This window comes from Carcharodon carcharias, chromosome 6, assembly GCF_017639515.1.
Source record: "Carcharodon carcharias isolate sCarCar2 chromosome 6, sCarCar2.pri, whole genome shotgun sequence".
Classification (NCBI taxonomy): Eukaryota; Metazoa; Chordata; class Chondrichthyes; order Lamniformes; family Lamnidae; genus Carcharodon; species Carcharodon carcharias.
The window spans coordinates 183495818-183555220 of record NC_054472.1 but is presented as its reverse complement, the minus strand read 5'-3'; the positions used below and the strand labels follow the sequence as shown (position 1 = coordinate 183555220).

At 43.2% G+C, this 59403-nt stretch overlaps 2 protein-coding genes and 1 non-coding gene across 3 annotated transcripts; 1 reads left to right on the top strand and 2 right to left on the bottom strand.

The window, feature by feature from the left end:
• The first annotated feature begins 4166 nt into the window (after positions 1 to 4166).
• On the top strand, positions 4167 to 38486 carry LOC121278859 (matrilin-2-like). Its single transcript, XM_041189315.1, has 10 exons — positions 4167 to 4237; positions 8828 to 8946; positions 10563 to 10709; positions 20117 to 20686; positions 23027 to 23149; positions 27416 to 27538; positions 30623 to 31036; positions 35199 to 35351; positions 36296 to 36388; positions 38431 to 38486. Exons 1-10 carry the CDS (start codon positions 4167 to 4169, stop codon positions 38484 to 38486), a joined length of 1869 nt encoding a protein of 622 aa, XP_041045249.1.
• An 8921-nt stretch (positions 38487 to 47407) lies between these two features.
• On the bottom strand, positions 47408 to 54840 carry rpl30 (ribosomal protein L30). The gene is made up of 4 exons (XM_041190032.1): positions 54664 to 54840; positions 51693 to 51838; positions 49080 to 49210; positions 47408 to 47505 (listed from the first exon to the last, which is right to left on the bottom strand). Exons 1-4 carry the CDS (start codon positions 54682 to 54684, stop codon positions 47456 to 47458), a joined length of 348 nt encoding a protein of 115 aa, XP_041045966.1. The 5' UTR covers positions 54685 to 54840; the 3' UTR covers positions 47408 to 47455.
• Positions 48687 to 48818, bottom strand: LOC121279446. Its single transcript, XR_005943393.1, has one exon. It is a non-coding gene; the product is annotated as a small nucleolar RNA SNORA72 (small nucleolar RNA).
• Positions 54841 to 59403: the final 4563 nt, after the last annotated feature.

The following is a 59403-nucleotide window of genomic DNA, read 5'->3' as shown; positions in this document are numbered from 1 at the left end:
AATTCTAATGAAAGCCTGTGTTTTTACTTGTCTTTAAATCATAAGTTTTTAAAAAGAAAATAAAACTGCCTTCAGGTTTCCGAGATTTGCCTCGCTTCGGCAGGATTAATGTCAAAACCCAATTCCATTGAGTTTGGTTCTTGGTCATTCTCAGCTCTCCAGTTGTCTTAGATCCGATCGACTCTTCCCATCCGTCCAACCTGCACTCAAGATCTGGGGCGCCTGTTTGTTAAAACTATATTGTAAACAAAACGGGGGGAACCTGTGAACGCTTGTCTACGTTGGAGTTCGCATTATACCTTTTCAATAAAAGGTCAAGTTGCGTCTTCCGATGATTCGTCTGTAAGATGTAGCTGCAGCTACCTGGAGGCTGTTGGAATTTTGATCGGTGGTACAGTGGGATTTTTAATACCTATAATCAGAGGGCGCACAAATTTGAGATAATTGGCAAGCGAACAAGAAGGGAGGATGAGGAGAATTTATTTTACAGCCACGGGTTACGATGATATGGGTCGAATGCACTGCCTGAAAGAGATTCGACAGCAACTTCCAAAAGGGAGTTGGGTAAATTCTTGGATTTCCAGCATCTGCAGTTTTTTTTTTGCTTTTATCTTAAGGAAGTTAATGCAATGTATTGTCTGTGTTTTTGTTTTGACTTCACCGCTTATAGGTGTCTTTTATGCTACAGTTTTACACACAGGATCTGTTTATTTGAGCAGCTTGAGGACAACAGGCAGTGATACCGTTCTCAATTACACCGAGTAAAGGAAAGCAAAAACCTATGTAGCCACAATGAGGGAACACAGCCTTCCTCAGTGCCCTGCATGGTTGATATCATTTCTAATATTAGCAAAGGGTTAAGGGAAAGTGCTGGAAAGATCATGGTGAGTTTAGAATGCTGAAAGGAGGTTTCCCCTTGTTGGAGAGACCAGAACTAGGGACACAGTTTAAAAATGAGGGGTCTCCCATTTAAGACGGAGATGAGGAGAATTTTTTCTCTCTCAGATGTGGTTGTGAGTCTGTGGCATTCTCTTTCCCAGGGAGCTGTGGAGGCAGGGTCATTGAATATTTTTAACGCTGAGTTAGATTCTTGACTAGCAATGGTGTATAAAGTGTATCGGGGGTAGGCAGGAGGGTGGAGGTGAGGCCACAATCAGATCAGCCATGATCTTATCGAATGCCGGAACACGTTCGAGGGGCCAAATGGCCTAATTCTGCTACTAATTCGTATGTCTGTATGAGTTGATGCCACCCATTATTATGAGCACATAATATTTTTTTTCCAACAGTAAGGATTTAATTTGAGCCCAGGTCCCAGAGATGAAATGATGTTCAGAGGGATTCAGGTGTACTCACACAAGGAACACAAGTTAGCATGTTTACAGCAGCAATTAGGAAGGCAAATGGCAAAAGCCATGTTGGCCTTTATTGCAAGGAATTGGAATATGAGGATAAGGAAGTCTTACTACAATTGTACAGGAGTTTGGTAGGACCCAGCTGGAATATTGTGTGCAATTTTGGTTTCCATATTTGCATTGGAGGCGGTACAGCAAAGGTTCCCTAAATTGGTCCTTCAGAGGAGGGGGCTGTCCTATGATGAGAAGCCGAGTAAGTTGGGCCTATATTCTTGGGAGTTTAGAAGAATGAGAGGTGATCTCATTAAAACTTACAAGATTCTGAAGGAGCTTGACAGGGTAGATGCTGAGACGTTATTTCCACTGGTTGGGGAGTCTAGAATATGGGGGCACAATCTCATGATAGGAGGTTGATCATTTAGGACTGAGATGAGGAGAGATTTCTTCACTTAAAGGGTTGTGAATCTTTGGAATTCTCTACTCCGGAAGGTTGTGGATGCTCCATCGTTGAATATATTTAAGGCTGGGATAGACAGATTTTTGGGTCTCTCAGGGAATCAAGGAGATATGGGGAGTGGGCGGGAAAGTGGAGCTAAGGAATAAGATCAGCCATGATCATATTGAATGGTGGAGCAGGCCCAACATGTCGAATGGTCTACTCCTGCTCCTATTTCTTATGTTCTTATGAACGGCTCAGGCACTATGTGGGTCCCCAACCTGGGAATTTGTTGGGGTTCAGCCTGGTTGTGTTGCCTACGTTGGTGTTCTGTCACCATAGCATTATCTGAGTTGGAAGAGAGGTCAGATGTCAAAAGAAGACTAAATAGAAGTTGAGGAACATTAATGAGGGGCTAAGGTATGAGGGATAATGGTAGCAAAGTGTTTATGTTAGTGTTAGTAATCCAGAGGCCTGGACATACAATTGGGAAATTATTGTTGTAAAAAGCCATTGGGTTCACGCATGTCCTTTAGGGAAGGAAATCTGCCATCCTTACCTGGTCTGGCCTACATGTGACTCCAGACCCACAGCAATGTGGCTGACTCTTAACTTCCCTTCAAATGATCGCAACAAATTATACTACAGGAGAAAAGGGTGCTGATTGGCTGGAAGGTTGACTCAAGGCCATGGCCAATCAGAATCAACTTGCCAACCAATCAGCACCCTTTTTCCTGTACTTTAACTTGTTGTGATCATTTAAAATTTGGCATTCTTGCATTTGTCTTGATGAGTGCAAGTTGAAAAGCTTCTACAATGTGTCTCTCTTTTCAGTACTGCATAAAATGTCTATTATCATCAGGATTTTAATCTCCTGTGTCCTGTGCTATTAATCCTTGTCAGAAAGGCAAAAGGTATGTTAGCCATTATTGCAAGGAGGCCAGAGTATAAGGGTAAAGAATTCTTGCTGCAATTATATAAGGCTTTGGTGAGACGACACCTGGAGTACTGTGTACAGTATAGGTCTCCTTACTTAATGAAGATTAAACTTGCCTTACAGGTCATGCACAAAAGTTCACTAGATTGATTCCTGAAAATGAATGAGTTGTCCTATGAGCAGAGACTGAGTAGAATGTGTCAGTACTCTCTGGAGTTCAGAAGAATGAGAGATGATCTTGTTTAAAAATATAAGATTATGAGAGAATTTGATAGGATAAATGCTGAAAGGATCTTTCCCCTGGTGGGAAAGTCTAGAATTTGGGGGCCTGGTCACAGGAGAAGGGGTCAGCCATTTTGGAAAGAGATGATGTCATGAAGCTATTATTGTAAATAATATTATTGAAAAATATTTTTCTTTTAAAATAGAAGTTTAATCTGTGGGTGTGTTTTACTTGGATTAAAGCCAACTAGTCTGGGTGCTACCCCGCTCCCCTTAAACCAGCTTATATTTCACCTCTTTTCTATTTTTACTTAGTTCTATTGAAGGGTCATTCGGACTCGAAACATTTACTGTGTTCCTCCCCGCAGATGCTGCCAGACCTGCTGAGTTTTTCCAGGTATTTTTGTTTTTGTTTTTTATTATAGTCTGGGTGCTTTGATGTGTGCTAGTTTTGATATGTAAGAGAGATAGAGCATATTTGCATTTTTTGAATCGAGCATTCAAGAAGTTGGGTGAAAACTGACACCTATCTAGCAGATACCAAGCAATATGTTTATATTACTAACAAAATTGATAGTATGAAAGGGGTTTTATTGTTAGAAGAGGCTGGTGATGAGAATTTACATTCAATGGGTGGTGGTAGATATAACTTCAGCAGTTTTCAGGTGTGCAGAGCAGATGCAATGTGAAATCAAAAGGCAGCTGTAAGTCTCCAACTGGCTCCACAGGAACCAAAGTGAAAAGAACCTCATTTTGAATTTGTAAGGTGAAAATGCTTCGCTTGGTGTCTGGTTAAGTCTATGGGTTGTTGTTGCCTTAATGAAGATTAGTTTGGGAATTTGTTAAAAGTTTTAATAGTAGTAATCTGAAGCCATGTGTATATATATTTTAACCTGTGTAAATTAATAAAATGTTTCATGTAGTTTAAGATAAAACCTTGAGAACTAGTGGTCTGACTCCTGAAATGAGAGTCGCATCTCAAACATAGCACTTAAAATTATAGGTTATGACAGTTGTTTAAAGTTTCCCTCTGTGATTTTTAAATAACTCCGCTTTACTAACTGCATCGGTCATAACAATTGGGGGCTCTAGCGAAATAAAAAGTATTTCTAATTCCTTGATTGGTTTAGAATTGGTGAATCTTAAGCTTACAAGTACGAGAAGCACTTTGAATTCAGGAGTTGGTGAGGTATTTTAGAAGTGGTGAGGCCGCAAGATGGTTTTGGCAATTGCTAAGACTTGTCTGGGAATAGAAGAGATAAGTCTGATTGGAGAAAATAACCAAAAGTAAGTTAACAGAGTTGGCAGTAAGTTAAAATTGGGGTTACCTGTAGGGTCTAGGAAATCAGATATAATTAAAAGTATAGCACAGCATCTACAGTTGGAAGTGAACCCTGACACTAGTGAATCACAGCTGGAGGCAGTGAGACTTAAATTACAAATAAAGATGCTTGAATTTGAATAAGCAAAGGAACTGAAAAAGCTTGAATTCGAAGCAAAGGACAGAGAAATGGCTTTTAAAAGGGAAATAGAAATTGTGAAGATAGAGAAGGAGAAAAAGAGAGAGAGAATTCCAACTGTGAATGTTGGCAGTTAATAAAGGGATGCCAGTAGGTGAGGAAGGATTTATCTCCAGTGTAGAACCCAGTGAGCATATGTTTAAATTTATATAAGCTCTTCCAAAGTTTGAGGAAACTGATATTGAAGCATTCTTTATTTCATTTAAGAAGCTAGCTAAACAGATGAAATGGCCACAGGAAAACTGGACATTATTATTACAGTCTAAGTTTTTAGGTAGGGCAATTGAGGTATATGTTTCGCTTTCAGAAGAAATGTCGGTGAATTATGATGTGGTGAAAAGGACTATTTTGAGTGCATATGAGTTGGTTTCTGAAGTATACAGGCAGAAATTTAGGAATATGAGAAATCAGCTTGAGCAAACTTATATTGAGTTTGAAAGAGTGAAACAAAGTAATTTTGACCGGTGGATGTGGGCATTAAAAATAGAGACAACATGTGCAGTTCTTAGGGAAGTAATTCTTTTGGAAGAATTCAAAGATTCAATCCCTTCAGTACTGAGAACTCATGTGGATGAACAGAGGGTTGATTCTATAAGACAAGTAGCAGAGATACCTGATGATTATCAATTAGTTCATAGAGCTAAACCTTTTTACCGTCGCTCTTTCAAATTGGAAAAGGATAAGAAGTGGGAAGGTGAAAGGAAGGTAGGTATTCAGGGAAGAGGAGTAGCTGGAAGTTCCCAGGAAGACTTTTCTCAGAATAAAAAGGAAGGTGCTGAAGGTAGAAGTGACATTCGAAAATTGAGGTATTTTTATTGTAATAAAGTAGGGCACACAAAATCAATGTGTTGGAGATTGCAGGAAAAATCTGCAGGAATTGTTGAGGTACAAAAAAGCTCTGGAAGTAAAAGCACTGTGGGTTCTGAAGTTCAGGCACAGGAGAAACCAGAAGTTTGTGTACAGGTGAAACAGGGAGAATCAGTGAAAGGTAAAGAAGTGGGAATGTGTTCTCAATTTACTCAGGATAATTCTGAGGAGCAGGTTGCAGAAATGTTTAAAGACTTTGTGTGTGAAGGGAAAGTCTTTCTGTGTGTACAAGGTGGAGTAGGTAAAGATGTTAAAATTTTAAGAGACACAGGGGCTAGCCAATCCTTAATGTTGTGGGATATTTGTTGTTCAAAGGGTGTGTTGCAGGAGCGGGTAATAATAAGTGGGGTTCACGGAGATGCAAAATCTTTTTTTTATTCATTGGATATGGGCATCACTGGGCAAGCATTTATTGCCCATCCAAAATTGCCCTTGTTTAGAGTGCATTTAAGAGTCAACCACATTGCTGTGGGTCTGGAGTCACATGTAGACCAGACCAGGTAGGGACAGCAGATTTCCTTCCCTAAAGGACCTTAGTGAACCAGATGAGTTTTTTGCAGCAATCAACAATTGTTTCATGGTCATCATTAGATTTTCAATTCCAGATTTTTATTGAATTCAAATTCCATCATCTGCCATGGCGGGTTTCAAACCCAGGTCCCCGCAGCATTACTTTGAGTTTCTGGATTACTAGTCAAGCAGCAATACCACTATGCCATTCTGTTACGGAAGGTAAAAATTGCCCATTGCAGAGGTTCAATTTACTCTGGGTAATGATATAGCTGGATCGCAAATGTGGGTGATGCCTGTGGTAGTTGAGCAGCCTGTAGAAGTGTTTTCAACAGTGTTACAGAAGGAACATCCTGGATTGTTTCTTGATTGTGAGATCAAAGGCTCACAGGGAAGAAAAAAATAAACAAGATAAGCAGGCAGTTCAAAGGCAAGAAGAAGGTGTCGAAATCCAATTAGCTGGCACTATATTTGATAGCATTGTTCAGGAGGAAGGAGTGCAGTACAGTTTAGTTGAAATGTTTAACTCAAAGAGTTTTAGTGGAGTTACAGAAAATGATTTGCAATTAAAACAGTTATATCAGAAACCTTTTTCAGAAGCCGAAGCAAAATGTATTTCAGTATGTTATTATCTTCGGGAAGGTATTCTGTTGAGAAAATGGTGATCGGATCATGTCTCAGTAAATGAAAGCTGGAGGGAGGTGCATCATATTGTTATCCCATTAGGTTATAGAAATGAGATTCTGAGAATTGTTCATGAAATTCCAATGGGGGGGGGGGGGACATTTAGGAATTAGGAAAACACTGGAAAAGGTACAGAGGTATTTTATTTTGGCCAGGATTGCATAGGGATGTAGTCAAATTCTGCAGAACCTATTATACATATCAAATAACAGGAAAGCCACAAGCAGCAATTAAGCCGGTGCCTTTAATCCCAATACCAGCATTTTAAGAACCTTTTACCAGGGTCATGACTGCTTGTGTAGGACCCCTCTCTATGACTAAAAGTGAAAATTAGTACTTACTGACAATAATGGATGCGTCTACCAGATTTCCTGAAGCGATACCTTTAAGAAATATTACAACTAAGAGGATTGTGGAGGAGTTAACTAAATTTTTTACAAGATATGGTTTACCTAAAGAAATACAATCAGATCAGGAGTCAAATTTCATGTCACAGCTGTGTAAGGAAGTAATGAACAGTTTGGGGATAAAACAGTTTAAGACAACAGCTTATCATCCGGAGTCACAAGAGCTTTGGAAAGGTGGCATCAAACTTTAAAAACTATGATAATTGCATACTGTCAGGATAATGCACAGGATTGGGCTGGGGAATTCCATTCTTGTTATTTGCTATTAGAGACGCTCCTAATGCAGCGACTGGTTTTAGCCCTTTAGAACTAGTTTATGGTCATGAGGTAAGGGGACCACTGAAACTGATTTTCCTTTAATCAAATTGGATAATGAGGGGGTGCTTGAAAATTTTAATGAGATATTGGAGAGAATTTCACCCCCATCAAAGGGGTTAGGTAGGGGTGGGTGCGGACCCGATCGATGCCCCCAATTGGGTCCACACCGCCATTTTACTTGGGCGAGCCAATCAAGGCCTGCCCGGCGTGACACACGCCCTGGAGTGCTATGCAGGCGGTGGGGGTTCCCTGATTTGGGAATTTGCTCTTTCACACATGCATGCAAAAGAGCGCAGAAATCTCCCTGCGGCACAGAGGTTTTAAGTTTTAAAAAATGTTTTTAAAAAGTTAAGATGTCCCCTCATGTGACAGTGTCACATGAGCTGGGACACGTCAATGAACTTTAATGAAAAAATTTATTTAATTTATATACCCTCATGAAACATCATCCTGCCCGTGGATGAGGTTCCATGAAAAATGAAGGCACCTGGGCTCTTCGCCTGCCCACCAACCTTAAGGTTAGATGGGCAGCTTTCTCAATAGCTTTAATTAATTAAAGGTTCGGTGAGCGCGTAGCCAACTCGGCTGTGCACGTACTGAAGTGAAAATCTAAATGAGGTGCAGTGATGTCGGGATGCATGCCTGGCGTCACCCCGTGTCATTTTATACCTCAGTGAATGGGGGACTCGCCAAGCCCAAAATTCTCCCCATTGAGTTACCTTCCAGTGTCAAAGTGATTTGGAAAAACTGTTGCAGTCACACAAACCTATTTGTGGAAATAAGCCGGGAAAGACACATTTAGCTTTACATGATGTATACATAGAAATATCATCTTCAATAAGGCAACAACCTTATAGATTAAATACAGTAAAGTTATCACAAGTACAAAAGGAGTTGATTTCATGCTTCAAAATGATATAATTGAGTCTAGTTGCAGTAACTGGAGTTCACCTATTGTATTGGTACCGAAACCGGATGGAACACAAAGGCTGTGTGTGGACTATCGAAAGGTGAATATGGTGACAAAAGCGAACTCGTATCCCATACCATGGTTGGAGACTTGCATTGACAAAGTGGGACAATCGAAAGTTATCACAAAGATTGACTTGCTAAAAGGATATTGGCAGGTACCATTGTCGGACAGAGCAAAGGAGATATCAGCTTTCGTACCACCAAGTGGACTATATCAGTTTAAAGTCATGCCATTTGGTATGGAGAATGCACCTGTGACATTTCAAAGGCTGACAAACAAACTAATTGTGGTTCTAAGCAATTGAGGTTTATATTGATGACCTAATTGTTTTCAGTCAGACGTGGGATGAGCATTTATAGCATCTGGAAGAATTATTTACTCGACTGCAAGAATGTGATTTGGTGATTAACTTGTCTAAAAGTGAATTTGCAAAAGCACAAGTTACGTATCTAGGCCATACCATTGGACATGGTAAGGTGGCTCCAAGAAATGTGAAAGTCAAGGCTATCGTGCATTTCCCATTGCCTACAGCAAAACGAGAAGTTTTGAGGTTTCTGGGCCTGAGTGGGTTTTACCTGAAATTTGTACCAAATTTTAGCCAAGTGGTTGCTCCACTGACCGAATTATTAAAAATCAACAAGAAGTTTCAATGGACACTGGAGTGTCAGAAGTCATTCGATTGTTTGAAAACTGTTAACTATAACATCAGTGTTGGCAGTACCCAGTTAAGCCAAGCAATTCAAGTTGGCCGTTGACGCAAGTGATATAAGCATTGGGGCTGTACTGTTACAAGAAGATGACACTTGAAAAACGGAAAGGGTATTTTTCACAGAAGCTGAATGTACAACAGAGAAGATATTCAACAATTGAAAAGAGACTTTGAGTTTGGTGTTAGCATTGCAGCATTTTGAAATTTATGTTGCAAACAATTCATCCGAAACATTTGTTTATACAGACAATAATCCTTTGAAGTTTTTGGACAGATTTCAAGTCAAAAGTGCAAGGCTTTTCAGATGGAGTCTATTATTACAACCATCTAATCTATGTATTATACATATTGCTGGAAGAGAAAATTTATTTGCAGATGCATTATCAAGAGTTTGAAGCTTAAAGGAAAACGGGACATTTTTAAAAAAAACTAGACACTGAGCTGGAGTGATTTCTGTTGATACCAAGGACTTGTGTATATATATTGTTATGTTAATGCATGCACCTGGTAATGTAATCGTGTAATAAGTATAGGAGGTAGTGTGAGATGGGTTATTAAAATGAAGCTGTCTTTTATAATGATGACGGTTCATTTTTCAATAAGGTGGGGGAGGTCTTGAAGCTATAATGTATATAATATTATCAGAAAATATTTTTCTTTTAAAATAGGGGTTTAGTCGGTGAGTGTGTCTTAATTGGATTAGTTAGTCTGGGTGCTTTGATGTGTGCTAGTTTTGCTATGTTAGAGAGATAGAGCGTATTTGCATTTTTTGAATAGAGCATTCAAGAAGTTGGGTGAAAACTGACACCTATCTAGCAGATACCAAGCAATATGTTTATATTACTAATAAAATTGGTACCATGAAAGGGGTTTTATTGTTAGAAGAGGCTGATGATACAATGAGAATTTACATTCAATGGACAGTGGTAGGTATAACTTCAGCAGTTTTTGGGTGTGCAGAGCAGAGGTAATGTGAGATCAAAAGGCAGCTGTAAGCCTCCAACTGTCTCCACAGGAACCAAAGTGAAAAGAACCTCAGTTTGAACTCATAAGGTGAAAATGCTTTGCCTGGTGTCTGCTGAAAATCCATGAGTTGCTGTTGCTTTAATGGAGATTAGTTTGGGAATTTGTTAAAAGTTATGATTGTAGTAATTTGAAGCCATGTATATATATTTTTTAACCTGTGTAAATTAATAAAATGTTTCATTTAGTTTAATGTAAAACCTTGAGAACTGGTAGTCTGATTCCTGAATTTAGAGTCGCATCACAAACATAACACTTAAAATTATAGGTTATGACAGTTGTTTAAAGTTTCCCTCTGGGATTTTTAAATAACTCCGCTTTACCAACTGCATCGGTCATAACAATGAGGAGAAATTCCTTCACTCAGAGGATTGTGAATCTTTGGAATTCTCTACCCTGCAGGGCTGTGGATGCTCGGACATTGAGACTATTCAGTACTGAGATTGATAGATTGCTGAGCATTCAGTGAATCAAGGGGTATGGGGATATGGCAGGAGAGTGGAGTTAATGTAGGAGCTCAGCCCCTGATGTTATTGAATACCAGAGCATGACCAATTCCTGCTCCTATTTTTAATGTTCCTGGGTTCTTATGTCTCCTCAGATTTGAAGATGGCACTTCGGAATATCTTTCTCCTTCTTCTTTTGGAAGTTGTGCTGGCTGAGAATGTTGCGTTGGCTAGACAAACACAGCACACAAAACAATCCAGAAGGAACAAGGGAGTTGAAGCTAGAGCACAGCAGGATATTGGTGGGTGCATCTCGAAACGATAGGTGCCCATCGAAATCACGGGGGGGGGGGGGGATTTTTCCCTTGTCGGGTGGGCTCAGCAGGGGGGTGGGCAGGATGCCCGCGATCGAGGCCGGACCGCGATTTCACACTGGGTGGGCCAATTAAGTCTCGCCCAGCGTGAAACCCACAGTGCTGCCTGTGTCGGGGGAGGGGTGGGGGAGGGCAGGGCGAGTGTGCGAGTTCAGGCATGTAGCGGGTGCGCGCTGAAAAAGCTCCCTGAGGCAGCTCTTTGCCTCAGGGAAGTGATGAGTTTAGAACAGTAAAAATAAGGATTTCTAAAATGTTATAAAACATGTCCCCTCACGTTTCTCACATGTCGGTGCAGACTCAATGGGCCGAAGGGCCTCTTCTGCGCTGTGTGATTCTGTGACTCCGTCACATGAGCAGGGACATGTTGTTAATGAAATGTTTAAATTTTAATTAATTTTTGATAGGTGTTGGAAACCTCATCCCACCCTTGGACAAGGTTTCCTAGAAAGTGCAAAGGCCACTTGGCCTTTTCATCTGCCCGTCAACCGTAAGGTAACCATAAATTACCTTTTTAATGGCCTTAATAATCCTTCTAATTGTCAGCGGGCGGGCGAGCTCCCGACTCCCGCACACGCCCGCTGACTGAAATATCGGGTGAGTGCGCGATGACGTTGGGATGCTCGCCCGACATCATCGCGCGTGCCTGGCCGACCAGTGTTATATTCTGGCCACTGAAACCAATGCAAATGCAGAGAGCCTGTGTAAGGAAAGGCCTTATTAAGGGAGCATGTAAGTAAGCTGTGAGCACGTTAAAGGGGCAGCAATGGCTAATGTTCCTTCCATGCTCGTTGTGTGTAGCGAAAGGTCTCAAAACATTCGCGAAGAGGAAGATACAAAGGAAGAGAGATTTCGTTTATGTGGCGAGGCCAGAGAAACTGGGATTCTTCACCTTACAGCAAAGGAGGTTGAGGGCAGCTTTCATGGAGGTGTTCAAAATTATGAGAGGTTTCCATTGAGTAAATACGGGGAAACCGTTTCCACTGATTGGAGGGTTGGTAACCCGAGGCTTCAAACTGGCAAAAAGAACCAAAGGGGAATTAACTGTTGTCCTCTAATCCTGGTCTCTTGTGCATTCCCAATCATAACCCTTCCATCATTGGCGGCTGTGCCTTCAGTTGCCAAGGCCCCAAGCTCTACCTCTCTCTGCCTCTCTACCTCACTTTCCTCCTTTAATACACTTTTCGAGACATACTTCCCTGATCAAGTACATGGCTTGGTGTTATACTTTGTCTTCTAATGCACCTTGGGACATTTCATTACGTTAAAAGTTCTATATAAACATACTTTGTTGTTAGTTTGTTTAATTTCCCTTCCTAGTTCAACCCTTCGAGTCCAGGTATCTTTCTGGCACCTACCTTTTCAGACCATCTGCTAAGTTCACAGTGTCTGAATATGTTTAAGCAGACTTTGGCTTTCCCTCTATGTAGCTGCACAATTTACAACACCCACTTGCATTTATACAGCACCTTTACTGTAAGAAAACCCCTTCATGGAGGTGTTCGAAATTATGAGAGGTTTCCATTGAGTAAATACGGGGAAACTGTTTCCACTGATTGGAGGGTTGCGTAACCCGAGGATTCAAATTGGCAAAAAGAACAAGAGGGGAATTAACTGTTCTCCAGGAGTGTCATCAGACACAAACTGACACCAAGCCAAAGAAGGAGATAGTAGGATGAGTGAGTATAAGTTTAGTTAAAGAGGTAGATTTAAAGGACTGTTTTAAGGAGGAGGAAGAGAGGTTTAAGGACGGAATTCTACAGCTTGGGGCCTCAGAGGCCGAAAGCACGGCCACCAATGGTGGGGCAAAGTGAGGGGAGATGAGTAAGTGGCCAATGTTGAAGGAACCCAGCTTTCTAGCAGGGTTGTAGGGCTGGAGAAAGTTACAGTACAGAGAAATGGAGGGACAGGCCATAGAGGGGCTTAAACACCAGGACGGGCATTTTAAATTTGAGATGTTGGTGGGTTGAGGGCAAATGAAGGTCAATGAGCAGAGGGATGATGGGTGGGCAGGGCTTGGCAGCAGAATTTTGGATAATGTTTATGGAGAGCACAAGCTGGGTTGCTGGCCAGGGTAGCATTAGGATAGCAGTTTAGCTTAAGATGCCAGCCATACTGAGGGGGATTCAGGATGGGGAGAGGTTTATTGTTGCAGAAGAACTGCACCACCAAAAAGTTCAACAAAACACAAACTGTGGTAACGACACAAATTAGCAATGGTGTTGCGGCCATCTGACTGGACAATTCAAGTTGTAATAAAGGCAGTCATTATTCAGCAACTCCTGTAGCCAAGTGTGGCATTGACAACTGGATTGAGCAGCAATGGCATCTGTCAACAAGTTGTCTTTACTCACTGAAGAAGTGGATAAGGTATCAAAGGCCTCAGAGTGTCCATGGAACTCAATCGCCAACTTCAGTAAAAGTGGTAGACATAGGAACAGGGGGGTCCATTTAACCCATCAATGCACTGCAGAAAGGGAGGGAGAGAGAGAGAGTGAGACAGAAGATCCTAGGACCTGTTGAGAGGGAGAGTAGACAAAGAGATTCAGAAATGTTGTTGCGGTGGGAATGAGAGGCATTATTCAAGGGTTGGTGGTTGGGAAACAGAAACCCTATGGAGCAAAGAGTGGACAGCAGGAGATACTCATTGAGGGATGGTGATGGAGGAGGTGGGGGGCTTGGAGAATCCTTGACTATACTGGGAATTGGAAAGACAATTGCTGTCGGGGTATAGTGAACGCATACTAAACATAGCTTATCCTCCAACTGTCACCACAGGATACCCATTGGCATTTTCAATGTAAAGAGATTTGCAGCCATATTCAAGGTCTAAAATTTCAGGACACTCGGATTTTATTTCTCTGGAATGTGGACTTAATTGGCAAGACCAGCATTTATTGCCCCATCCTTAATTGCCCTCGAGAAGGTGGTGGTGAGCTGCCTTCTTGAACCTCTGCAGCCCATGTGGTGTAGGTACACCCACAGTGCTGTTAGAGAGGGAGTTCCAGGATTTTGACCCAGCGACAGTGAAGGAACGGCGATATATTTCCAAGTCAGGATGGTGAGTGGTTTGGAGGGAAACTTCCAGGTGGTGGTGTTCCCATGTGTCTGCTGCCCTTGTCCTTCTAGATGGTAGTGGTTGTGGGTTTGGAAGGTGCTGTCGAAGAAGCCTTGGTGAATTCCTGCAGTGCACCTTGTAGATGGTACACACTGCTGCTACTGTGCAACGGTGGTGGAGGAAGTGAATGTTTGTGGATGTGGTGCCAATCAAGCAGGATGCTTTGTCCTGGATGGTGTCAAGCTTCTTGAGTATTGTTGGAGTTGCACTCATCCAGGCAAGTGGGGAGTATTCCATCACACTCCTGACTTGTGCCTTGTAGATGGTGGACAGGCTTTGGGGAGTCAGGAGGTGAGTTACTCGTCACAGGATTCCTAGCCTCTGACCTGCTCTTGCAGCCACAGTATCTATATGGCTGGTCCAGTTCAGTTTCTGGTCAACTGTAACCCCTAGGATGTTGATATTAGGGGATTCAGCAATAGTAATGCCATTGAATGTCAAGGGGCAATGGTTAGATTCTCTCTTGTTGGAGATGGTCATTGCCTGGCACTTGTGTGGTGTGAATGTTATTTGCCACTTGTCAGCTCAAGCCTGGATATTGTCCAGGTCTTGTTGTGTTTGGACATGGACTGCTTCAGTATCTGAGGAGTCGTGAATGGTGCTGAACATTGTGCAATCATCAGTGAACATCCCCACCTCTGTCGTTATGTTGGAAGGAAGGTCATTGATGAAGCAGCTGAAGATGGTTGGGCCAAGGGCACTACCCTGAGGAACTCCTGCAGTGATGTCCTGGAGCTGAGATGATTGACCTCAACAACCACAACCATCTTCCTTTGTGCTAGGTATGACTCCAACCAGCAGAAAGTTTTCCCCCTGATTCCCATTGACTCCAGTTTTGCTAGGGCTCCTTGATGCCACACTCGGTCAAATGCTGCCTTGATGTCCAGGGCAGTCACTCCCACCTCTGAAGTTCAGCTCTTTTGTAAAGGTTTTAATGAGGTCAGGAGCTGAGTGGCCCTGGCGGAACCCAAATTGGGCATCAGTGAGCAGGTTATTGCTAAATAATTGCCACTTAATAGCACTGTTGATGACCCCCTCCTTTACTTTTCTGATGATGGAGAGTAGACTGATGAGGCAGTAACTGGCTGGGTTGGATTTGCCCTGCTTTTTGTGTACAGGACATACCTGGGCAATTTTCCACATTGCCGGGAGGATGCCAGTGTTGCAGCTGTACTGGAACAGCTTGGCTAGGGGTGCGGCAAGTTCTGGATCACAAGTCTTCAGAACTATTGCTGGAATGTTGTCAGGGCCCATAGTCTTTGCCGTATCCAGTGCCTTCAGCTGTTTCTTGATATCATGTGGAGTGAATTGAATTGGCTGAAGGCTGGCATCTGTGATACTGAGGGCCTCTGGAGGAGGCCGAGGTGGATCATCCAGCTGGCACTTCTGGCTGAAGATTGTAGCAAACACTCCAGACTTACCTTTTGCACTAAAGTGCTGGGATCCTCCATCATTGAGGATGGGGATATTTGTGGAGCCTCCTCCTCCAGTGAATTGTTTAATTATCCACCAGCATTCATGACTGGATGTGGCAGGACTACCAAGCTTGGACCAGATCCATTGGCTGTGGAATCGTTTAGCTCTGTCTATCACTTGCTGCTTATGCTGTTTGGCACACAAGTAGTCCTGTGTTATAGCTTCACCAGGATGACACCTCATTTTTAGGTGTGCCTGGTGCTGCTCCTGGCATGCCCTACACACTTCATTGCCCCAGGGTTGATCCCATGACTTGGTGGTGCCGTGAGGTTACAGATTGTGGTTGCTGTTGATGGCCCACAGCCTCATGGTTGCCCAGGCTTCAGCTGCAAGATCTATTTGAATACTATCCCATTTAGCACGGTGGTAGTGCCACATAACATGATGGTGGGTATCCTCAATGTGAAGCTGGGACTTCGTCTCCACAACAACTGTGCGGTGGTCACTCATATCGATACTGTCATGGACAGAAGCATCTGAGGCATACAGGTTGGTGAGGATGAGATCAAGTATGTTTTTCCCTCTTGTTGGTTCCCTCACCACCTGCTGCAGACCCAGTCTAGCAGCTATGTCATTTAGGACTCGGCCTGCTCGGTCAGTAGTGGTGCTACCGAGCCACTCTTGGTGATAGACATTGATGTCCCCCACCCAGGGCATATTCTGCACCCTTGCCACCCTCAGTGCTTCCTCCAAGTGGTGTTCAACATGGAGGAGCAACGATTCATCAGCTGAGGGGGGGGGTGGTGTACAGTATGTGGTAATCATCAGGAGGTTTCCTTGTCCCTGTTTGACGTGATGCCTGAGAATTCATGGGGTCCAGAGGCGATATTGAGGATTCCCAGGGCAACTCCCTCCCAACTATATACCACTGCCGCCACTTCTGCTGGGTCCCGCCTGCTGGTGAGACAGGACATACCCAGGGATGATGATGGTGGAGTTTAGGACATTATCTGTAAGTTATGATTCCATGGGGATGACTATGTCAGGCTGTTGCTTGACTGGTCTGTGAGACAGCTCTCCCAATTTTGGCACTTGCCCCCAGATGTGAGTAAGAAGGACTTTGCAAGGTCAGCAGGCTGAGTTTGCCATTGTCATTTATGGTGCCTAGGTCAATGCTGGGTGGCCCATCTGGATTTGTTCTTTTTAGACTTTGTAGCAGTTTGACACAACTGAGTGGCTTGCTCAGCCATTTCGGGGTGAACCACATTACTGTAGGCTAGATCAGTCAAGGGCAGCAGATTCCTTCTCTAAACAGGCTTAGTGAACCAGATGGATTTTTAAGATAGATTTTTATTGAATTCAGATTCCACCATCTGCAAGGGTGGGATTCGAACCGGGGTCCCCAGAGCATTGCTTTGGTATCTGGATCACCAGTCCACTGCCTATACCATTACACCACCGCTGACTTCAAAACTGATCATCATGTTCAATCTCCTCACATTCTATCCACAAACCACCTCAGTTACCCTCCATCCACACATGCCCACTCCTCTATCACTTGTCTACTCTTCGACTCCCATTTCCTCTGCTCCACTATTTCTGGCTGCTCTTGGGGCCTTTGCAGTCATCACTGGAACCCATTATTTAAAAAGGATGCAAGGGATCGGCCAGAAAATTATAGGCCTGTCAGCCTGACTTCGGTGGTGGGCAAATTATTGGAAACAATTCTGAGAGACAGGATAAACTGTTACTTAGAAAGGCACAGATTGCTCAGTGATAGTCAGCATGGTTTTGTTAGGGGAAGATCATGTCTTACTAAAGTAATAGAGTTTTTTGAGGAGGTAACAAGGAGGATTGATGAGGGTATTGCAGTGGATGTTGTCTTCATGGGTTTCAGTAAGGCATTTTAAAAGGCAGACTAGTCAAGAAAGTGAGATCCCATGGGATACAGAGAAGGTGGGCAGGTTGGAGCCAAAGGGTTGGAAACAAAGGGTAATAGTTGATGGATGTTTTTGCAAATGGAAAACAGTTTCCAGTGGTGTTGCACAGGGCTCAGTGTTGGGGCCCTTACTGTTTGCTGTGTATATTAATGATTTAAACTTAACTGTTTAAATGAGGCATGATTGGGAAATTTGCAGGTGACACAAAAATTGGCCATGTAGCTGACAATGAAGAGGATAGCTGTCAACTCCAGAATGATACCAATGGTTTGGTTGAGTGGGCGGAGAAGTGGCAAATGGAATTCAATCCAGAAAAGTGGGAGGTAATGTATTTGGGGAGGGCAAACAACTCAAGGGAATACTCAATAAATGAAAAGTTATTGAGAAGGCCTTGGAGTGCATGTCCACAGGTCCTTGAAGGTGGCAGGACAGGTAAACAAGGTGGTAAAGAAGGCATATGGAATAATGTCCTTTATTGGATGAGGTATTGAATCCAAAAGCAGGGATGTGATGATAGAACTGTATAAAATGCTGGTTAAGCCACAGCTGGAATTTTGTATGGAGTTCTGGTCACCACATTACAGGGAACATATAATTGCTCTGCAGGGAACGCAGAGGAGATTTACAAGAATAGTGCCAGGGCTTGAATATTGCAGCTATGAGGAGAGATTAGATAGGTTAGGGTTGTTTTCCTTAGAACAGGGGAGGCTAAGGGGTTGAAGGTGTACAAAATTATGAGGTGCCTAGATAGGGTAGACAGGAAAGATTTGTTTCCTCTAGCTGAGGGGTCAATTACCAGGGGGCATAGATTTAAGGTGATTGGTAGAAGGATTAGAGGGGACATGAGGAAAACCTTTTTCACCCAGATGGTGGTGGGTGTCTGGAATTCACGGCCTAAGTTGGTGTTTGAGGCTGAAATGCACAACTCATTTAAAAGGTACCTGGATCTGCATCTGAAGTGCTGTAACCTGCAAGGCCTCGGACCAGGTGCTGGAAAGTGGGATTAAAATGAGCAGCTAGTTCTTTTTTTCTCTTTTTTGGCTGGCGCAGACACAAAGGGCTGAATGGCCTCTTTCTGCACCATAACTTTTCTATGATTCTAAGACCAGGTGAGATGGCGAGGTCAGGGGGGTTGCTGTGAACAAGAGTTGGGAGGTTTGCATGGCGGGAGAGGTTTAGGGAAGATAAGAGGGCAGAGAGCTCATATAAGAGAGAACGTGATGAGTTGAGATGGACGTTGGTATCACCAAGGATGAGGTAAGAAAGCAGTGAAGAAATCTCAGTGAGAAAATTTTTATTGTACTTGAGAGGGTTGTTACGGACAGGTGGGGGTTTAATTGAGAACAGCCCTGATTTCTCCACTTACTATCTGTCCATAAACAGAAAGATGTTTTTGATTTGATTTTGACCCTTTTATAAGTGATGGCGAGTGTTCCCCAACTCCTCAGTTTGGAGTGATCCAATCCTCTATTAATAACCCCACAGCAAACCCAAGATAAGGTAAAATAAGAGGGCTAGTTTATTTTACACACATGAAACACAGGAAGGGGTTTCGCAACATCCACCCCTTTTTGCATTCATACAATAAAAGAGGGAGAAGGGAAAGATAGGGGTTCAGGGCTGAGACTACAATAAAAATAACAATTGTGGTTTCACGTGAGTAAGGTCCAGTAAGTCAATGTCTACTGAAGGTTCCTTTCAGGTGGCTTTGGCAGGCAGAATTCCTGGTCTTGCTCATAGGGATTCGGTTGCAGGTCAAGTCTGTTGAAGATGGAACAAAGTATTTTTGTATCCTGGAAATTAGTTCACTCTGTAGGTGAAATACGGGGTTTTTTCTGGAAATCAGACTTGAAGAGAGATGGAGGTCAAAGGCTAGCCTGGAGTCTGTATCCCTTCGGAGGTTAAACTGCAACTGTAGATAAAATTCAAAAGCTGGATAATTAAAGGAATTCAAATAGCTCAAGTCTCAGTCATGTGACAGGGTGGTTTTTGGTTGAGCTATTCAGCTAACAAGGCCTCTTGTTAAAACCCATGGTGTTTTGAGCAGGTAACTGTGGAACCATTAGCATAACATTGGAGATGAGGAGTCACAAATAACTCTGCCTTTGTCCATAACAGGCTAATCTGCTAATCCATTGTGTTGGCTTGGCTGGAATGTTATAAGGAGGAGTGTTACACACCAGGGGTTTGATGGGTTACCTTTTGTCTGTGTTTAAACTGTCCAGAAACTTCCAGAACTACCATCATGTGATCAGCAGCAGCCATTTTATCATTCTAGCCATTTGTCCATTTTTTAAAAAAATGTTATGAAGTAGCCAGGCTGATATCTATATATGGATATGGACTGGACAGGATGGTACAGAACAATGACAGAATGAAACTAGGATTAAATTCCCTGGAATTTGGAAGCGTAAAGGATGATTTGATTGAAATTTTCAAGATATTAAGGGAAACAGTTAAGGGGCGGATCATGAGAAACTATTTTTGCAGTTTGTTGGGTGTGGGATGGGAAAGGCCTAGCGTATAGTCAAAAAATTAAAACCAGAATTTTCAGCAGTAGAATTAGGAAAGATTTCTACACAATGCGTGGTAGAAGCTTGGAACTCTCCTCTATAAATGGCAATTGATGCTAGATCAATTGTAAATTTTGAAACCAAGATTGATAGATTTTTGTTAACCAAAGTAATGAAGGATTTGGGGCAAAGGCAGGTGGGTGTATGATATCATTGAATGGCAGAACAGGCTTGAAGGGCTGAAAGGCCATCTGCTGTTCCTACATTCCTATTGTGATTCTGGTACCTATGTAAGAAATGTTTCCATTGCATGTTATTTTCTAAAAAGTAAACGGTTGTGTTTCTTTCCAGAGGAACAATGCGTTGGCAAGGCGTTAGACTTAGTTTTCATCATTGACAGTTCTCGGAGTATACTTCCTCCTGACTTTGAGAAAGTGAAGGAATTCATCAATAATATTCTCAAATTCCTGGATGTTGGTGCAGATAAGACGAGAGTCGGCCTTGTCCTCTATGGCAGCACTGTTGAAAGCGTGTTCTCCCTCAAAACCCACAAGAAGGTGGCGGACATGATGAGAGCCGTCAAGGACATGGTTCACCTGGCAACCGGCACCATGACGGGTCTGGCCATTGAGTACACAATGAATGTGGCACTCTCTACGCATGAGGGGGCAAGGCCATTTTACAGAAATGTACCGCGAGTGGCAATTATAGTGACAGATGGGCGACCCCAGGACAAGGTAGCAGAAGTAGCAGCTCAAGCAAGAGACTCGGGTATTCTGATATTCGCCGTTGGTGTAGGGAGAGTAGACATGGAAACTCTCCGACTGATAGGGAGCGAGCCACATGAGAAGCATGTGTTCTTTGTGCAGAATTTCAGCATGATCCAAACTCTCCTCTCCGAGTTCCAAACCAAAATATGTGGTACGTAAGGAGATCTTTGCATTATCATGTTTTAAACACACCGTTTAAAAGTAATCAGTATCATAACACTCGCACCTGCAGAGTCAGAAGGTTGAGTGTTCAAGTCTCAGTCCTGAGACTTGAATGCAAAAATCTAGGCGGGCACTACTAGGAGTGCTGCACTGTCAGAGATGCTGCCTTTCAGGTGAGAGGTTAAGTCAAGGCCCCATCTACACTCTCAGGTGAATGAAAAAGACCCCCTGGCACTATTTCAAAATTGATGCTCATTTAATAGGTTTGGTGTCAACTTGGATTTTTAAAAAAAAATGCCTTAAGAACAGAAAGCAGCCAATTATGGTAAAATGGTTAGTTTTCAGATTGGAGGATTGTAGACAGTGATGTTCCCAAAGGTTCAGTGCTAGGACCACTGTTTTTTAAAAATAAATATAAATGACCTGTATATTTGAATACAGAGTAAAATTCAAAAAATTACCATTGATACTGAAATTGGAGGTGTGGCAAACAGTGAGGATGACACCTATCGACTGCAACAAGACATAGGGGTAGGCTAGTAGAATGGGCAGACAAGTGGCAGATGGAATTTAATACAGGAAAATAAGGTACTATATTTTGTCAATCGAGGCAATATAGATTTAATGGCACAGTTCACAAGAGTGTGAAGGACAGAGAGATCTGGGAGTTCATGATCTTTGAAGGTGGCAGGACATATATAGTGAGAGAGTAGCAGGCAAAGCATTGGAGGTCTTGAGCTTCATAAGCAGAGGCATTGAGTACAAAAGCAGGGAAGTTATGCTGAACCTTTATAAATCTCTGATCAGGTCACAACTGGAGTATTGTGTCCAGTTCTGCTTACCACAATTTAGAAAGGAGAAGGTTCAGAGGAGACTTAACAGAATGGTTCCAGAGATGGGGAATATTAGTTGTAAGGTTAGGGTGGAGAATCTGAGCGTGTTCTACTTGGAGCAAAGGAGATTGAGGGGAGATTTGATGGAGGTGTACAAGATTATGACAGGTTTAGATAAGGTAGACAAGGAAAAGCTGTTCCCATTAGCTGATGGTACAAGGACTGGGGGAGACAGAGTTAGATTTTGGGCAAGAGATGCAAGGGAGGATGTGAGAAAGAACATTTTTATGCAGCGAGTGTATGATCTGGAACTCACTGCCTACGAGGGTGTGGATGTGGAGATGATGAATTCAAAATGAAATTGATTGGATTGGAAATAAACTTGCAGGGATACAGAGATAGAATGGGGGAATGGGACTGACTGGATTGCTCTACAGAGAGGTAGCTCGGGCTCGATGGGCCAAATGGCCTCCTTCTGTGCTGTAATGGCTCCTTGACACCATAACTCCTTGGGCTGAATTTTACAAGGTGCTGTGGTCCTCCCTTAGCACCCTCCAGCTAAAAGAGCTGGGGGAAGTCCAGCAGGTGAAGAATGGTTTCCCCACAGGCATTTAATGGCAAGCCCCAAGGTGGGATTTCTGTCTCCTCAGGGACTAGACATCCCACCTCAGAGAGCCGTGAGCCAATCAGAGACCAGAAACAGATTATCTGGTCGTTTATCCCATTGCTGTTTGTGGGAGCTTGCTGTGCACAAACTGGCTGCTGTGCTTTCTATGTTACAAGAGCGTCAATGCTTCAAAAGTACTTTATTGGCTGTGAGGTTCCTTGGGACATCCCGAGGACATGAAAGGTACTTTAGAAATGCAGGTTCTTTCATTAAATTAGCTTTGAGAAGGGATTGCATGAAGGCCCATCCTATCCACAAGCTGTTAGGAATGTGTAAGCCTTTTTAAGTTTGCTGGCCCCGTTTATTTTGCTTTTAAATACAATCTAGATCCGTGAAACCCACAACCATTTAATTAATGCCAATCGGTGCCTATTAGCCCGAAACGATACTGGTCAGAATGATAGGACTTACTGAGCTCACTTTCCTTCACTATAACTATATCACTATATCAAGAAACAAAATATGCAAGGCACAGGTTTAATTGTGCAGTGGGTTTCACACAGCACCCAAGGAGGTCGCTGGCCCACCATGTCTAGCCAGCTCTTTGAACGAGTTGGTCAAACTGGAATAGGTTCGAACCCCAGCATGGCAGCTGGTGGAATTTAGCTTCAGTTAATAAATCTGGAGTATAACCCCTTATGCATGGGTTTTCTGCATAACCCAGCAGTTACTTCTTTCCATCTCAAGGGTTTATCCAATTCCCTTTCGAAAGTTACTTTTGAATCTATCTCCAGCAACCCTGTCAACCTGCCGTCTCTGGCACCTTCCCTTTGGCAATGCCTCTTTGTTAAGAATTGTACTAATTGTACTTTTTTTAAACTGCCTATAGATACAGACCTCTGTGGAGTGGTTGGTCATGGATGTGAACAGATCTGTATTAACACACCAGGATCTTACATTTGCAAGTGTAAGAAAGGATTCATCCTAAACAGCGATAAAAAAACCTGCAGAAGTAAGGCCGGTTGATGTTTTGTTTAAATCTCTTTGATGATTTAAATAGGAACTTTCTGCTGATGCCACATCAGCTCCTCGTGATGCTCACAACTGGTAAAGAAGGTTAATAGCGGATCTGAAAAGGTGCGAGGGGGCTAGTCCAGTGTGTTCAACACCTTGTGGGCGATCTGCGGCTCGAAGTTTGTTAGTCTTGCACGGTTATGAGGGGATTTGATAGATAGGAAGAAACTGTGTTGCTCCACCTAGCGGAGCTGGTGGTGTATTGGTGTAATGGTGTATTGATGTAGTGGTGTAGTGGTGTACTGGTGTATTAGTGTATTGCTGTAGTGGTATAGTCGTGTATTGGTGTAGTGGTGTATTGCTGTAGTGGTGTTTTGGTTTTAATGGTGTAGTGGTGTAGTGGTGTATTAGTGTAGTGGTGTAGTGTGTATTGATGTAGTGGGGCATTGGTGTAGTGGTGTAGTGTGTATTGATGTAGTGGTGCATTGGTGTGGTGGTGTGGTGGTGTATTGGTGTATTGATGTAGTGATGTAGTGGTGTATTGGTGTAGAGGTGTATTGATGTAGTGGTGTAGTGGTGTAGTGGTGTATTGCTCTTGGCTGTAGTGGTGCATTGGTGTGGTGGTGTGGTGGTGTATTGGTGTAGTGGTGTATTGGTGTAGTGGTGTAGTGGTGTAGTGGTGTAGTGGTATATTGCTCTTGGCTGTAGTGGTGTATTGATGTAGTGGTGTATTGGTGTAGTGGTGTATTGGTGTAGTGGTGTATTGGTGTAGTGGTGTAGTGGTGTAGTAGTGTATTGGTGTATTGCTGTAGTGGTGTATTGGTGTATTGGTGTATTGGTGTAGTGGTGTAGTGGTATATTGGTGTATTGCTGTATTGCTCTGGCGGTGTAGTGGTGTATTGCTGTAGTGGTGTATTGGTTTAGTGGTGTAGTGCTGTAGTGGTGTATTGGTGTAGTGGTGTAGTGGTGTAGTGCTGTAGTGGTGTAATGGTGTATTGCTGTAGTGGTGTATTGGTGTATTGCTGTAGTGGTGTAGTGGTGTATTGGTGTATTGGTGTATTGGTGTAGTGGTGTATTGGTGTAGTGGTGTAGTGGTGTATTGGTGTATTGCTGTAGTGGTCTAGTGCTGTATTGGTGTAGTGGTGTATTGGTGTATTGGTGTAGTGGTGTATTGGTGTAGTGGTCTAGTGCTGTATTGCTGTATTGGTTTAGTGATGTAGTGGTGCATTGGTGTAGTGGTGTATCGGTGTAGTGGTCTAGTGCTATATTGCTGTATTGGTGTAGTGGTCTAGTGCTGTATTGGTGTATTGGTGTAGTGGTGTATTGGTGTATTGGTGTATTGGTGTAGTGGTGTATTGGTGTATTGGTGTAGTGGTGTATTGGTGTAGTGGTGTATTGGTGTATTGGTGTAGTGCTGTATTGGTGTAGTGATGTATTGGTGTAGTGGTGTAGTGCTGTATTGGTGTAGTGCTGTATTGGTGTAGTGCTGTATTGGTGTAGTGGTGTATTGGTGTATTGGTGTAGTGCTGTAGTGGTGTATTGGTGTAGTGGTGTAGTGGTGTATTGGTGTATTGGTGTAGTGGTGTATTGGTGTATTGGCGTAGAGGTATATTGGTGTAGTGATGTAGTGGTATATTGGTGTAGTGGTTTATTGGTGTAGTGATGTAGTGATGTAGTGGTGTATTGGTGTAGTGGTGTATTGGTGTAATGATGTAGTGGTGTATTGGTGTATTGGTGTAGTGGTGTATTGGTGTAGTGGTGTATTGGTGTATTGGTGTAGTGGTGTATTGGTGTAGTGACGTAGTGGTGTAGTGATGTATTGGTGTAGTGGTGTAGTGGCGTATTGTAGTGGAAATGTCACTGATACTAATAATCCAGAGACAAAAATAAAAATACCTGGAAAAACTCAGCAGGTCTGAAAGTATCTGCAGAGAGGAATATTGTCAACGTTTCGAGTCCGCGTGGCTCTTGATCAGATAATCCAGAGATTCCAGGCTAATACTCAGGGGAGTGGGTTCAAACCCCATTGTGACAGCTGGTGGAATTTAGACTCAGTTAATAAATCGGGTGTACAAAGCTAGTCTTGGTGATGGTGACTATGAAACTATCACTGATTGTCATAAAAGCCCATCTGCCATCCTTACCTGGTCTGTCCTACATGTGAATCCGGACCCACCCCCACCGCACACCCCCCACACCCCACCCCCACCCCTCCCCCCGCCCCCACCACCCCCACCCCACAGCAATATAGTTGATGCTGAACAGTTCTCTGAAACAGCTGAGCAGGCCACTCAGTTCAAGGGCAGTTAGGGATGGGTAAGAAAGACTGGCCTTTCCAGTAATGCTCACTCCCCAGAATAAAATAAAATCTCCTTCAGCCCTACAATCTGCGAAGAGGAGACAGTGATAACTTTGTGGTCTAGTAATCCCGAGGCCTGGTCTTAATGCTCAAGAGACACAGGTTCAACTCCCACCCAGACAGCTGGAGGAATTTATAATTCAAGGAGTTAATCAATCTGGAATATAAAGCACAGCCTCAGAATGGGGAGCATGACAACTGCCAGATTGCTGTATAAACCCACCTGGTTCACTACTGCCCTTCAGAGAAGGAAATCAAAATGTGACTCCGGGCGCACTGAAATGTGGGTGATTCTTAACTGCCCTCTGCAACAGCCCAGCAAGCCACTCAGTTCAAGGGCGATAAATGCTGGCCTTGCCAGTGATGCTCATCTCCCAAGAATGAATTTTTTAAAGATCTCTCCTTTCCTTCAATTTCCGTCCTTGATTTTAATTGCCCCCACCATTGTTGGCCATGTCTTCAGCTGCCTGGAATTCCCTCCCTAAGCCTCTGCGCCCCTCTCTCCTCATTTAACCTCTCCACCTCCCTCTCCTTAAAAATTACCTATTTGACTACATTTTTACTGCCTAATGTCTCCTTGCTTTTCTTGTGGCATCAAATTCTGTTTGTTGATGTTACTTGGGATGTTTTGTTATGTTAAAGGTGCTATATAAATGCAAACTCTTCTTGTTGTTGCGAGATTGACTGCTGCAGTCTCGGAAACCATGGCTGTGAGCATGAAAGTGCCAATACAGAAACCTGTTCCATCTGTCGATGTCGTACAGGATAAGGGCAACGATCTCTCCAGCCAATTGGAGGGTGGGCAGCTATTCAGTCCCAGCAGCGCCACTGGGAGCACTGGCCACTGCTGGGACTGCAGCAGGCCCTGGATCTGCCAGCATGGGGGAGGCCCAGAAGTCAAGGCGAATTTGCGGGGCTCGCTGGGACCAAGTCAGTAGGGTTTCCAGCTATGATTAAATGTATTTCTGGAGGTTTCATCACATGACTTGCCCCCATGCTGTAGCTATTATTCGGCAAAAGTATCCATCCCTGTAACACACCGCCTTCCTAGGCCAATAGGAAAACAGAAAAGGCTGATCATTCAATTGGATGATGCTTGACTGTCAGCCAAACAGCCTTCCTTTCCCCATTTTCAATATTCTTAATTCTAGCAAAAGAGAACTGTTCCAAAAAAAAAAGACAAAAAAAATCCTTCTTTAGTGTCCCTATGATTTTTCTCCAGTGTCCTGGAGATTGATCTTCAATTCCTGGAGGCCAATCCTGGAGGGTTGACAACACTACTAGTCAGGCAGGCCCTGGTGAGAGGTTGTCGCTCTGGAGGTTGGGGCTCTTTCAGTGGGGAACGGCCCTCCTTGGGCTACAAGCTCCCCAGTCATGAGGGCCCTCCCAACCCCCTCCCCAGGAACCCACAGGGAGGCCATCAAGCTTTTACTGAGCTGATTACCCACGTGGCAGAGGTCAGGCAGTGGCAGCAGGATGAGGTCTTAAGTGGCCATTCATTTTCCACTTAAGGGTCTCAATCGGTCTCTGGACAGGAAAGCTGGCCTTGACCTTCTCTGCCCCTGGCTTAATCAGGTGGAGTCTGGTAGGTCCCCCTCCACCCCCTCCCTGCTGCCTTTCCTCCTGATTCTGTAGCCCTCCACCCCCCCAAACCCCTGCTTCCCATCCTGCTCCTGTGGGGGAGAACAAATTCCGCCCATCTTCTTAAAGATTTAAAATCTTAAAGTCGTCTATCAGGTTGCCCACTCAGCTTTTTGCCAATGTGATGGAGGGAGCTTGTGGCACAGGATTTCCAGCAAATGTTTAGTTGTAACTTCCCTGAAATATATAATATAATATCTATAATATATATCTTTACGATGGAAAGGACAGTAACAACTGCTTTATTCTCTGTCCTTATTGTAGGAATTGATTTCTGTGTCCAGGGCGGGCATAACTGTGAACATGACTGCGTGAGCACAGAAGACAGTTATCTCTGCAGATGTCGGAAAGGTTACATACTTAACCCCGACGGGAAGACCTGCCAGCGTAAGTCTTTCTACTTTTCTCTCACAACTCACCATCTTCACTTTCTTTCAAACCTCGCCTCATAATGAGCTGAGTACATTTTATTCCAATCCAACAAACAGTTGCAGAAATGGGGGAGGGGGCAGTGGCATAGTCACTGAATTAATAGTCCAGAGACCCAGGGTAATGTTCTGGGGACCTGGGTTCAAATCCCACCACAGCAATTCGCCACAGTGAGTTTTGAATTTGATAAAACTGGAATTAAAATTCAGATGGTGACCATGAAACCATTGCCATTGTCATAAAACCCCATCTGGTTCACTAAGGAAATCTGCCATCTACAGACAAGTGTCCTGATGGGTGCAGAAATACTCAAGTTCCGTACTACCAAATGATCACCAAGGCTCCTTTCAAACCCATGATCATGACCACTACCATCTAGAAGGACAAGGGCAGCAGATAGACCACTTGGAAGTTCCCCTCCAAGCGCTCACCATCCTGACTTGGAAATATATCATCGTTCCTTCACTGTTGCTGGGTCAAAAATCCTGGAACCCCCTTCCTAAGAGCAATGTGGGTGTACCTACACCACAAGGACTACAGTAGTTCAAGAAGGCAGCTCACCACCACCTTCTCAAGGGCAACTAGGGATGGGCTATAAATGCTGGCCCAGCCAGTGAGGCCCACATCCTCTGAGATGAGGAGAAATTTCTTCACCCAGAGAGTGGTGAGCCTGTGAAATTCATTACCACAGAAAGTAGTTGAGACCAAAACATTGTATATTTTCAAGAAGGAGTTAGATATAGCTCTTGGAGTGAAAGGAATCAAAGGATATGGGGAGAAAGCGGGAGCAAGCTATTGAGTTGGATGATCAGCCATGATCATAATGAATGGCGGAGCAGGCTCGAAGGGCTGAATGGCCTTCTCCTGCTCCTAGTTTCTATGTTTCTTTACGCCCCCTACCCCCTCTCCCAGCTCACCTCATCAGCAATGGATAAACCTAATTCAGCTAGAGAAAAGTCAAAATTTCATCTTTCAAACTTAGCTTATTTATGTGTATGATTTACTCAGGCACCAATTCCATCCTTATTAGGAACTGATCAAATCCATTCTGTCTTTGTGTGTGTATCTGAAGTTTTTCAGTCATTGCTGAATGTGTGGTATCTCTCGCTCTCTGTCGCTGTGTCTGTGGATGTCTCTCTTCCTAGGAGCATTTCCTTCACAGTCATAAGAAATAGGAGCAGAAGCAGGACATGGGGGCATTCAAGGCTGCTTCAGCATTCAACAAGATCATAGCTGATCTTCTATATCAACTCCATTTTCCTGCCCTACCTCTTGCTTTCCTTAAAGTCCAAAAATCCATTCTTAAGTATATTCAATGGCTGAGCTTCCTCAGTCCACTGGGATAGAGAATCCCAAAGATTCCCTATGGTGATCTGTGATTCTCTCCGTTCAGCACATGAGTTTTGTTTCCTGTTGCATTGCCCTAGTTCCTCTCACTTGATCGTGGTACAGAGTTGATTGAGACTTATAGTGTCTGAGTGGGCATGAGAGTGAGCGTGCGTGAGTAAGCTGGTACCATGAAATTTTTATTTAATGGGAGTGGGTCTACCTGCCTGTTCCTCCCCTGTAGGAATCAACTACATAGAATCTGCAGCACAAAAGCAGAATATTCAGCCCAAAGCACTGGAACTGGGAACTGCAGTCCAAATCCACATTGTAAAATGTTTGTCATCTTTTAGTTTTCATTTGTTCTTGGGATGTGAGCTCCATTGGCAAGGCCAGCATTTATTGCCCTTTCTTAGTTGCCCTTGAGGTGGTGCTGAGCTGCCTTCTTGAACTGCTGCAGTCCATGTGTTGCAGATACACCCACAGTGCTGTTAGAGAAGGAGTTCCATACCCAGCAGCAGTGAAGGAACGAGGATATAGTTCCTAGTCAGAATGGCGTGTGGCTTGGAGGGGGACTGGGAGGTGGTGGTGTTCCCATGCATCTGCTACCCTTGTCCTTCTAGGTGGTAATGGTCATGGGTTTGGAAGGTACTAGGGAGCCTTGTTAAGTTGCTGCAGTGCATCTTGCAGATGTTATGCACTTCTGCCATTGTGCATTGATGGTGGAGGGAGTGAAAGTTTAAGGTGGTGAATGGGGTGCCGGTCAAGCTGGTTGCTTTATCTTACATGGTCTCAAGTTTCTTAAATGCACTTATTTAGGCAATTGTAGAGTATTCCATCACACTCCTGACTTGTGCCTTGTAGATGGCGGACTGGCTTTAAGGAGGCAGGAGGTGAGTTACTCGTTGCCGAATTCCCAGCCTCTGACCTGCTCTTGTAGCCACATTATTTATATGGTGGCCCATTTGAAATTCTGGTCAATGGTAACTCATAGGATTTTAAGGGTGAGGGATTCAGCGACGGCAATGCCATTGGATGTCAAGAAGAGGTTAGATTCTTTATTGTTGAACATGGCCATTGTTTGGCACTTAACTGGCAAGTAATATTTATATCACTTTTTCATCCAAGTCTGAATGTTGTCCAGGTCTTGGTGCATGCACAGACTGCTTCAGTATTTGAGGAATTGCTAATAGTACTGAATACTTTAAACATCCTCAATTCTGACCTTATATTGGAAGTGAAGCCATTGATGAAGCAGCTGAGGATGGTTGGCCCCAGGGCACCACTCTCAAGAACTCCTGCAGTGATATCCTGGGGCCAAAATAATTGACCTCCAACAACCAAGACCATCTTCCTTTGAATGAGTTTCCCCCCCGCCAATTCCCATTGACTCCAGTTTTGCTAGAGGTCCTTGATGCCACACTGTCAAAAATGCTGCCTTGATGTCCAGGGCAGTCACTCTCAACCCACCTCTGGAATTCAGCTCTTTTGTCCATGTTTGGGCCAAAGCTGTAAAGATACTACTTTCCTTCTGTAATCATTAGCCAAAATAAAGATTGGTCAGATCTGTATTTATAGCTCCACCTCCTGCACAGAGGATTAAAAAGCACACGTTACCTTTCTTTTCCAACTTAGATTCACGTTATGATGATGCTCATGGCTGTGCATTGCCCACAAGATATGGTTAACGTATATTCTTCTGTTTGGCTGCTGTAGAGTGTACCAATGGAGCAATGGACCTTGTGTTCTTCATTGATGGATCGAAAAACCTTGGAGCAAAGAATTTCCAGTCAATGAAACAGTTTGTCAGCAACATCGTGGATGGGTTGGAAGTTGCACCGAACGCAACTCGAGTGGGTCTGGTGCAGTATTCCACTAAAGTGCGGACCGAATTTCCTCTCAGGCGTTACAGCACGGTGAACGAGGTCAAGGCTGCAGTGAGTCGAGCGAAATATGTAGGTCGAGGACCCGTGACAGGAATCGGTCTGAGGCAAATCTTTAAAAAGAGTTTCAAGGCGGCTGAAGGGGCTCGAACGCTTTCGGAGAATGTCCCAAAGATAGCGATCGTGTTCACCGACGGGCGGCAACAAGTTGACATCACGGAATGGGCAGCCAAAGCAAAGGAGAATGGTATTGCACATTTCATAATGATGGCCAAAGAGGGTATTCTCCCATAGAATCATACAGCTTACATTTTTATAGTGTCAGTCATGACTTCCGCCTCTTAGTCAGAAAGTTGTGGCGTCAAGAACCATTCCAGAGATTTGTGCAGAGAAAACCTAAGCTGACACTCCAGTGCCAGTACTGAGGGAGTGCTGCACTGTCAGAGGTGCTGCCTTGTGGTTGAGACAATAAACCAAGGCCCCATCTGCTCTCAGGTGGACCTCAGGGCAGTCTTTCCGAAGAGCAGCTATGGAGTTCTCCACAGGGTCCTGCCCAATTTTTATCTCTCAATCAATATCACTGAAAAACACTGGATTATTTGGTCATTATCACGTGGTGTTAACGCGAGCTAACCGTGTAAAAATTGGCTGCCGTGTTTCCAATATTACAATGGTGACTACACTTCAAAAGTTCTTCTGTAGATGCAGAGGGCATCCCAGGGTTGTGAAGGGTGCTGTATAAGTCCAAGACTTCTTCTTTCAAACAGAAGTAGGCCTTTCGGCTCATCATGCCTGCTCTCTGAAAGAGCTGCCATTATCTGTCTTTCAGCCCATAGTCCTGCAAATCTTTCCTTTTTTAAGTATTTATCTCATTCCCTTTCAAGTGTTATTATTGAATCTGCTTTCACCACCCTTTCAGGCAGCACATTCATTTTAACTTGTCTAAATTCTAATCATTTAGGGATATTGGCTTCCAATTGCAGATAAAACAGTGCAACAAATCTACCCCACAATATTTACCCTTTATGTTCCCACACATGAAATCCGATAACATGGCTGAAGATACCTCAGTACAGTATTGAGACTGCTGCATTGCCTTTGGAATAAGACATTTTAAACAAGGCGCGGTCTTTTCAAATCGATCCCAAAACATAGGAACAGACGGAGGCCATTTCCCGTTCCCCCATCAATGAGATCATGGCCAATCTTCAAACTAACTCTACATACCTGCCTTTGCCCCATGATTGTACCATTTGTGAGAACTTGCTCTGTGCCAGTTGGCTGCCAGGTCTCTTGCATGACAACAGTATCCCATAATACCTTTAGTTAATAAAAATCTATCAATCTCAGACTTGAAATTAACAATTAATCTACCACCAATCACCATTTGTAGTAGTTCAAGATCTCTACCCCACCTTCATGTGTAGAATTGTTTTCTAATTTCACTCCTGAAAGGTTTGACTCTAACTTTTAGATGATGTCCTCAAGTCCAGGTGTCCCAAACCAGTGGAAATAGTTTCTCTATCTACCCCATTTGTTCCCCTTCATATCACAGAATTGTTACAGCGCATGTTCGCAACTCGGCCCATTGTGACTGCACCGGCTCTCCGAATTCACCTGGTGTTATTCTCCTACCTTCTCCCCATAACCCTGCAAATTCTTCCTTTTCAGTTATATGTCTAATTTCTTTTTGAATGGGGAGGTGGTGGCATGTGGTATTGTCACTATTATTCCAGTGATCCAGGGTAATGCTCTGGGGACCCAAGTTCAAATCCCACCATGGCAGATGGTGGAACCTGAATTCAATAAAAATCTGGAATTAAAAATCTAATGATGATCATGAAACCTGTGTTTTTTGTTGTTAAAAACCCATCTGGTTCATTAACATTCTCTAGGGAAGAATATCTGATGTCCTTACCTGGTCTGGCCCACATGTGACTCCAGACCCACAGCAATGTGGTTGACTCTTAAATGCCTCTGAACAAGGGCAATTAGGGATGGGCAATAAATGCTGACCTAGCCAGCGATGCCCACATCCCATAAACGAATATCCCACCAAACTCTCAGGCAGTGCCTTCCGGACCTTGCTATGTGAAAAAGTTTCTCTTCATATTACTTGTGCTTCTTTTACTCTGTGCCCTCTCATTCTTGATCCTTTCATGAGTGGGAACAGTTTCTCCCTTTGTACTCTGTCCAGGCTCCTCCTGATTTTGAATACCTATATCAAATCTTATTCTCGCTGACTCATTCCTCAGGGCAATACCTTGATCAATCAGGGTCAAGCTGCCTGGTTTAAATTTCAAACAATGCTTGGCAGTTAACTGTCAGTCACCATCATTGGTGCATTCTCCATAACAATATCACTTGCCAACCAATCAGCACTCTCTTCACATACAGTATAAATTGTTGTTTTTTCCTTACATTTTGTATTCTTGCGGGTGTCCTGTTAAGTACAAGATGAAAAGCTTCAACAGAATGTCTCTTTTTTCAGCAATACTCAAGTTCTGTACTACCGAACAACCATCAATATCTCTTTGTAATTTTACATTATCGTCTACATTACCTAGAGTACCACCCAACCATGTGTCATCAGTAAATTTGGATATGTGACTTTCTGTGTCATTGAATTGTTAATAAATATGGTAAGTAGCTGAGGCCCCAACAAGGAGTCACATCTTGGCAATTAAATTATCTGCCCATTATCCCTATTCTCGGTCGCCTGCTGCTCAGCCCTAACCAGGTCAATAATATGCCTTTCATTCCACAAGCTTCAACTTTAGCTAAGTTTCTTATGAGAGACTTTATCAAATGCCTTCTGAGAGTCCACATAAATAATATCCACAGACATTCCCCATCCACTATTTTAGTCACCTCTTCAAAGAAAGTCAATCAGGTTCGTCAGGCATAACCTACCCTTTATAAATCCGTGCCAGCTCTCTCTGATTAGCTGAGCATTTAAGGTCACCTTATCCTTAATTATTTATTCATGATTTCCCAACAAAACCAAACAAAGTTACACACTTATCGTGAGAACTTCACAGAAAGGGCTGCATTTATATAGTGCTCTTTATGACCTCAGAATTCCTCAAAGTGCTTTACAGCCAATGAAGTACTTTTGAAATGTAGTCACTGCTGTAATGTGAGACACCTAGGGGTTTTCTGTTAGGTGAGGCAGCCAGAGTCCAAAGGACACCCAAAGCTTCGCTTCAAGGTTGCTTGGACAACCGTGGCATGAAAACGTAGACATGGATTTTAATCAGCTGGGAGACACCAGCTGACGACAGGGGAAAATGGTGACATCACCTGTGAGATGGTGATCAGTGGCTACAGCGGCTTGGCAACCAACGCCAACACCGGAAACAACAGCCCTCAAGGACCCACCTGTTAACCATTTCATATGCAGCACTTGTGGCCTCTCATGGATCAGATCCTTCAGCAAAAGTGCATCATATGAAGCTACCCCCGTCCCCAAAGGAGTTTATTTACTGCACGTCCATAACCTTCTGTAGATGGAAGGATGCCGATGACAACAATGAATGCAAGAGACGCAGAGGCCAATTTGCGCACATCAAGTTCCCACAAACAGTAAAGTCATAACGACCAATATTTTTTGGTGATATTGATCGATGGATAAATATTGGCCAGGGCAACTGCTTAATTCTGAGGTGCTGTCATATTTCAGAGACTGAAATTAAAAGCAACTGCAGTAAGGACATTTAATTCATATGGTTACACCATCCTTTCCAATTCATCATTGGTGGCCTTTACAACATACTGAAAATGAATTGCAAGTTGAGGCTCCAATGCACTATTTAATAGGCTCTAGGGCACTGACTTGTGAATCTGATCATGGCTGAGTTTCTTCATTTTTGTTGTATCCTCAAGCCAAGGCATCAAGTGTGGGGCCAAGCCAGACACCACTTTGATTTGAGTCATAGAGTCAAAGAGGCCTACTGCACAGAAAAAGGCTCTTCGGCCCATCAAGTCTGCACCGGTCAAACAAGTACCTGACTATTCTAATCCCATTTCGAGTAGTTTATTTTTGTTGCTTAACACTTCACATGTGTCCCCATTATAAAGGTATAATTGTTCACCTTTGATTGATTATCAGCTAAGGGTAAGATTTCATAGAATCTCACAGCACAGGAGGAGGCCACTTGGCCCATTGTGCCTATATCAGCTCTTTGAAAGAACAATCCAATTAGTCCTTCTCCCCTGTTCTTTCCCCACAACTCTTGCAAAGCTTTTCTTTAAGTGTTTGCCTAATTTCCTTTGAAAGTTCCTATCAAATCTGCTTCCACCCACCCTGTCAGTCCGTGTATTCCAGATCACAACAACCCGCTGTGGCTCTATGGCACGCAGAAGGCAAAGAGAAACAATATAATGTACTTATGGAACTGTCTCAACAGGTATCAATATATACGCTATTGGGGTTGGCAAGGCAATCGAAAAAGAATTACAACAAATTGCTTCATTTCCTCAAGACGAATACTTGTATTACACAAAAGACTTCAGGACCATGGGCGAAATTGCGGAAAAACTGAAACTACAGATTTGTAAAGGTATCTCAAGTAACTTTTATTTATTCATTCAAGGGATGTGGGTGTCGCTGGCTAGGGCAGTATTTATTGCCCATCCCTAATTGTCCTTGAGAAGGTGGTGATGATGCCTTCTTGAACTGCTGCAGTCCATGTGGTGTAGGAACACCCACAGTGCTGTTAGAGAGGGAATTCCAGGTTACGAACCAGCAACAGCAAAGGAGCATACTGTAATTCCTGTTAGGATTCCCTCCAAGTGTCACAGAAGAACATACCTCCTGCCAAATGGAAAGTGGGGAGGATTCTGAAGTCAGTAATAACAGTTGATACCTAATCAGCTGGAATATAGCAAGTAACTCTTGACCCATTTACACTGGTGCATTTCTTCCCATAAACAGTATCATTTGTTTCTAGGTGCAGTTAGTTGTAAATTTAAAGTTCCAAACATCTGGAAGTAAGGAACTTTACAAATCAAACTCGTGGTGAGAATATGAAATTCGCTGTCATATGGAATGGTTGACGACGGTAGCATTAAAGCATTTATAAGTGGTTTGGTGCAAACATGGAGCAGGGGATAGAGGGATACGGGGGGGTGGTGGTATAAATCCTGGCATAGGTCTGTTGGGCCAAATGGCCTGTTCCTATGCTTTAGATCCTATCTAATTGGAGGGAGGAAATGTTTTGCTATGATGCGCTGGCCATCACAGTGTGGGGCAGGTTTGATGGATCAACTCATCTTTTCCTACCTATCAACATTGCAGGTAATTCCACAACAACTAAGGTTTGGGTTGGGTCAATGAAAAGCAGGAGACAAAAGGAATTGTAGCCAGATCATTCAATCTCATGTGGGGTGCAAAAATAAGTGGAGTCAATGAAGAGGAAAACTGGGAAGGGCGTATAAAGATACGCCCTATGAACCATCCACACAATAAAAACTCGATTAATACATGTATATTAATTATTTACAGGAAATCCATCACTTCAGGATCAATGCAAGTGTGAAGCAGTTGCGTCATTTCAGATTAATGTTAATGAAAAAATACGAACACTAACCCAAAAATATATCCTTTCAATGTATAATGCAATAATATTTTGGTGACTTTAATTTTCTTCACAAAGGTGCGAATGCCCATATGTACACAAGTGGATTTCTTCAAATTGTTTTATAGATATTTTAGTGGCAATAGATAGTGGAGACTGCTTTGCAGTCTGTAAACAAGCGAAGGAAAAAGAAGCCAAGGATAGCTATCAGCCACGGCTCAGTTGGTAGCATTCTTGCCTAAAGTTGTGGGTTCAAGTTTCACTCCAGAACTTGAGCATAAAAATCAAGACTGATGACACTAGGAAGTTCTGAGGAACAAAGGGACCTTGACGTGTGTGTCCATAGATCTCTGAAGGCAGAGGGGCATGTTAGTGGGGTGATGAAAAAGGCATATGGGACACTTGCCTTTATCAATCGAGGTATAGATTACAAAAGTAGGGAGGTCGTGTTGGAGTTGTATAGAACCTTGGTGAAGCCATAGCTGGGGTATTGTGTGCAGTTCTGGTTGCCACATTATGAGAAGGGTGTGATTGCACTGGAGGGGGTGCAGAGGAGATTCACCAGGATGTTGCCTGGGATGAAACATTTAAGTTATGAAGAGAGGTTGGATAGACTTGGGTTGTTTTTGTTGGAGCAGAGAAGACTGAGGGGTGACCTGAACGAGGTGTACAAGATTATGAGGGGCATGGACAGGGTGGATAGGGAGCAGCTGTTCCCCTTAGTTGAAGGGTCAGTCACGAGGGGACATAAGTTCAAGGTGAGGGGCAGGAGGTTTAGGGGGATGTGAGGAAAAACCTTTTTACCCAGAAGGTGGTGACGGTCTGGAATGCGCTGCCTGGGAGGGTGGTGGAGGCGGGTTGCCTCACATCCTTTAAAAAGTACCTGGATGAGCACTTGGCACATCATAACATTCAAGGCTATGGGCCAAGTGCTAGTAAATGGGATTAGGTAGGTAGGTCAGGTGTATCTCACGTGTTGGTGCAGACTCGATGGGCCAAAGGGCCTCTTCTACACTGAGATTCTGTGATTCCAGTGCATGGAACAATTTAAATCGGGAATGCTCAAGGGGCCAGAATTGGAACAGTGCAGGTATCTGAGGGCTGTAGAGCTGGAGGTTAGAGATAGCAGAGGGAAAAGGTCACGGGGAATTTGAAAACATGGGATCAGAACTTTAAAAGTTGAGGTGCTGCTTTAGCAGGAACCAATGCAGTCAGCAAGCTGGGCTGGTGTGAGTTCAGACAACCTCAGGTCTACTGAGGATACAACTTGGGAGGCCGGCCAGAGGAGCATTGGATTAGTCAAGTTGAGAAGTAACAAAGGCATGAATGAGGGCTTCAGCACACGAGCTGAGGCAGGAGTGAAGTTGGGCGATGTTACAGAGGGCGAAAGAGGCTCATCTCAGGATAAATATGACACCAATGTTTCTAACAGTCTGGTTCAGCATCAACCAGTTGCAAGAGGGAGGCACAAGTCTATGGCAAGGGAACAGAGGTTGTCTCAGGAATGGAAGAATGGTTTTGGTCTTCCCAACATTCAGTTTAAAGGAATTTAAGAGACAGTAGAGAGGATTGAGAGAAATGGTGGTAAGGTAGTGTACCAAGAGCTCTAGAGTGACAGTGTGTAATTACATAAATTAACTGGGGTTTATTTGACAAGTCCAATCTTGTTTTATTCTAATCACTTTAACTATCTCCAAAAGTATGAATTATTTCTGGGTAGGACTATAGTCACATTAATTTTCTCAGCGGTGGATTACACTATTTCCAAGCAATGGCCCTGCAAGACTTGGCCTATTAAAACGTTTCAATATCAGCTGTGACCATGTAGGAGGAAACAGTATGAATTCACAGCACAGTACAACCAGCAATATTAACCTTCTATCGCCTCCTTTAAGTGCAATAAGGAACAAAAGGTGCCCCCATATGTAGAAATTAAAATGAGCTTGTTAATCCTGAAATTGCTAAGCAATTTATACAATTAAACCTTATTTAATCATTGAATGCAAAAAAGATAATGAGCAAATGCCAGCATTTTAACTCGGAGTTCCTTAACGAGAACCACTGGAAGAAGTGATGAACAGGCTGAAGACTATGGAGAACTATTTCAAAGCCAAGTAGAAGGAGCAAAACAAATATAATTGCTTTTTTTTCCTGCTATAATTGAAGACTGTAGCTTGATGCATTGTATTCTAATTGGGTACTTAAACATCGTCATGTTTATTTTATGAATGGTAAGATATTTACATCACAGAAGCAAAGGAAAAATGATTACTGCCTCTATTATCCACGCCTGAAATAAATTGTACGTCATTTGTACAGTTGTGCTAGTAATTCAGCAGCTATATATTTTTAGCAAGCTAATTGAACATTGCTAGAATTGCACTTTTAAGTTCATATATATCATAAATATATATAATGCACTTCTAATTTCACAGGTAAGGATCTAACTTTCAAAGAGTTCTTTTTTCACAAAAATATTAATTTTAAGACTGCCATTGCAGCTCAGCATCATTGATACGTGTATACTTAGTGCATATTGCCATAACTGTTGCCAAATCAATTTATGGCTGTTTGTCTTTTGCTGCATAAAGCTGCTCTGCTCATCATTTTTCCCACTGATTGAAATGGTTAACAAATGTACCAGTTTATAATTTAAGCAAATAAAAAGAGGAAAATTTGTTCAAATGCAATGTATTTACCTTGAATATAGAGACTTTTTCTTGCCCTACCAGCTCCTGCAAAGAAAACCTGCCAACAGGCCATTTTGAAAACTCAGTGAATAGGCTTTCTCCATTTCTCCTCATTTAAGAGAAAAATGGCAACATAGAATGAATTCAGTTGCAATAAACCATCCAGGACAGAGTAGCACCTTCAACAGCACCTTCCAGGCCTATGACCTCTACCACCTAAATTTAACAGTGGTTCTCAAAACATTTTTGGTTGATGAACCCCTAATCAAATGGGTTATCAGCCGTCCATCCAAATTATACTATAATTCTAATATGAATGCGCATGTAAAGACTATTAATAATTATTCTAAGAAAAAAAATTGTTTACTTTGATATCAGTGAGATTGGTGTCAAAAACAGAATTACCTGGAAAAACTCAGCAGGTCTGGCAGCATCGGCGGAGAAGAAAAGAGTTGACGTTTCGAGTCCTCATGACCCTTCGACAGAACTTGCGTTCGAGTCCAAGAAGGAGTTGAAATATAAGCTGGTTTAAGGTGTGTGTGTGGGGGGCGGAGAGATAGAGAGACAAAGAGGTGGGGGGGTGTGTGGTTGTAGGGACAAACAAGCAGTGATAGAAGCAGATCATCAAAAGATGTCAACGACAATAGTACAATAGAACACATAGGTGTTAAAATTAAAGTTGGTGATATTATCTAAACGAATGTGCTAATTAAGAATGGATGGTAGGATTGGTGTGCCTATTTAGTTGAACTCACCTGATGCCCAACATCAGCCTTGGTAACTGCAGATCTACTCGGTGATCTTAGTACTGCTGTCGGTGTTCTCCATAAATGCTCCCCTCCTAGATAAAACAACCAGCCGACTCTACTCCGCACAGGTGGCATCACACTCCCACCGCTGCTCTCTCCTTTGGTCTCCCACGGAGCTGGCCGTTCATTCAGATATCCTGCAAAGTTTCTGCGGACCCCAGTTTGAGGACTACTGGTGTAAAAGGACAAGGGGCAGCAGACAGATGGTACCATTATCACAATCTTCCAAAGTTTCCCTCCAGGTCACAGACCATTTGACCTGGAAATATACCAGCGTTCGTTCATCGACACCAGGCCAAACTCCCCCCTACCCTAACAGTAACTTCACCGCATGGACTGCAGCTGCTCGAGGAATGCTTCACCACCTTCTCAAGGGCAACTTGGAATGGCAACAAATTCTGGCTTTGTCAGCACCATTCAAATCCAATGAATACATTTTTAAAAATTAAAGCTCCACAACTCTCCCACAGTGCAGAATAGTTCTTAAACCCCAGCTAGTCAGTAAGGCTTAAGTCCAGTATATGCTCATGCTAAACAAAAACAGAATTACCTGGAAAAACCCAGCAGGTCTGGCAGCATCGGCGGAGAAGAGCAAAGTTGACGTTTCGAGTCCTCATGACTCTTCAACAGAACTAAGTAGAAATAGGAAAGGGGTGAAATATAAGCTGGTTTAAGGGGTGGGGGGGGGGGGGGGGTGTTGGGACAAGCAAGCAGTGATACGAGCAGATAACCAAAAGGTGTCAGACAAAAGAACAAAGAGGTGTTGAAGGTGGTGATATTATCTAAAAGAATGTGCTAATTAAGAGTGGAGAGCAGGAAAAGCAATCATTTATGCTCTGCTAAAATGCTCTTAAGTCTCCAAGCAATACACAAGAGTATTGGACTGCCCAGTGTTGCTTGCAGAAGTCAGATGCACTTTCTACTGCCCCGGTAGACCGATCGTCTCAGCTTGCTCCTGCCCCACAGAACTCATTTCTCCTTATCTTGACTCCCTTCTCTCTCCCCTTGTCCAGTCCCTTCCCACCTACATCCGTGATTCCTCTGACACCTTACGTCACATCAACAATTTCCAGTTCCCTGGCCCCAACCGCTTCCTCTTCACCATGGACGTCCAATCCCTCTACACCTCCATCCCCCACCAGGATGGTCTGAGGGCCCTTAGCTTGTTCCTCGAACAGAGGCCCAAACAATCCCCATCCACCACTACTCTCCTCCGTCTGGCTGAACTTGTTCTCACGCTGAACAATTTCTCCTTCAACTCCTCTCACTTCCTCCAAATAAAAGGTGTGGCAATGGGTAACCGCATGGGCCCCAGCTATGCCTGTCTCTTTATGGGGTATGTGGAACATTCCTTGTTCCAGTCCTACTCCGGTCCCCTTCCACAACTCTTTCTCGGTACATCGATGATTACTTCGGTGCTGCTTCATGCTCTCGTCGGGACTCGGAAAAATTTATTAATTTTGCTTCCAATCTCCACCCCTCCATCATTTTCACGTGGTCCATCTCTGACACTTCCCTTCCCTTCCTTGACCTCTCTGTCTCAATCTCTGGTGATAGACTGTCCGCTAATATCCAATACAAACCCATCGACTCCCACAGCTACCTCGACTACAGCTCCTCACACCCCGCTTCCTGGAAGGACTCCATCCCATTCTCTCAGTTCCTTCGCCTCTGTCGCATCTGTGCCAATGATGCTACCTTCAAAAACAGTTCCTCTGACATGTCCTCCTTCTTCCTTAACCGAGGTTTTCCACCCACGGTCGTTGACAGGGTCCTCAACTGTGTCCGGCCCATCTCCCACGTATCCGCCCTCACGCCTTCTCCTCCCTCCCAGAAACATGATAGGGTCCCCCTTGTCCTCACTTATCACCCCACCAGCCTCCACATTCAAAGGATCACCTTCCGCCATTTCTGCCAACTCCAGCATGATGCCACCACCAAACACATCTTCCCTTCACCCCCCCCATCGGCATTCTGTAGGGATCGCTCCCTCCGGGACACCCTGGTCCACTCCTCCATCACCCCCTACTCCTCAACCCCCACCTATGGCACCACCCCATGCCCACGCAAAAGATGCAACACCTGCCCCTTCACTTCCTCTCTCCTCACCGTCCAAGGGCCCAAACACTCCTTTCAAGTGAAGCAGCATTTCACTTGCATTTCCCCCAACTTAGTCTACTGCATTCGTTGCTCCCAATGTGGTCTCCTCTACATTGGAGACCAAACGTAAACTGGGCGACCGTTTTGCAGAACACCTGCGGTCTGTCCGCAAGAATGACCCAAACCTCCCTGTCGCTTGCCATTTTAACACTCCACCCTGCTCCCTTGCCCACATGTCTGTCCTTGGCTTGCTGCATTGTTCCAGTGAAGCCCAACGCAAACTGGAGGAACAACACCTCATCTTCCGACTAGGCACTTTACAGCCTTCCGGACTGAATATTGAATTCAACAACTTTAGGTCTTGAGCTCCCTCCTCCATCCCCACCCCCTTTCTGCTTCCCCCTTCCTTTTGTTTTTTTCCAATAAATTATATAGATTTTTCTTTTCCCACCTATTTCCATTATTTTTAAATATTTTAAAATCTTTTATGCTCTTCCCACCCCCACTAGATCCATACCTTGAGTGCCCTACCATCCATTCTTAATTAGCACATTCGTTTAGATAATATCACCAACTTTAACACCTGTGTTCTTTTGTTCTATTGTTGGTGACATCTTTTGATGATCTGCTTCTATCACTGCTTGTTTGTCCTTGTCCCTACAACCACACCAACCCCCTCCACTTCTCTCTCTCTCTCCGACCACCACCCCCCACACCCCACCCCCCCCCCACCCCTTAAACCAGCTTTTTTTCGACTCTTTCTTGGACTCGAACTCAAGTTCTGTCGAAGGGTCATGAGGACTCGAAATGTCAACTCTTTTCTTCTCTGCCGATGCTGCCAGACCTGCTGAGTTTTTCCAGGTAGTTCTGTTTTTGTTTTGGATTTCCAGCATCCGCAGTTTTTTTGTTTTTATTTTTGCACTATTCTAATGTTTTTCATTGGTACCTCCTGGATTACTTCATTATTCAGGCCAAAGCTCAAGGTGATTCCTACCACTCGATCCATGGTGGCACTAATACCTGCTGGGCAGACCATAGGCTTGTTCAATCAGTGACAAACATCTACCTAGACCCTGCAAGGCCCAAAAATCCAAGAGGAACGTGATCAATGTCTGAGCCCTAAAACAGCCCAAAGAGAGGAATTCCAAATGCCAACAATCTGCAAAATCCTCTCACATCCAACTCAATTCCAGAACAGTGGGATCAAATGAAGTCAGCTGTCCTAGACTCCTGTATCTAGACCATTGGGTTTGAGCATAGCTGTCATCAGGACTGTTTTGACAAAAATGGTGCACAAATATGTTACCTCCTGGAACTAAAACAAGCAGCCTTCATTGCCTGGCAGGTCACAACCCAAAAAGGTAGCATAGCAACAGATCAAGGCTGATACAAAAACAAATTAGGAAGGTAAAGGACATGTAAAGGGAAGAGAAAGCCCAAGAGATCCAATAGTATGTTGATCATAACATGCAAAGCTTTTTTGAAACCACCAGGGCCATCCATAGACAGAGTTCAAATGAGCAAAATGTCCTTCACTCACAGGATGGTGTTTCTCTTCTTAAAGATGACCACATCATGTTAAAACTGGAAAGAACATTTTGAACAACTCCTTAACTGCGAATCCACAGTTGCAGCTGATATCCTTCAGTCTATTCCCCAGTACCCTGTGGTAGAGCCCATGGGTGGGCCACCGTCACTGGGAGAGCTGCAACAGATGAAAAACAAAGTCTGTGGCCCCAATGGTATTCTAGCTGAGGCCTTCAAAGCTGGCCTATACCTACATCACGTCTCCATACACCCATCCTACAGATTCAGGAAGAAAAAGACCCCCTCCCCAACCAAAAAAAAAATTCAGGAATGTGATAACTATAACTATCATCAAAAAGGGAAATAAATAAATCATGTTGTGGAAACTTAGAGGTATTTCCCCCATTGTCCACAGCAGGGAAAATCCTGACACCTACTTACTGTGACTGAGGAAATCCTTCCAGAGACAGTGTAGCTTTAGACTTTCCAGAGGAATGTCTGATGTGGTCTTTGTTGACAGACAAATCCAAAAAAAATTTCAAGAATACCACCAGGAACTCATCATTGCGTTCTTTGGCCTGACCAAAGCATTTGACTCAGTAAATCGTGAGGCTCTGTGGATTGTGCCCCAACGATTTGGAAGTCCAAGGAACTTCTTCAATCCTACAAATAGTGTCATGATGATATGACTGCAACTACCTTGAGTGGGAGATCTGAAACAATCGCCTTGAAAGTCTGGAACTGGAGTCAAGCAAGGCTGCATAATAGCCCCCATAGGCACAAGAGTGAGGTTTGTGTTTAAGGAAATCCAAAACAAAAACAGAAACAGAAATACCTGGAAAAACTCAGGTCTGGCAGCATCAGCGGAGGAGAGCATAGTTGACATTTCAAGTCCTCATGACGCTTCAAAAGAGCACTTGAATACATCATTTAATGCTCTCCCAAAAAATCCAAATTATAAACTAGCTGCAGCACAATTGCCCCTCACCGGTCTAGTCTGCAATAAGTTTTGCTAATGCCACTCTACGTACATGATTTGCATTATAATGAATGTTCACCCGTAGTTCACAACATACATACAGCAAACACCAGAAATGTACTGTTTTAATCTGCTCTAGTAGTTATTAGTGTAAAACTTACAAAAGAGGCTTTGAAGAAAATTTGTTCATGGGATTTGGGAGTTCTGGCAATGCCAATATTTATCACCCAGCCCTAATTGCCCTCAAGGTGGTAGCAATGAGCTACCTTCGTGAACTGCTGCAGTCTACATAGAGAAGGGACACCCATAGGGCTGTTAGGTAGTATTCCACGATTTTGAATCGGCGAGTGAAAGAGCGATGATACAGTTCCAAGTCAAGACATGGGAGGGGAACTTGCAGATGATGTTTCCAAGCATGTTGCCCTTATCCTTCTAGGCACAAGATTGAGATTTTGGGAGATGCTGTCAAAGAAACTTTGCAAGTTGCTACAGTGTATAAGACATAGGAGAAAAGTAGGCCATTTGGCCCATTGAGTCTGCTCGCTCCACCAATGAGATCATGGCTGATAATCTTCAACTCCTTTCCTGCCTTTTCCCCATAACCTTTGATTCCTTTACTGATTAATCTCGTAAATGCTACACACCACACCAGTGGTCAAGGGAAAGCAATTTTAAGGTGGTGATTGCGGTGCCAATCAAGTGATTGTTCTGGCCTGGACAGTGTTTTTGGAGCTGCAGTACTCTATAAACCGTACTGCAACTTTTTTTTTTAAAAAGGCAAGAAATTAAGTAAATGCTAATGTCTAATGCAGCGCAATAAACTTGGGAGGAACTGGAGCAAAGATATGGTGACAAATCTTGGGTTTTTAAACCTGCAAGAATTCAAAGTGCAAAATCTTCCAAGAAACAGCACGAGATAAAGAAATTTAAAAATCAGATTGCCTGTGATAAGTTCCTGTAAAAGGACTGTTATACAAGTCAGTTTCTACAGAAGTTAAGCAAACTTATGTCACTGAAAATGTGTCAGATCTACAAAAAGACTAACTACCAGACTATGACACATAAATCAACCATCAAAACCTCCAAAAATCATCCCAAAAATGGGTTTTGATTTATATGCCAAGTATTATGAACTGCCAGTGTGAGTAGTCACCATTTTGAAATATGAAAAAAATTTAACCAGTAATTGATTTTAATGCTGCACGGCTTATAAACTCATTGTCTTTAGCATCCAATATAGTTTATTGAATGAATTGAGTCACCCTGGCTACTGCATCATTGCAAAGATCCCAGAGTCAAATATGCTGCTTTTGCTTTCAAAGTTATTGCTCCACAACAGATCATCTCCCTCTTCATTCATTAATTCAGATATTCTGCATTTTTTGAATGATCCAATAAGTTTGTCCATTAACTGCATCCCACGATTTGATGACAAAACCACCACAAAACATTTGTTAAGTGCGACAGCATGCATGTTTCTACTGTGAAGCATCCCCCCCCCCCCGCAACCATCCAACTATTCTATTCAATGTGAAGGCATTCTATGAATAGCTTATTGAAAAGTGCAAAGGATGAACTGTGAACATTAGACCCCTGTATAACTGCAATGTGGGTTACTTCTTCACAGATCTCATTGGTTATATATCAGAGTATGCCCCACACTAATAATCTATATTCTTACGTAGGCCTATTCCACACATTGTCGTTCCACAACTTCATACTTATCCATCCAACCGTTCCATGGAAATGCACAAAAACCACTGCCTAAAAATTTCTTGGAATGGATTTACATTTGAATATTAGCATGTCGTGGCTGAAAAGGGGGGTGTCAACTTATCTGCCAAGTATATGCAAAAACAGAATTTTTGGGATTGGAAAAATGGGGCGGTCTTATACGTTGTGATCTATGACATATGGCTAAGTTTGGATATATACCAAAAAAATTATTGTAATAAATAAAAACGAATCAACAACCCAATTTTTGGCATACACATATGACTAGCTCCATTTTTTTGCCTCCCCCCTCCGCCAGATGCAAACACATGATTAAGATCAGTAAAAAATTGCTAAAATCCATGGAATATTGAGCCCACTGCTGCAGCTAATCATTCCTGCAAATTTTAACAGAATACACATTGTATCATACCATGTATAATACCATAACTGGTTATTGATGCTGCAAAATACAGACAGAACATAACGTTGACCTCAAACGTTTGGGCTAGTTATATTTCAAATCTCTATCTTCCCCCCTCCACCCCCAGCAATATATTTAGATACCAAAACTTTTTTGAGGGGGGTGGGGGTGGAAACAAAACTTCCATTGTAACGCATGCAACTATGGCTACAGGAACTATCCTACGAAGCTAAGTACAATACCAAGGAAATGCATAAAGCATGGCTCTTCAGAATGGGAGCTAATTTAGACTCTCCAGACTATTCCACCATTCTATTAGATTAGATTTGTACCTCAGCATCATATTCCTTTTTGCTGTTACCTAACAAAAATCTATAAATCTCAATTTTCAAAATATTTAAATCAGACTGAGTCTTGTTGGGTTTTGGTGTGTGTGTGGGGGGGGGGGGGGTGTGCAGTACTTCGATTTCCACTGCAACAAGAAGTTGCTTCCCGATTTCAACCTTAGCTGGATAATTTTAAGAATAAGCCCAAAGTTCTGGATTTTCACAGGAGGAAATAAGGATAGAGAAATTACCAAATTCATCAATCATTTAGGTCACCTTAAAGTAGATTAATGCCCAATCATCCAAATGCAAGAGAATATAAAAGTTGTATCAAATGTGTTCTCATTAACGTTCCCTTAGCTAAGACTTGTATATTCACAAAATCAAGTGACTGCACGCTCAAGAGTATGAAAAAGAATTTCTGTTACCACATGTGTCACATTAAGCATGTATTAAAAACAAAACCAAGTGTCTTTTCACAGAATAATTTTATTTGTAAAATATTTCAGTCGCAGGCGTTCATTTCTCACTGATTTGCTCTGGCATGCTCCTGATGATGTCAGAATCACCTGAAAGAGAAAACCTACAGTTCAGTAATGCAAACTTGACTCAATAACAATATAAAAGGTTGGCAGTCAGGTCCAAAATGTTGGCCTTTACTGTTATATTTCATAAAGCTGGAATAGAACTGAAGTCAATCATTTTTATAAACATTTACTGAACTGCCACATGACAGACTCGTCAGCAAAGTTAAATCCCAGGTAATAAGGAGGATAGTGCCAGGATAGATAACAAAGTTAACCGAGTGACAGGAAGCAGTAGTGGTGAATGCTTGTTTGTCAGATTGGAGGAAGGTGGAGCTGCTTTTAAGACTACTGCTTTTCTTGATTTATGTTAATGACCTAAATTTGAATGGGGAAGACAATTTCAAAATTTGCAGGTGACAAAATTTGGAAGGACTGTGATAGAGATCTGGGACAGGCAGGCTGGCAGGGCACATGAAATCTAATGCAATGATTCATTTGGGTAGCAAGAACAACAAAAGCAGGAACAGAGGGATCTGGAGTTTACATACACAAATCCTTGGAAGGTTTTGCAAATATGGGCAGTGCACAAAAGTAATGGAGTTGTGATGAAACTTATGAATCTTGAGTTAATACTTATCACTTCCATATAACTTGTATTTTACATTTATCCCTTCTTGGGATGTGGATGTTGGTGAAAAAGTTATCATTTATTGTCCATCCCCAAAAGCCTTCAAGGAGACAGTGTGAGCCAGCTTCTTGAACAGCTGCAGTCCATCTGGTATAGGTACACCCACACTGGACTCAAAAGTACTTGTGCAAAGCAGCCTCACATCACCCCTACACCAATCCATGTACATACATTAACGAGTGTACAGGACCATGTTACTACCAAAACCAATGTCCCTTTAAAATGTAAAAGCAAACTACTGCGGATGCTGGAAATCTGAAACAAAAACTGAAAATGCTGGAAAAACTCAGGTCTGAGCTTCTGCGGAGCAAGAAACAGGGTTGACATTTTGAGTCCATTTGGCTCTGAAGAAGGGTCATACGGCTTTGAAACGTCAACCATGTTTCTCTCTCCACAGATGCTGTCGGACCTGAGTTTTTCCAGCATTTTCTGTTTTTGTTTCTTTAAAATGTGTTGTCTCATACTAATTGGGACAAAAAACCTGTTGCGTTTCAGACGTGACAGAGCAGGTATATTATATAATGTAGCAAAATAAAGTTGTTGCTGGCAAATATTACAACAGGACTTAACAAACTAGCCCTGCAGACAATAAGCACAGCATTAATCTAGCGAATGTCTAGCCTGACTTGATCGGAGACAAAAATCAAGCCAGCGAGAATATTCGCATTTAAGTAAATTCTTGTATATATTCAAGTGTTAGTGCCTAAAGCATGCAAGTCACTACCATTCACACACTGTGCATATGTGTATTGCACAGCAACAATCAATATGACCTCCGTAGTCACTTTCACATCAATTAAAGCACAATCATGTGAAAGTTACAGTATACATTAGTGCCTTACTATAACGACAAAAACACATGTTTTATTTTCAATGGGTTTTAACGGCTGACCAACCCACAAAAAAGCATGTTTTTGAGCAAACTTACCGGGATCAATGATAGCCAATGTGCACACTCTGTAGTATTTACCACAAGCCGTACCTAGTTCAATGTTGTTGCCACTGTAGTGATGCACACCAGTCTTGGCTAACATAGCATAGTACTCAATCTCTGATTTCCTGAAACAATAAATACAATTCAGATCAAAATTGAATCATTACATTTACAGATTTTCATCAAGTCATTACAAATGACAAATCAGTCCAATGTAAAACAAGGTGCTCCAGATATGGACAATGGTATGGAAAAGTAGTAAAGGACAGCCTTTGTATCACTGCAGGCAATCCACCTGGGTGATTTCAACCTTAGCTATTTTGTGTAAAGGATGCATAGAATCCTGTTCAGGCATTACCATGGTGCCCTAATGGCACACATACTCTTTCAGCCAGCAGGGTGGTTGGTTTGAAGCTCACGAATGGACTGATTTGACGGCATATTACATTTGGGCAATCTTACACAAATATTTGGACTAAATTTAACGTGCTCTAACTAAATGACGAACACCCGCATTGCAACAGCAGAGGAATGTGCCAAATGCAGCCACTGCCAACTTTAACTTATACTCAGAATGGTTATAAGTCTCTTAAATCAGAAAAATACACAAAACACCACAAAAAACCTTCTGCCAAAATATTATTCATTCATGGGATGTGAACACTGATGGCAAGGCCACCATTTATTGTCCATCCCAATTCCCCTCGAGTCATCTAATGGCATATTAGGTCATTACAGAGGACAAGAACGCTGGTGTGGGTCTGGAGTCCAGACTGTTAAGGAGAGATTTCCTTCCCTGAACTATATCAATGAGCCAAATGGGTTTTTACAACAATCGTTTGTTTCACGATTACGAACGAGACTAGCTTTTTATTCCAGATTAATTAATTCAATTTAAATTCCTCTAGCTGCCATGGTGGAGTTTGAACTTTATCTCCAGAGATTAGTCCAGATCTCTGGATTACAAGTCCAGTAACATCAAGCTACACAACATAAATACAGAATTAGCAATGATTTCCACACATTAATTAAGACTTGATTAAGTAGTCAACTTCTTGATGGTGGGAGTGGTGATACAAAATGAAGAGGCTGAATACAGGAAAAGTTCCTTGTGCATTAATTTATGGAACACATTTAAGCACACAAGAGAACAATGCATCACCATAGTTAATTTAAATAACGATGCCAAAAAGTGTGGTTTACCAAGACAAATGCTGCAGTGAATTTGCACACAGCTAGGCTCTACAAAAAGCAAAAAATGCTGGAAAAACTCAGCAGGTCCGCCAGCATCTGTAGAGAGAGAAACAGAGTTAACGTTTCGAGTCCATATGACTCTTCTTCAGGGTGGATGCTGAAAGAATGTTTCCCCTTACAGGAGAGACTAGAAATAAGGACACAGTATAAAAGTAAGGCATCTCCCAATTAAGATGGAGGAGGGGAGATTTTTTTCCTCTGAGGGTTATTAGTCTGTAAATTCTCTTCCTCAGAGAGCAAGAGGCTCAAAGAATATGTTTAAGGCTGAGTTAGATAGATTCTGGACTCCTAATTTGTACATTTGTATTTTACATCTATCCCAAACAGATTTAACATCCAATTGACAACACTGCCATTCTGATGAAGGGTCATTGACCTTGAACATTACCTCTGTCTCTCTCCACAGAAGCTGCACAACTCACTGAATATATCCAGCATTTTCTGCTTTTATAGCAGATCTCCAGCATCAGAACCACTTTGCTGTTGCTATAAGACTGCACCCAGGGAGTCAAAACTAAATGCACTTTCTGGGTCAAATGGGTTCAGAGGATGGGGATTACTGAGCAAGGCTGATAGGCCAGAAGTGACACCATCTCCAGTTTATAAACATACTCTTTTTTTATTTATATATATATATAAAAATTAACAATGGAAACGGTAGTGAGCAGCTGTAAGATTTTAAAAAACAGGGAGCCTAGTCTGAAGTTCATTTTAAAAAAAAGTTCTATATTTCAGGTTGGGGTCATCATGGGAGTCTTAGTCACCCTTCTTCAGACGTAGGCTTGCTGCACAGTCCCAGAATTTGTTTCAGTTTGTGTGCATTCTAAAGTGAAGACTTATTTCTCAGATGGGCTGCAGGTGTGTTGTGTCCCTGGATTGGAGAAGCTGGGGCTGTTCTCCTGAGAGATTTGATGGAAGTGTTCAAAATCATGAGCGGTCCAGACAGAATAAAGAGAAAACTGTTCTCATTAGAAGAGTCAAGAATGAGGGCACTGATTTAAGGTGATTAAAAAAAATGACATGATGGAAAACTTTTTCTTAAAAACGCAGCAGGCGGTTAGGATCTGGAATGCACCGAAAGTGGTGGATGCAGATTCAATTGTAGCTTTCAAAAGCAAATTGGATAAGTAACTAAAGAGAGAAAAAACTTGTGTGGCTTCAGAGAGAATGCTGGGAAGTTGCATTAGCTGAAGTGCTCTTACGGAGAACCAGCACAGACAACAGGCCACATGGTCTCCTGTACTGCAACCATTCTATGATTCTACTTGGTTATGACCTGAAGTATACAAATGAAAAGGACAGGTAAGAGTTAACATTAATTTGCCATTTACTTCACAAAATGGCTCAGCTTACCTCAAGGCTGGACAGTTGTTGGCAAGAATAACCAGCTTAGCTTTGCCTTGACGAATCATTTTCAAAGTCTGTTTGTAGCCCAGCACATATTTGCCACTTTTCATAACCAGCTGGAGCCTGGAGTTGATGGACTCCAATGACTTTTTCTGCAATCAAAAAACAAGTCCTTTTTTAAAGAAACCATAAACAGCAAACCATACAAACCAATACTCCAAAACGCTCAAAATACTCAATGTATCATTTTTTTCCTAAGTTTAGACATCAGATGCATTTGGAATTATACCATTGAAATTGTAACTAAATGTTATAGTCTGCCAGTAACGGGTGCACCCAGCCCAAATTTAAGTAGGTTTTACAATTATTTCTCACAATTTGGCCAAGTACACCTGTTCTGTATCTCTGAAAGGCGTATCCAATAAGTCTCAATCCCTCTGCTTTTTTCCCATAGCCCCGCAAATCTTTTCCCCTTCCATTTCACTGAAGATCTTAAATGTGTTCACCAATCTTTCAGACAGAGCTTTCCAGATCATGACTCTCAGAATAAAAAAAAAACTCACCTCCTTTATGGCTCTTTTGCAAACTACCTCAAATGTGTTACCCCTCTCATTATCAACCCTCCTCCCAGTGGCAAGTTTCATGATTTTGAACAGTCAGCCAGCTATTTTCCACCCTCCATAAATTTAAGCTCCTTCATAACTCTGTTGCCAATTTCTTAACTCACCAATTCCTTCTCACCCATTGCCCCTGTGCCCACTAAGCTACTCTGGCTGCCAGTTCAGTGACCATAACTGTAACAGGTGGCCTTGGGGGGGCAGTGGGTAACATCCATGCCCCTAACATAGAAGCTCCAAGTTCGAGTCCCACACCAGGGCTTGATGGCCAAGGAAGTTCATAACGCAGCTAAACATGTTAAACATCAACTGAAGCATCTACCATCACTATTCATAGCTCTGGACATGCATGTAACTCCTGGGGGTGGGGGGAAGGTTGGCTGGACAGTTGTGTGGATCAGAGTGCTGCCACCAGCACGGGGTTTGATCCTGGTTCTGGCTGGAGTGGATTTGGGAACTGCCTCCTTGCATCGACCCAAACTGGAGGTTGAGGCACTGAGTCAGACCCACCTTCAGGCAGAGAAATGAAGACTTGTAAAAACTGCTCATCCTCGTTTTCAAATCTCCCAATGACCTCACCCTTCCCCATCTCTAATCTCCTACATCTCCACAACCTTCCTGCATCTAGCCTCTTGTGGACCCCTGAATTTAATCACTTTACCACTACTGGATGTACCGTCAGTTGCCTGGGCTGTAAGTTATGTAATTCCCTCCTTATAGCTATACGCCTCTCTTTCCTTCTTTGATCCACTGCTTAAAATCCCACCTCAACGACTAAGCTTTTGGTCATCCAACCTAATATCTCATGTGGCTTGTGTCAATTATCGGATAATGCTCATGAAGCATCTTAGTTCATTTACGTTTAGGAAGATGGTGGCATAGTGGTAATGTCGCTGGACTGGTAATCCAGAGGCCCAGAGCAATACTGTGGGGTCACTAATTCAAACCCCACAACAATTGATGAATTTGAATTCAATGAATATATTCAACTGATTAATTAAAAAAATGGAACTGCAAGCTAGTCGCACTAAAGGTGACCATGAAGCTACCACTGATTGTTGTAAAACTCCATCTGGTTCACTAATGTCCTTTAGCGAAGGAAATGAGCTGTCCTCACCTAGTCTGGCATACATGTGACTTCAGATCCACAGAAATGACCCTTAACTGCCCTCAAATGGCCCAGCCAGCCACTCAGTTCAAAGGCAATTAGGGATGCGCAACAAATGCCAGCAACACCATATCCCAGGAGAGATTAAAAATATAAAGGTGCTATATAAATGCAAGTTGTTACTGAATGCCTCTATTAAATCTACCCCTAACCTCTGCTTGGAGAACAATCCTGCTCTCCATTTCATAGAATCAGAATGGTTACAGCACAGGCCTTTTAGACCAGCATCTCTGTGCTGGCTCTCTGAAGGACCAATTCACCTAGTGCCACTAGCCCAACTGTAGCCCTGCACATTTTTCCTTTTCATACAACTTAATTCCCTCCTCAATGTCTCAATTGAACCTGCCTCCACCACAGCAGGCAACACATTCCATGTCCTAAACACTTGCCCAAGTTTAATATCGTCCTGAATTATAGTTTCTAAAAGCTTGAGGTTAAATGACTGCTCTGTTGTTGCTGGCCTTATCTTTACACCCTTCTTTTTGAGCAAGGGTGTGTAACATTTACAATTCACCAGTCCCCTGACACTTGCCGCTGCATCTACTTACAACCAAAAACAACCTTTGAGATTCCTTTTTACATCAGCTGCCAGCCTCTTCTCATACTCTCCTTACTTCTCTTGTTTGCTTTTCCAATTCTTCCCTGGATCTTCTACATTCAGTTTGATTCTCGATTGCATTATCCATCTGACACAAGCCACTTTTCCCTCATCTTAAATCTGTCTCTTATTCGTCATTCAGGGAGCTTTGGGGTTTGTTCCACACACCACCCCCACCACCGCCCCCCCCCCCCCCACCCCCCTTTGTGACCGAGCTCTCCCCTCTTTAAAGTCAGTTAACCTTTGATTTCCAATTTATCTGGGTCAGATCCATTCTCACCCCCTGCACCCATTTTATTAAAATCATCTTTCTCCAGGGCCTTGGCGGGTCCGTTCAGTCAGTAATCAAGCGGCTTGAAAACGGACATTCCCGCCCAACCCCGGCCTCCCCTTCCCGTCTATGGAGAGCTGGTGCCCGGCTCCCCGCTCAGCAAAAGGCAAGAGCGAGGCTGCAAGGCGGCCAGGCCCCGGAGGTCTGGGGGCCTCCCCGTCTCTCCCCTCCCGCTTATGCTCCCTGTCCCTCCGCCGCTCCTCCACGTGAAGCCTAGGCCGCGCTCTAAGGGGGGAGGGGGGGGAAAGAAGCCTGAGACTCACCGTCTTCTTGGCCGCAACCATCTTGCCTCTGCTTCCTTAGCCTGAAGAGCAGGGTGAGGGAGGAGAGTGCGCGTGGAGGAAAGTCGGCAGCGCGGGTTTAAACTCCGCCGAAGAAGGAGCGGCAGAGCCGGCGAGGCGAACCCAAGATGGCCGGTGAGAGAAAAGGAAGGATATCCCAGAATCCTCCCGGCTTTCCTCCTTCCTCCACCATCGCGAGATGTCGCTGACGTCCCCTGCCCCGCAAAGGGCACGGACCAGTAGGCACGTGTGCCACGCAAGAGGCGTGACCGGTATCACTTGAGACCCACGGGGGCGAGGCCTGAAGGTTACGTGGGCGACGCAATGAGCGCGGCCGGAGTGACCGTTGCCCAACAACGTGACAGCGTGGCCCGAGGTTTTTTTTGCCCCCCCGCCCCCCCACAAGGAGAGGGGAGGGGAAACCACATGTGCTCCGCCCATCTCCATAGTAACGCTGGCAGCCCCTCCCACCCCCTCAGCGTCAGAAGTGGATTTGGACCAACAGCAAAATACCGCAGAAGCTGGAAACCTGAAATAAAAAGATAGATAAAAAAAAACTGCGGATGCTGGAAATCCAAAACAAAAACAGAAATACCTGGAAAAACTCAGCAGGTCTGGCAGCATCGGCGGAGAAGAAAAGAGTTGACGTTTCGAGTCCTCTTGACCCTTCGACAGAACTAAGTAAAAATAGGAAAGGGGTGAAATATAAGCTGGTTTGGGGGAGGTGGTTGTTGGGACAAGCAGCCAGTGATAGGTGGAGATAACCAAAAGATGTCATAGACAAAAGGACAAAGAGGTGTTGAAGGTGGTGATATTATCTAAAAGAATGTGCTAACTAAGAGTGGATAGCAGGACGAGCAAGGTACAGATAGCCCTGGGTGGGGGTGGGGTGAAATAAACCATGGGTGGAATACATTTAAAAATAATGGAAATAGGTGGGAAAAGAAAAATCTATATAAATTATTGGAAAAAAAACAAAAAGGAAGGGGGAAGAAACAGAAAGGGGGTGGGGATGGAGGAGGGAGTTCAAGATCTAAAGTTGTTGAATTCAATATTCAGTCCGGAAGGCTGTAAAGTGCCTAGTCGGGAGATGAGGTGCTGTTCCTCCAGTTTGCGTTGGGCTTCACTGGAACATTGCAGCAGGCCAAGGATGGACATGTGGGCATGAGAGCAGGGTGGAGTGTTAAAATGGCAAGTGACAGGGAGGTCTGGGTAATGCTTGCGGACAGACTGCAGCTGTTCTGCAAAGCGGTCTCCCAGTCTGCGTTTGGTCTCTCCAATGTAGAGGAAACTGCATTGGGAGCAACGAATGCAGTAGACTAAGTTGGGGGAAATGCAAGTGAAATGCTGCTTCACTTGAAAGGCGTGTTTGGGCCCTTGGACGGTGAGGAGAGAGGAAGTGAAGGGGCAGGTGTTGCATATTTTGTGTTTGCATGGGGAGGTGCCGTAGGTGGGGGTTGAGGAGTAGGGGGTGATGGAGGAGTGGACCAGGGTGTCACGGAGGGAAGGATCCCTACAGAATGTACCTCTTTGTTCTTTTGTCTGTGACATCTTTTGGTTATCTGCTCTTATAACTGCTTGCTTGTCCCAACAACAACCCCCCCACCTTCTTCCGCACACCCCCCCCCCTTAAACCAGCTTATATTTCACCCCTTTCCTATTTCTACGTAGTTCTGTTGAAAGGTCATGAGGACTTGAAACGTCAACTTTGCTCTTCTCTTCCGATGCTGCCAGACCTGCTGAGTTTTTCCAGGTATTTCTGTTTTTTGTTTTTATAAAAACAGAAAGTGCTGCGAATGCTCAGCAGATCAGACAGTATCTGTGGAGAGAGAAAAACAGAATTAATCTTTCAGATCAATGATTTTTAACTGGATTTGGGAAATTTGAGTTTTAAGAAGTTCCCCCTTTCTTTTATCTTATTTACAATTTGGATTATATTATTTCACAGTAAATCTGAACTAGTTTCCGATTGATGATGATACATAATAATTGGCGATTAAATCTTACCTTCTGTCTGGACCACACTGCAGGCGGCCCTGGACGGCGAGTATCCACTGCCTACGGGTACGCATGAGGCCACGGAGGGAAAAGTGAAGACTGAGTATAAGTTCTTTATTAGTTGAGAGGGACCATTTCATGTCTAAAGAAGAAATCCGAGCCATTAACCTTCAGAACTATGTCACAACGTTTTACATTTTTTAACAAAACAAACCTTAGTGCATATCAGCAAGAATTAAACAAAGCAAGCACTATTAACAACACAAAAGCTTATAAAGACTTAGCCTATTAGCTCAATTCTAATTTTTACTTCACCCCAAGAGTTCCCTTATTCTATGAAATCTTGAAGTTTCATTCATTTTCCCTGGGAACAACCCAAAGATATGCCACAGACCTCCAGAATTTACTTTAATTCTCTTTAGTAATCCTACTATTACTCCGAGGTAAGATTCTATGGAAACCCTTTTCTTACCTTTTGCTTTTATGACCCTCTACCTTTTTCTTTACTGCCCTCACAACTTCTGATGCCTCAGCTCCTTGCTTGGGTTGTCAGCAGATATGCAACTGCCTTTCCACAGCTTCCCAAGCTAACTCTGCTGACTGCTTCAAAGCTTTGTGAGGGCCATTGTAGATTTCTCCCACTAGCTACAAACCAGGTAAATCTCCCAACTACCTCTCCTCATGAAATCCAAACTGAGATAGAGCTCCACCTCCATTCCATGTGGTGAATAACAAAGTTAGTATTTTCTGAGCTTGAAATGCAGGCCTAACTGACTGTCACCTCCTGTTGGCTCTCTTAATCTGGTGAAATGCAGTCTTCACCAAATCAAAACTACAACCTCTTCTATCTGTTCCCAAAGTGAACTGTCTGCTTCTGTTAGCAAACACCTACAAATAAATTAAACAAAATAACCTTCTAACCAAGACTCCACCCTGAATCACTATCACCATGCCAATGTGATGTGTTTTGGGCTGATTCAACCAGAAATGCAAACAAATTATTTTACCTTCCAGGCTACTCATTGGTTCTGCAAGACTATCACCTCTGACCTTGTAAGATAAACATAGGGTAGTTTTTTGAATTGCATAATCAAGATCTTCCATTTATCTTACATGTAAAACTTCAACCTCCAACCTAAATTTATATTCTAAAGCATATGGATCACAAACTAGATATTCACAACAAAATACTGGTTACAGTTACAATGTATATTTACATTTCATGTGAAACATTCTCTGGTGCATTCAGTTCAAGGGGCTTTACGCGGGTTCCAGCCCCTCAGTGTACTAGAACAGGAGGGCCTTAGATTGTGGCCTTTCCCCATTTAACCTCTGCAGTGGCTGCCCCAAGCTTTAGCATGTACATCAGCACGTTATCCTCGACCTTGGAATGCGATAGTCAGAAACACTTGGTCATCAAAAACTCCTCATACTGTGGAACATTATAGCGCCTGACCTTATAGGTACCTAAAACCACCTCACACCTCTCTCTACATAAAACCATAGCAAAGTTATGGTGCAGAAAGAGGCCACTCAGCCCATCGTGTCTGTGCCAGCCAAAAAAGAGAAAAAAGAAACTAGCCGTTCATTTTAATCCCACTTTCCAGCACCTGGTGCATAGCCTTGCAGGTTACAGCACTTCAGAGGCAAATCCAGGTGCCTTTTAAATGAGTTGAGTGTTTCAGCCTCAACCACTAACTGAATCCACCAGTGAATCCCAGATGCCCATCACCCTCTGGGTGAAAAATATTTTCCTCATATTCCTGCTAATCCTTCTACCGATCATCTTAAATCTATGCCCCCTGTTAATTGACCCCTCGGCTAGGGGGAACAAGTCTTTCCTGTCTACCCTATCTAGGCCCCTCATAATTTGTACACCTCAATTAGGTCACCCCTTAGCCTCCACTGTTCTAAGGAAAACAATCCTAGTGCATCCATTCTCTCCTCATAACTGCAATCTTCAAGACCTGGCAATATTCTCGTAAATCTCCTTTGCACTCTCTCCAGAGCAATTGTGTCCTTCCTGTACTGTGGTGACCAGAACTGTACACAAAATTCCAGCTGTGGCCTAACCAGCATTTTATACAGTTCCAGCATTACATCCATGCTTTTGGATTCAATACCTCGTCCAATAAAGGAAAGCGTTCCATATGCTTTCTTGACCACCTTGTCCATCTGTCCTGCCACCTTCAAGCACTTGTGGACAAGCACTCCAAGGTCTCTCACTTCCTCAAACTGTCTCAATAAGTTCCCATTTATTGAGTATTCCCTTGCTTTGTTTGCCCTCCTCAAAGGCATTACCTCCCACTTTTCTGGATTGAATTCCATTTCCCACTTCTCCACCCAATCAACCAAACCATTGATATCATACTGTAGTCAACAGCGATCCTCTTCACCATGAACTATTGGGCAAATTTTTGTCTCATCTGCAAATTTCCCAATCATGCCTCCCAAATTTAAGTCTAAGTCATTATTATGTACAACAAAAAGCAAGGGCCTCAACACTGAGCCCTGAGGAATGCCACTAGAAACCGCTCTCCATTCACAAAAACATCCATCGACCATTACCCTTTGTTTCCTCTCACTGAGCCAAATTTGGATCCAACCTGCCACCTTCCCCTGTATCCCATGAGATCTCACTTTCCTGACCAGTCTGCCATGTGGGATCTTGTCAAATGCCTTACTGAAACCCATGTAGACAATATCCACTGCACTACACTCATC

Bases quoted from the DNA above. Each gene is read 5' to 3' on its own strand.
- LOC121278859 (XM_041189315.1), top strand. From the start codon at position 4,167: ATGGTTTTGGCAATTGCTAAGACTTGTCTGGGAATAGAAGAGATAAGT. The intron at 23,150-27,415 runs GTAAGGCCGGTT...TCCTTATTGTAG, and splicing joins CGATAAAAAAACCTGCAGAA to GAATTGATTTCTGTGTCCAG. The intron at 31,037-35,198 runs GTATTGCACATT...CTGTCTCAACAG, and splicing joins AGCCAAAGCAAAGGAGAATG to GTATCAATATATACGCTATT.
- rpl30 (XM_041190032.1), bottom strand. From the start codon at position 54,684: ATGGTTGCGGCCAAGAAGACG. The intron at 51,839-54,663 runs GTGAGTCTCAGG...TTTTGATTGCAG, and splicing joins TGGTTGCGGCCAAGAAGACG to AAAAAGTCATTGGAGTCCAT. The intron at 49,211-51,692 runs GTAAGCTGAGCC...TTATTGTTTCAG, and splicing joins AACAACTGTCCAGCCTTGAG to GAAATCAGAGATTGAGTACT.